This window comes from Saccostrea echinata, unplaced genomic scaffold, assembly GCF_033153115.1.
Source record: "Saccostrea echinata isolate AGI-Se365-2 ecotype Australia unplaced genomic scaffold, CSIRO_AGI_Sech_v1 ptg000048l, whole genome shotgun sequence".
Lineage (NCBI taxonomy): Eukaryota > Metazoa > Mollusca > Bivalvia > Ostreida > Ostreidae > Saccostrea > Saccostrea echinata.
This window is the reverse complement of record NW_026889797.1, coordinates 2,391,068-2,463,156: the sequence shown is the minus strand read 5'-3', so window position 1 is coordinate 2,463,156 and position 72,089 is coordinate 2,391,068. Positions and strand designations below refer to the sequence as shown.

Here is a 72,089-nt window from a genome sequence, read left to right as displayed (position 1 = left end):
TAAAAAATATTTTATTTAATATAGAATGCATTTCTTCGTTGTGAAAATATTTCTTGATCCGTCTCTCACTGCATACAAACTGCGTCAAGTTTTACGAAATGACGTCACATCGACAAGTGCATCGCGATCAGTGACTTGTTTATACCTTGCTATGTGGAATTTAACTAAAGACGTAACAGCATGTTATAGTAAGTTTAGATATAGTTTGATGATTTCCTATAGTTGAAAATAGCAAATCATTTCATTTTGTAGTATTTTTAAGAATTGTTGGTTTTGTATGATGTCATAGTTAAAATTTCCCGTACAAATTAGGCTCCGCCCCCTTTTTGTAGCCTTAACTGTGCTGCGAATCTGCAATTGGGTATTGAATGTTCGCTTCCAAGTTCATTTTCCAACTATACTTTACATGCAATGGTTAATATTTTAATGAGCTACACAATATTTTATATCATTCAACGACGGCTAGTATGGGAGAGAATCTTACATTTTTGCAATGGTTTGCGACGATATAATTATTGATACGCATCATATATACGAGGACTGATCCAAAAGGAAGTCACTAGTACAATAGATTTTTTCAATAATAAGAAGTCATCAACAAAATGTTATATACTGAAACCTTTGTCTATTTTGACTGTTCTCTAAATATTCCATCCATATATATAGGTTTTATTATTTTAAAAGATGTAAATAAACACTAAGTTAAGTTAGCTCAGGTATTTCTGCACGGCGACAACGTTACCGACGTCTGATTTTGCCATTTTTTTCAGTTCATCCATTTTTTAAATCTATAAGCGCATATTCAATACCAATATCACCAAAGCGCCTTGCCTTTACTTTTATTGAAATTATCTGAACTGTTCATTTCATTATTCATGCCACTGTGCGTAGGTCTTCCTGTGTATCGTTGGATTTAAACAAAAGTAACTTTAAAGTTAAATAATCTTTCATACATTCTTCTTACTCTCTTCTGTCCATCTTATTTTGACTTTCTTTTACCCAGGTATATGCGTATTTTATGCCACTATTTTGAAGGATGACTGCACTTAAGGACATGCGAAATTTGTGACAAAATAAACTTTCAAAACAAGCATTTTTTTTTTTTCATTGTAAGAATGGTCAACACCCAATCTACAACTTTATGTAATTACGTTTAATAAAAGTGTGTACGAGGGGCATTTCAAAAGTTCTGGCAACTGGTATATAAAATTTTAGCTACGTTAAGGATTAAAATGACTCTGAAAAAGCTTAGGCAAATATGCATTAGTAGTGACGTCATTTTACATTCAAAATGACGTATAGGTCTGCTAAAATGACGTCATAATTAGGTATACTCTGTATACTGGGCGTAAAAATGACTGATAAGGAGAACAAGTTCTTTGTTGAGCAAAGAGCGTATTGCAAAATTCGCTCATTGCTTGGCTTTACGGCAACAGAAATAAAAGTTGATTTTGATGTAGTATATAGAGAGCATGCTCTTTCGAATCAGGCAATAGCAAGATGGGTAAGTCAATATAAAGAGGGTAGAAAATCAATTGAAGATGACCCCCGTTCGGGGCGTCCAGTTTGTGCATATGGCGAAAAAGAAATCGTCGCTGTTCAAAATACGATAGGTGATGATGCTAGATATACAGTTGAGGAAATAGCAGACTTAACTAACATTAATTCGTCAGCAGTTTTTCGTATTTTAAAGGAAAACTAAAAGCTTAGGAAAGTCTCTGCTAGATGGGTGCCGCATCTTCTCTCGAAAGAGCAAAAGCGCATCCGGGTAGAAATGGCTTTACAGTTACTAACAATTCATGAAGATTGTGACCAAAGGCGATTAAATGAGATTGTAACTTTTGATGAAACATGGATATATTTTTTTGAACCGGAAACTAAGCTCAATAATAAAGTTTGGATCGGTGAAAATGATACAAGGCCTCAAATTGCACGCAGAAACCGGACTGTCCGGAGAGTAATGCACGCCTTATTTTTTGATTCTAAAGGCCCTGTTGCTCAAGTTCCGGTTCCAGAACACAGCAGTGTTACTGGTCAATTTTATGCAGAGAATGTCTTGTCTCAGGTTGTAGAGCACTATAAAACGACCCGACTAACAACCAGTACTAGAGGAATAAAGCTCCTCCATGACAACGCACCTGCCCATAGATCAGAGGTAGTAACCAAATATTTAAAGGAAAATGGTATTGCCGTTTTACCACATCCACCCTACAGTCCCGACCTAGCTCCATGCGATTTTTGGTTGAATGCCGTTATCAAAGAAGCCCTCCGAGGACGGCGATTTGAAAGCCGTCATGCAGTCGGAAGTGCCGTATTCTAGTGTATGAAGCGTGTACCGAAAGAGGACTATAGGGCAGACTTTCTACGTGGATTTCAAGACTGAAAAAGTGTTTCCAGGTCAACGGAGACTATTTCGAGGGATTGATATAATTTGATTTATGATAATGACGCTCATTAATTTACCGCACACCAGTTGCCAGAACTTTTGAAATGCCCCTCGTATTTACGAAGTTCGAATCTGTTTTCAAAGGCAGGGGTCATCAAAATTTCTTGAATCTCCGTTCGATAATGAGGAGGCCCACTTTTTATTGACTTTATACATAGTCAGCGCATGTTTGTCTATTGTTCTACGTTTAACAGTAATTGTATATTTGCATAAATAATATTGTGTCAAAAGGAAATTAATAGACAAACATGCACTCATGGTTAAAAAGAGAAGAAAAATAACTGCTTCTTCTTACATTCACTCTTTGTGTTGTAACCAAGGATTGTGACATGTTGAACACTATATTCACCACTTGATTTCTTACCTCCAGGTAACTTTGTGAATACTAAATTCCGTCATGTGACTTGTAAGTAGCATGTCTTTGCTAACCAGGACATTGTGTTCGAACACGTTCAGTCATCTGGCATTGATATAAAATTTGCTTTAATTACATTGACGTGTTCATACTGTTAATTATAATTTCGTTTTGAAACCTTTGTCAGAAGTGTATTTGTGTAATACAAAATGGAGAGGAAGGATGGATAGGGTGATCACGTTCTTTTTCCAAACATGTTATTGTTATTTATTAAGTCTAAATTTATACCCATGCTAACAATGTTAGCTCCACCCCTCATGCATATCTAATGTTCAATCAGGGGCAGATAAGTGTAAATTCACTTTCACTCAAATTTGGAAAGCAGTAAGGACCAAAAGGATTTAATAATTTTATTGTATCACAGTCTAAAATCATTTTAAGATTTAAATTTGATTTCAAATTGACAGGATTCTTTCATAATCATACAAATGTGAAATAAGGTTTAAATATAAAAGCAACAGAAGCAACCGAAAAAGATCCAAAAACAGGCGCTAAGTGCAGTCATCCTTTATGGAATTTAAAATTTTTCTGGGTAGTAAACCATGTCCTCTTTGTGTTTAATAAGGTATTAAAAAATGTCTTTTTTTAGAGAAGTTATAGAAATCAAAGACATGTGAAAATGTTTAATTGATTTATGCATATAGAAAACCGGACTCCGAAAAGTAACGTCATATGAACATCGGTAACGTTATATGTTGCTATAACTTCGTGTTTATTTCCATGTTTTAAATATCTTGTTACAAATCTGAAAGCTTCAGTCAACATTCAAAATGGACAAGCTTCAGTTATATTCTCATCCAATTTTTAGATTACTTGATGGACACCTGCTACTAACAAAATTGAATGCATTAATCAGAGTATACTTTGGACATATTTTGGCTTAAAATGATGCTATAACAAATTTCGTACAGTTTAAAGAAATTGTAGAATTTATATATAATGTTCAAAATTTTCACTTTCTCTATTCCCCTCATATTTTTTTATCCCTTCGATGGACATTATTAAGACATTTTGGAAAGAAACCTTTTATGGCTTATTATTTTTATTATTATTATCATTATTTTTTATTAGTTTTATTTTCAGTTTCTTTTTTCTTTTTTTTTTTTTTATTTGCTGACTAAAATATAGATTTAATATCTAATTTAATGATTTAAAATATGTGCAGTAAGTGGCCCTAAAGAAATATATAAACTGTAAAATTTCTTTCTTTCCTATGTTTTATGTAAAATAACTTGCAACCATCACAGAAATACTTAAATAACCAGAAAAAGCATTATATGTTTCATTTATTTATTTATTTTGTTTTTGTTTTGTTTTGTTTTTGTTTGTTTGTTTGTTTGTTTGTTTGTTTGTTTGTTTTTTTGTTTGTTTGTTTGTTTTTTTTTGGCAAAGTTGCAACCATTCTATCCCAAATACATGTAGCACAACAAAGAATCGGTAAATTGTTTTAAGAGCTATATCCGGTAAATTCATATTTCTGCTCCAATGATAGTAAAACTTTGAAAAATCTTAAAATGTGCTGAATTTTATATTTTGTATAAAAATCTGAATTAACAAAAAATATTACAGTTCTGAAGTAGGTTATTGTCAAATTTCGTTTGTCTGACGTCACAAACTATTTGGATTTTGCGTTATTTTTCAGAAAAAGGATAAAATGGACACAATTTGTTAAATTTTTATTATATATTTTATAGAGCGAAAACCTTTTCCATAATAATATTGACATTGTTAATTAACATAATCATTCTACTCATCATAATATTAAGTTGGAGCACATCTGAGCACGGCGAATTTTGCTCAAAATATCCACGTTATAGACACTCTAAATCGTCAAAATTATGAATTTATGTCATTTTCCTGACGTCATATATAATACATGGCGTCATGGCTGATGGTTTATAAAATAATTTGAAGTCAGATATCCGTCTGGTTTAAAACATAATTATAAAATTTGATTTTGAGGGTAAATACTGATAGTTACCGAATATAGTCCTTTATGCACAACATTTCTTTTAATTTTCTAATTTCAATGACGTTAATTAGTTCATGGGTTTTTGCATCCATTATTGTAAGCAACATTTTTTAATCAAAACTAACATAGTTACCTTTAGAACATGTGAGTTCTTCATACTTGTTCTCATCTTTTCGAGGTTGCAGGTCTTCATATGTTACACTGTGTTGTCCAAAACGATATATATCATTAATCCTGAAATTCTTATATTGCAGTTTTTGATTGATTTACTATTTCTGATCTTTATTGATCTTATTTTGTATACTACTTACCCGGAAATTCTGTTGTCTAAAAGAGAATTAAAAGAAATAAGACAATTGCTATAATAATTTGCATATTTCTCAACAATAAATCAGAATATAAAACAATTACAACAAGAGTATATTAGTGTTAAAATTGTCCAAGACTTACTGTTTGGTGATCTAATAGCTTCATAACTGTTTTCCTGTTCCCCTCTATTCTGATGTAGCTCTTCATACTGAGCGCTGAATGAATGAATTCGATGTAAATAACTATCATTATTATATGATTGAATAATTTCCCTCTTTCTGATTGGCTGAGATCCAACAATGTTAGAAAAATACTACGTTATATTGACCTACACGTGACCTTCCAGGTCAATATAAGGAATTATTGCAGGTCAATATAATGAATCACGTGACCTTCCAGGTCAATATAAGGAATTATTGCAGGTCAATATAATGAATTATTCCTGTTCCATTTTTTCATGTTACAATGTGTTTTTGTTGAAATTTCTCGTTAAAACTTTCAATTAAAGCAAAAAAAAAAGTCTTGTAGGAGTTTGCTATCATTTAATCATATAATAAAACAGTTATTGCTGTTTTTTGAGGCCAATACGATGATTTAGACACCTTCGAAGTACAATATTCACCGAGCCCTTCGGGCTCGGTGAATATTGTACTCCTCAGGTGTCTAAATCATCGTATTGATCTCAAAAACCAGCAATAATTGTATAATATGATTTACGTATAATTGAAAAAAATAACTCTTCATGATAATTGTACGGTAGCAAAATACTGAAAAAACATTTAAAAAAAAAATTAATAATAACACTCGGAAATTCTTATTATCATATGGGTGATTTCATTTTCCTGGAATTTATGGAAATTAAACACGGTATAGCATTAATGATTTATAACCTAAGCTATTGATTCTTTTCAAGAGACAGAAGTAAGATTATCCTGCTTTAAGAAAGAATATTGATAAAAAATTAAGACCATTAATAGTTCATTTCCTGTAAGGAACAATATTATGCTTTTAAGTCTTTGAATTTTCCTTCGAGTTAAAATTTCCTTCTGACTTTCATACATTACCTCATCTTCGCTGGGTGACCTTAAATAAAATAATAATAATAATAATGAAAAAATAAAAGCAAGTTGCCTTATTTAAAAATCAAAATTGAGAATTGAATAAATCCATACCCACCTGATATTCCTGAGAGGTTGTCTGATGCTTCCATTTTCTTGCCACTGTAATATGAATTATATATGTACATTCAAAATAACCTGATTTGGAAAAAGAAAATCGGTTACCTCAAAATAAATGAACTTAACAATGATTGTCAAATGATTGGAAAATGTGGATTTCCAAAATTCCTCACTAAAGCTTTCTAACTATTTGCAGCATTTAAAAAAAAAAAATTAAAAAAAAAAAAAAAAGAAATAACAACATAATTTCAAAATATTTCTTTAAAAAAAAAATCCAGTTACTAATCAGGTTATACATATTGTGGCCCCACCTTACCCCAGGAGTCATGATTTAAAAAAAAAAAAAACAAACTTAAATTTACATTACCTGAGGATGCTTCCATATCAATATGACTAATCATAGTTTAGTTGTTCTAGACGAGAAGATTTTTAAATCATTGTGCAAGCCCTGTAGACCGACTGTTCAATATTTCGACGGTTCTATAGTCTGACATGTTGACCATCACCGAAAAAATTTAACAAGAGTTAAGATTTATTCACGTCAGACATTATTTGAAGAAAATTATGAGAAACTGCCTAAATTAGCACGACCTGATTATAAATCACAATCAATTTTTGACAAAAAGTCACAGAAGCGTGAACTGTAAATCAGAGAAAATTAACACTGTTAACTGATGACGTATGGGCAAAATATAATTAAATGACCCTAAGCATTGCAGAGAAGTTGTTACCATTGAAACTTAAACCATTACATGGACGGACGAATATCATCGAGCTTTAAAGCGGATTGCGTTGATATCCGGCGAAAACACATTTTTTTTAAAGTAAGAATTACGTTTCAGTGTTGTGTTTAGGTCTCTCAGTGTCTTACTTCCTGACAAGATAAAATTTTTACCTCATTTTGAGACCTTTCTGACTATATCGGTGTGTATAAATTTGAATTATGTAGTATATGCAACTATTATTAAAGTAAAGAGAAAAATAGATATTTTGATCGATGATAAAAGACTACGCTACAATTGTGGTAGGTTTTTGTCAGTATTAATAATCAATTAATACATGTACAGACAAAAACAAACAGAAAAAATGTTAATAATGAGCTGTCGCTCATAGTTCTGAAAGTGAAATAACAAAAAAAAAACTTTTTCACATTAATGGTATAATTTGGCAAAAATTACATTCATTATACATTCATTTATACATTCATGATACTTGCGATAAATTTATTTGTTGTGAAGAAAAAAAAAAGATAAAAAAAAGTCTTTAAAACAAAGAAACAAACAATGCAAACAGAGTTATGTCCAAGACAAGATGTAGTTCCGATATCGAGAGAATACTTCTTTATATATATATTTTTTACTACAGTATTTCTGTATACTTGTGCGTATATTGGAATATTTTCAGCTTACAAAATTGTCCTTACTGTCAATATCCACGATATCGTATCGATATCGAATCATGATTGTTCAATGCTTTGTGGTTTCCACTCTTAATATTCTGTTTTTCAATGTGTGAGTTAATTGAATAATACCACTTTATAAAGTTTTTTTTTTCTTGTAGATTCGATTTCATGGATGTCGACGGTATCGCTTCGATATCATATCATGTTTGCTCAACCATTGGTTGGTACCATTATTGCCATTCTGTATGTGTGTCTATTTTTATATACTTTACATTTACAAAGATTGAACCTGCCATCGATACCGTCGATATTGACGATATCGCTTCGATATCGAATCATTTTCGTTATCACTCTTGTGGCTGTATTGCTTTGTGTAATACTAGTGCATATGTTCGTTCTGATTTTTAAGTTTACACTACTGTCGATATTCACGATATCGTATCCATATCGAATCATGTTCAAATTTTAATGTTTTACCAACGTTCACTCTAACATAAAAGCTTACAATAACCCTAAACCCTGACAATAACAACCCTTAACCCTGTGTTTGTTAGCCTTATATAATTACCTATTCAATAATAAATTAATATCGACATTTCTTGGGCCTTAATTAATTATGTTATACCTCAAATTGAAAAGAAATTTTACAGAGCAGGATCGATATCGATACGATGTCGTCATGGTATTAGGGATATCGACATAGCACTAGGTCTTACATGATATCCAGTATTTCCAATTTCATAGTTCGGATCAGGATGGATATCGTTACGTTATCGACATAATATTTTTGATATCATCGATATCGGCAACGAATTTGTTCTTGGACATGTATAAGCAAACAAAGCAAAAACAGAGCCCCAGTCCTTGTCCAGGATAGTAAAGAACCTACCATCCCCATGCATAAGAAGTAACCTAATTGTACAAGAAGCTTTTACGATAAGGCGTGAAATATGCCCAAATTTTAAATGATTCTCTTGATTACAAATAAGGTATATTATGCTGGTACATTGTAGCTATACCCCTAAAATAGTATAAACCTAAATATCACTAGGTAGCCTAAAGAGATTGCAACTTATAGTTCCATGCCATTAGATGGTATTCCTGACGAAGATAAGGTTTACACGTGTTTATATCAAAGTTATTTTTAGGATGTACAGCCGAGAAACAACATGTTTATGCCATTTTTAGTAAATTTATATTGTTTATAGAATGAGTTTTAACATAATGTCAGCTAATCCTTTATTATTTTGAAAAAAAATTATTATTAATGGTACATTTTTGTTACATACATATCAGTAAAAAGTAAGTTTAAGTAAATAAAAAAAAAAATCTTACGATGTTTTAGACGATATATATGCAAGTACACGAAAAAATGTCATAACGCCTTACTTCTGCGTCTGTAACATAACATGTTGACATTTATTTTTATTAGGATGTTATCACCATTCTATTGAAATTATTTTGGAACATACTAATAATTAAAACTTTTTTAGAGATGCACATTTGATAAAAATCCGTAAACTTTCAATTTCTACCGTAATAATAAGAATTAGATTTGGGCAATGTGTGACATTCATTATTGACTTCGTAGACAGCCTCGAAAACAAACACTTATTTCAAGAATGGATTCAATTTCATTTCTTAATGAAGTTTTGATTTTGTACATTTTGTATTTAATGTTGTATCAGGCCAAATTAGAAAAAAAAAATTCTAAAACTTGAAATCAATTTATTGAGTGTTGTATTTAAATGTTTTTTTTTTTGTTTTTTTTTTCGTCAAATTTAATTGTGAGACATAGTACATATTTTTGATACCGGAAATATTCTGTTCATTTACGACATCTGATTTAAACATTCTGTGTAGATGTGTTTTTCTTAGTAATATGCTGAAGTTCTTGCGGAATTTAAAAAAAAACAAAAAACTGATTTTTTTACTCAATATTGTAAATATAGGCATTCTACCGATCATTAAAGATTTTTATTAATTTGAACCTCCAAACTCCAAATATTTTCTTCAATATACTCCCAATGAATTTACCAAATATCAGGAACCCAACATACATACCAACACACATTATCACTCTATTCTTAAATATAGTTTTTTTCACATCAAAATTATCAAGATGTTATTTTAAAACCTGGTTTAGCTTCTTTTTCTTTCAAAGTACCCAATGACATTTCATAATCATGCTCTATTTCTTAGGTTATCGCTTATCTACACCTCTGTCTTGTTTTTGAGCGACGCGTTCACAGCAAACTGAATGTATTACATCACAATTTTAAACAAAATACATCATTTACATCATAATATGTATTTTTCTGACAAATTTTATATTCTTTTTTTTTTTTTTTTTTTTTGGTTGTTTGTTTTTATGGAAGTTATCTATATTATATATTGCGCCTGTGACGCTCCCTTTACCTGTTTACATGCGTTTTGGACGTAATTGACGAAATAGTCGAATTAATATATTAGCTAAATGCATTTTTAAACATTATTTTCAGTTCAAAAATGTATTAAGTATACTATTACCGACTGAATGATACGTAGCTTTCATACAGTATTTGTTTCAAAATTATAAGAATAGCGCAAATGCAGCAGCAATGGCATTTATGACTTTTTGACACCAACACCGTGCGCGACGTCTATACGACACAACTCACTGGAACCTGTAGATGAAATCAACGGGCGATCTTATTCTGATAAGACCGTCACGGTAGCTCAGTCGGTTGAGCGCTCGCTTCGTGATCGGAAGGTCGTGAGTTTGCATCTCGGCCGCTACTGACCTAAGCCGAAAAAAATAGGTAGCAAACGTTCCTTCGCCAAGCCCTCGGCATTTTGAAGTGAAAGTTGCGGGTCACTCGGATGAGACCTTAAAAACCGAGGCACCATGTCACGGCAGGCGTTGTCACGATAAAGATCCCTCACTGCTCAATGGCCGGGAGTGCCGAGTAAAGGTCTAAATTTGAAGCCTTTCACCGGTATATGATGACGTCTCTATATGAGTGAAAAATTCTCGAATGGGACCTAAAATTACATCAAATCAATCAATCGTCTGATGGTTTATTTTTTTTAAATGCTGCTTGTTTAAGGTCGAGGTTTCTTCCCCTTAATAATCAGTAATACTGAAAACATTTTGTCATATACAAACTTCGAGTGATACATAGTGTAACAAATATAACTCAATTTTCATTGCGTCACATTTCTAGACACAGTGTAAGTCTTCTGATTTTCTTCTTTTTTCTACAAACTGAAAACTATACCTCAAACAGTTCATTTAAATTGTATGGAATTCTTCCCTTTCTATTCTTTTCTCCTTCATTTTCAACCAACCTCAGATTTATAAATACGTTCAATAGGTTGAATAGTAATGATAAAATTTGCAATTGAATTTTGATATTGTCACTTAATATCGATAAAAAAAGAAATAAAATTTACACATGCCTTTAGGTGTAGGTCGAACCCGAACAAAGTTTTCCAATGTGCGAAATCTCGCTCTTGTAACATAAAAAATCGCTCTAGCACGGCACTCATTCCTGTTTTCTGCTGACTATATTATAGCAATGTCTGATATGTGGCCACATATTATCGCACCTTCGGATTCTCGGGCCGTCGGACTACCGGACCGTGGGACAATCGGGCCGTCAGACTATTGGACTGTCAGACTATAGGGCCATTGGACTCGGACCATGGGGATACTGGGCGGTCACCATTTTGCCTTTTTATTTCTATGTAAGATTTTGATTGCCCACTGTGGCCCTACCCTATTCCAGGGGTTATGTTTAGAAAAAAATACTTGAATATACACAAACCAGAAGATCGATCCATATAATATCACTATCCCTGGCATTGCTGTACCTTAAAAGAAGATTTTTATAGATTTTTTTTTTCCTATATACATGTATGTATCGCCATGGTGGACCAATCATCCCATGAGGCTATTATTTTAAGAAACATGAATGTACATTACCTGAGGATGCTTTCAAATACATATGACTAACCTTGGAGTTGCCTCTCTTGAGATTTTTTTTCTTCAGATACTTGAACAACTTTGGTTTGCTATGGTGGCATATTTCTGCCCCCTACATGCAAGATAAATTATGGTAACTTGCAACATAATTATGTGGACATGCGACTTATTCATGTCAACATAAAAATAATTTTGTTGACATGCAAGTTTAAAATCTTTTTAGAGAATCTAATTTCAATGTTGGTAAACACATTTACTTACGCCAGTATATGACATCATACAAGCAAGATACAACAGAAATATGTTGACATGCCACTTATTTATGTTAACATGCAAGATAATTGTGTTAACATACAAGATAGTTATGTCAACTTGCTACTTATTAATTTTAACATGCAACATAATTATGGAGACATGCTACTTTTTTTACGTCAACATGCAAGATAATTATGTCAACATGCAATTATTTATGTCAACATGCGACTTATTTTGGTCAACATGCGAGTTATATTTTAACATGCAAGATATTTATGTCAACATGCTACTTATTTATATTATTATGCAACATAATTATGTAGACATGTAATTTATTTATGTCAATATGCAAAAAAATTATGTTAACATGCAATTCTTTATATCAATATTCGACTTATTTTGTCATCATGCGAATTATATTTTAACATGCAAAATATTTATGTCAAAATGCAAGATACATAAAACATATATACATACCTCGTATGTTAACATAATTAACTCGCATGTCAACATAATTATCTTGCATGTTGACATAAAAATCTAGCATGTTAAAATATAACTGGCATGTTGACATAAATTAGTCGCATGTTGACAAATAATCGCATGTCTAAATAATAATCTCGCATGTTAACATAAATAAGTCACATGTCAACAGAATTGGGTTACATCTTGCTTGTATGATGTCATATTACGTCGTTAGTAAGTAAGTTTACCAACTTTATAATTAGATTCTCGAAAGAGTTTGGTTACTTGTATGTCAACATAATTATTTTGCATGTTGACATAAATAAGTCGGATGTCTACATATTTATATTACATGTTAACATAATTTATCTTGTATGTATGGGGAAGAAATATGCCACCATAGTTTTCCACTCTGAAATACCACAAATTTATGACGTCTTCATAACGCATTTACTTTTTTTTTTTTTGGGGGGGGGGGCTATCTCGTGTTCTCCTCCGGGACTACAGTGTGTATGTTGGACTAAACAAGGCATACCAGCCTTAATGTTCTATAGTATTATTTCCCAGATGATACTTTTGTGACGGACTGAAGAACGGGGGATTTAAATGTTCTTGCTAAAATGTCCATTAATTGGGCAAGGTATTGTAACAACTCTGTACTTTCTGGTTTTTTAACAATCCTAAATTTTCGACTTGAGGCTTATTCCTAGTCTACAAAGCTTTAATAATAGAAGTAAGAAAAAAATATACTGCTGTTCTTACCTTGGGTTTGCCATTCTTTCTGAAACTAAGATTAACAGCCAACAGATATATATATATATATATATATATATATATATATATATATATATATATATATATGCATGCATGTTCTTGTGTATCACCAGTGACAATCATTTGTAAAGACTTGAAATAATAGTATAACAACAAATATACTCACCAAGACATCTAATTTGATATTTTCTGTTGAGATATATCAAAAGGACCAGTACTACTAATACAACTCCACCAAATGTGCCACCAATTATTCCCCCTATCTTTGATTCTTCGGAAGATATAAAGACTATAAAGAAAAGAAATCAACGATATAATATCAATGTTTACCATTTGATACAGTAAATATCGGTCAAACATTTCTTTTTTTTTTTTTTTATAAATTGCACACTTTGTATTCATACGCCTCATTATCTTACTACATATCATAAAAATCGCATGTTTACCGGTAAGAGTGTAAAAAAATGAAGGTTGTAGTAGTTTAATAAGTATTTTATTCAGGAAAATAAATGTTAATATATTTCGAGACACATGAATTGGTAGAGTTTGCAAGCATGTTGTGAAAATATCCTTATTCAAAATTTGTTATTTTCATGAGCCCTAAACCTGAATTGTATACATTTCCAAGTTTGTTCAGAACCTTTCATTTTCTTTGTTCAGCAAATTATAATATCGAAGAATTACTCACGAACTCTGGTGAGACTACAAGGAGATTGCACTGAAACTTTCAATTGATCAAGTACATTATTCACGGAATTATAGATAGCAAGTGACCGGCACTTGGACAAATCATAAAAAGGAAATTTAATTTCTTTTAGTTTTCACTGCTTCACTCTCAGTGGAAGTGAACCCAACTCTAATTCAAACGTTTTCGATCAGTAGCTGCTAATATGTATTACATTTTTTTTTCCCAATTAAGTGTATTCTAAACTTTCTTGTTTATGCAAGCATGCTTGCATAATCTGAAAGTCATTTTTGTAGATAATACGCATTTCTTTCAAGGTATTCTAGCTTGAACCGACTTGAACAGGTTTTCGAGATAAGTAAGTGCAGTGTTAAACGCTGATGTTTTTCTCAAAACTTGCAACATACAACCTTCGAACACAGGTGCTTGAGGGCAGGGATGCTTTATATTGCTTTAGCGATTTTTTAAAATGCTATTTAGCATCAGTGATAGGGTCCTTTAGAAAGAATATTGACCACTACATTTACTTATCTCGGAAATCTGCATTAAAATTAAATTCTTTTTGATCAATTTGGGCTTTTTTTTTAAAGAAAATTTTCCCCATTTATATTTTTCGTAGACCTGGGTTTTAGATTTATTTCTATCATATTTAATTGCTTAAACGAGACAAAATATTGACGAATAAGTTGATGAAACAAGAATATCAACAGTCTCGTTTAAAGTCGATATATTATATGGTCAATACAACGTCACCTTGTCAGCAAATACAATATATCATTCAGTCGGATATCAGGTAACTTTTTTTCATTCAGATTTTTAGGTCATTATATTACTGAAGAATCTCGGGGCACGGCATTTTTTTCTTCAGTTTTGGAAATAGCATTGTCAGTGAAGTTTTCTTTATTACCAGGCTATACGGAAATATAATGTGAAAAAAAAATACCTCCATAAAAAATCTATGATCTGAAGTACCGATGTGTAAAAATTCATTAACTTGGCATCACAAGTGACAAAAATATGACGTTAGATGCCAAAACACTTTTACTAAGATATTATCAAAAATGGTGATGTCGGGCTATAATGCGGAGCACCAAATTATCAAGCAGTACTTTTGTGCGGGATATGATTCCTGTCAATACGGGATAAGAAATGTAAACGATGGAACGACTGAAAAATATATCTCGGATACAAATTTATACCTAGTTCAAGAGGTTTAACTGGTTCTTCGATGGAAGAAGCGTTTGGTAGACCAACAAACTGAAAAGTCAAAAGCTGACGTCATACGTGGCGACCGCCGTTTAACTATGCGAGCAGTTAGGTAAACTTGTGATCGGGGTTGAGAATTTTATATTAAAAGAATTAATTCTGCAATATTTTGAAAATGCTAATATCTGAGATGGATAACTTGGTAACTAAAAGGAAATTAAATGCAGTGTCGAATTTATGCTTCAAACAAATTTTATCAGACGCACGATTCCAGGATAAATTCACAGACGCCACGAGCTACGCTTTGACGCCACAGCTATTTTGTGAGATTCGTTTACCCAAGAAAAAATATAGTTGTTGAGATATTGTATTGAAATCTTTATGCATTATTCAAAAAATGCTGATTATGGTGTAAGGTGGCATGAGAAATCATTCAATAAATTTAAATTGCTATGAAGTTACATTTGTTGTACTCTGAAACATTAAAGTATTAGAGAGAAACTAATATGAAGGTATGTAGTGATTTCATGTAAACCAACACCTTAAAATGTTGGCGTCATATAGTAATTGCATGAATGGTATGTGCATTGAGGTTCATTCATAAATATTTGTCGCATACTTTATGTTTGTTTTTGAAAGAATATAATGCGTGATGCTTATAAAGGACATACTTTCAATACTTATAAACAGACTCAGTGTTGGCACAGCAGCGCCTGCTATCGAATTGCAGTGTGCAGGATTATCTCCTGTACGGCCTTTTTCAATAGATTTTTTAAACATCTGTCAAAATTGCATTTCAACATGTACATAGAAGCTAATTTTTCAATCTGATTTTTACGGTGGAGACTTAAATGTTCATGCAAAGAGGGAGAACTGTTGAATTTTTCCCAGCAATTAGCTGAACTTTATTGTGAAGTGTTGGTTTTTTTTTCTCCCCAAAACAACACTCTTTTCTTGAGAAGTTCCTCATAAGTTTTGCTTCACAGGATTTTGTACAGGGCATCTGTCTGAGTAAAAGAGTCCGTGGTTTTGTCTTTAAAACAGTGTTTTACATTAAGAAAGAGTTTCGTACAATTACACTTTAGTAACATTGAAATTATAATTTGCAATCTCTTTAATACTATAAATATCAATAATAAACATGCATTTAAGATTAACAGTTGTGGGAAAATACACAACCCTCAATTTAAAAAAAAAAAAATAAAATCAAAAAGTTAACACCATAAAAGCTAGTGGGGGCACCAGGTGAATTTGAACCATGACTCTAAAAAGCAACAGTAAAAACTAAGTTTGCAGTGCAAACATTTTAGCCGTACAACTATGAGAAAAAGGTAAAATAATGAATATGAATTAGGTTATCAAAAACAGTTTTCCATTTTTTATTTAAATATTTTTTTCATGAATTTTGAACCCAGAATAGAGGTGTCCTTAAAATACATGAAGATTGTTTCTTAGATCAAAACGCATCAAAAAATAATTTAAATTAGGTGCAGGTCCGCCCAAAGAGACTTTCAGGCAAAAGAAAGGGGTAAAATTGGAATTTGAACGGGAAAAATGTTGTTTAAGAGGACTATGTGCTCAGCAATTACGGAATAAATCTATCTAAAAGTATGAATTATAAATTACCTGCCTATATACTATTATTAAGTTTAAAAGAAAATAATATTTAAAAAAATAAATTAAAAAAAGTTACAGCTATAATGTTTAATGCAATTTTTATGTCTCGGTTTAGGCAGGGCTCTCTTTTTCCAAAGGTTTAAATAATAAAAAAAATGACAATGATCTCTAAGAATCAATTCTTGGGTCCAAATTCAATTTGAAAAAGAAATCGTACATAGGCAGAAGTTTATAACTACTTAAGTAATTAATATTTATTTTGAATATGACTTTTTCCGAAAAATTGTTCTCTCCTATTGGTCAATTCTTTTCTTATTCTGAGGTTAGTCTTTGTTGTCCACTATATGAGCTCACTTGAACATTTGAACCAGGTAAAATAACTAGGATGAGATCAATTAAGTACCTTGTGTTTTACAAGACTCCTCTTCTTCAGACAATGTTTCACCATTTTTGTTGTTCGCTATAACCTTGAAGTAGTACAGGGTATCATCCTTCAGGTCAGTAATTGTTGCATAAGGTTGTTTATAACTTTCAGTTAATTTCTCGTCTTCACCATTGGTTCTGTATGACACAACGAATGATTGTTCTGGACCTCCATCAAAACCTGGCAACCAAATTACAACTGCAGTTCCAAGGGGAACCATACAATTTGCTGATAAGTTGTATGGAGGGTTTGGTTTTCCTGACGAATAAGAAATGGTTTATATTTAATGAATCATTTTTGTATAAAATATTTTAATTAAGATAGCCAAATTATTTTATTTAAGGTTGTACCGTGCATTATCGCCTATAAGTCGGCTTTTTGGGAGCTGAATTATGGACAAAAACTGTGTCCGACTTATATGCGAGTTATAAAAAGACTGGTATTTCAATCCCTCTAATATAAACTAAAAAAAAAAAAATACAACCGACTTATATGCGAATAGATTTGTAGGCGAGTATATACGATATTCCACTGAGATAACTTTTATTAAAAATTTAAATTTTGGCACTTTAATTCGATACCTACTTTATCTGAAACAAGATACGAAAGAGAAAAATTAAGTAAGTGAGCATATTTTTGAGATATAACGCATAGAAAATATGGAGAGAGACCAGACTTCTTTGGATTTTTCATTGACAATGAAAGAAAAATTCCTTTCTTATGACAACTTTGGGTTTGGAATTAAACTTTGTTTTAAATATCAAAACTACAAACACATCAAAATGTGATTAGAAAATAGGGGTTTAGTGGGTAAAAATATTAGGACTATGCAGAATGAGAAAACCAGAAGAATTCCGTAAATATATCTGACCCTTCAGCATAAACGGCAGAATACATCCTTAATTTATTTTTAATAAATTATTTTTATTTTAAATTTGAAATAAAGCTTGTCAATTTTAATGTGTAAAGAGCTAGGTTCACTTTATGCATAAAATGGCCCTGTAGATATACCAATTTATTGACTAACACCTTATGTTCCATTTCAAACATCAAGATAAAGTAGAGACTTAGTGCTATCATTTTCTATTAATTTTTTTCTCCTTAAAGTCCAGGTCTTGGAAAACAAGCTTTATGGAATTTCAATGTTCTTGAATTTTAAGGAAAACAGGTATATTTAAGTACTTCCAGAGAAGAAAAATAATATGAGCGCACCCTCTGATCTAAAAAATAAAACATGTTTTGTAATCCTCAGAAACGGTTCTATCAGTAAATAATTGCATATTTTAGATCAGAGAGGATACTTGAGGATACTTCTGTATGAATATGACTAATTATGACTCTGTTGTTCTTTGAGAAGATGTTTAAAAAAGAATATTTCCTTTATGAAAAACTTCGATTTGCAGTTGTGACCCAGTCTCGCCAACCCCCCCCCCCCCCCCCCCGGTTCAAGTTTGAACACATTTTATTGTACACTACCTGGGGATATTTTTGCATTAAAATGACTTGAAATAGCTTTGCTGTTTTTGAAACGAATATTTCTATACTCCTACATTCCTATGTAAACTTTAGTAAAATGTTACTACCTGTTGTGGCAACACCCTAACCCCGGGGTTGTTCATTTGAACAAATTTAAAGCAATTTACAGTATGTAATGAAACTTGCACATAAGTTTCATTGTTTTCTGGCCCAGTGGTTATTGAGAAGAAAATGTTTAAAAGATGCCACATTTTTTTAACGCATTCTTAATTATCTCCCCTTGAAAAGGATGTGGCATGTCATGTGAACAAATTTAAATTCCATTTACACAAGGATGCTTTGTAGCAAGTTTAGGGGAAATGGGCCTAGTAGTTCTGTAGAAGAAAATGGAAATGTGACGACAATGTCATCACCAACTATGACGACGACAAACAACGGAAAAAATGATATGAAAATCTCACGAGCCGTCGGCTCAGGTGACCTTAAAGCACATCTTCAAAGTATGCGTAAAGGTTTCTTCAAAAAAAAAAGTACAAGGAAATAGGATCCAATCCAATTTTCACTGGTTACATCGTAGATGTCGAGTAATACTGTATACAGTTTTATGAGCTCACCTTAGTCGTACATGTCCTTGTTTTGGTACTAGGTGCTCTCTCTAGACCCATATGGTATAACGTACATGTAATTGGGGTGGACTCTGCGCTTTGGCGGCTAGAAACCTGACCATAGTGACCAACTTAATCAGTTAGTTTGAAGTCACAGTCTAGAATCAATGACCTTGTGCCGTTATACTATTCTTCTATTGTAAATATTAATGTTATGATAAAAGACCTTTGACCTAGAAGTTCAGCAATTCTTGGTTGTCTTTTCTTTCATTAACCAGTACTGAAGTGCAGCTGAATATTCCTGCGAAGATTATATTTTGTGATAGGTAAGCATATTTTATTTGTCATTGTATTGTATTTTTCTTGTAAATATATGAATTATTTTTACTCGGTGACTCGTATTGATATACAGAGTTCATCAGGGCGATCAAAGAAGAGCCTCTTCTAGCACAACCTTTAACTCCCTTTGCTTCCAACCAGTGGACAAGATAGTCCTTGAATATTTTTTTTAAAAACATTTCAGGCTATGGGACTATATCTTATGTTAGAAAACACAGCTGAACTTGCAAAATTGAACAAAGATTACATTGCCTACTCAAAGGATGTAACATCAGGTGTCAAACCAAATGTTTCACAGCTGATTTTACAAACAGAAGGAACAGGGACATTAACAGAGACAACAACTGACTTCATCACCCTATCCTGCAAGGGTCAGAACTTTTTCTTATGGTGACAAAACAGGAATAATATTATCAACAAAACAGCGTCCCCATTGCAGTTTATAAAGAACAAGGTTCACTTAGGGTTTTTTTTGGCCCTGTGAATTTCTGAAAAACTGAAACTGCCTAGTTTTAGTTGACAATGCATTAAATTTCATTTTGACGTTTGGCAATTGCGAATCTACCAAAAATGACGTAATTTTCTGGCTAGTCAATGCATTATGACGTCATGAAATGCGTCATTTTCCTCATACCCTGAACAATTTTACGAAAACATCCAATTTTTAAAGCTATTTTTCGATATTTAATATAGAGCGCAATCTCTGATCTAAAATATGCAATTATTTACTGATAGAACCGTTTCTGAGGATTACAAAACATGTTTTATTTTTTAGATCAAAGGGTGCGCTCATATTATTTTTCTTCTCTGAGAGTACTTAAATATACCTGTTTTCCTTAAAATTCAATAACATTACAATTCCATAAAGCTTGTTTTCCAAGACCTGGACTTTAAGAAGAAAAAATTTAATACGAAATGAAAGCACTAAATTTCTACTTTATTTTGATGTTTAAAATGGAACATAAGGTGTTAGTCAATAAATTGGTATATCTACAGGGCCATTTTATGCATAAAGTGAATCTATCTCTTTCAACACTTTTATTTATCTGTAACTCCTCTTAGTACGCATGTCTAAATAAAAAGGGACACCCGAATGTCTAAAATAATGACTTATAATAAGATATGACGTATCATGCATTGTGATGCAATCAAGTATGTCGTTTTCTATGTAGACAGAGAATGGGGAAGGCGAGAGATTTATTACCAGGCTTAAAACAAGGGATCATAAATAGTTTTCAGAATGGAATAAAACAATTAGAAATTGCAAAGAGCCTGGGACCAGACCGATGTACAGTGTATGGTGTGATAAAGCAATATCAGCGACGGGGCTCGGAGGAGAATAAGCCTAGAACGGGGAGAAAGAAAACACTAAGTGTGCAAGATGAACGGTCAATTTTGATGTTAGTAAAACCTCTTCGTGTCGAACTTCTGAAAGAAATTACTGCTAGATTCAACAACCTTCGGAGAAATACTGTTGGAGATAAAAAAAAAAAAAAAAAATCGCGTATATGTGTGGCGCAGACCCGGAGAGGTGTGGATGCCGCCATGAATTAATCCCGGTCGTGTCGCAAGGGTTAGTCTAATGATTTGGAGGGGTATCTGCTGGAATGAACAAGATACTCTGACAATTGTCAACGGTAACATTAATGCTGAAAAGTACACAGAAATTATTGATAATGTACTGTGGCCAGTTGTTGCCAAGCATTTCCAACAGAATAACTTTATCTTTCAAGACGACAGTGTTCCAGTGCATCGTGCAAGGATTGTGCTAAAAAAGAAAACTGAAAATCATATTCTAGGAATATTTTGGCCTGCCCAATCACCGGATGCTAACATTATTGAGAACTGTTGACTATTGATGAAAAATAAGCTGAGGAAATGCGCAAGCAGAATTAATCACGCAGCTGACCTCATTCAATATATATAGAACCTTTACAGATCACTTCAACAGCGAATGGTCAAAATTATTAGATCTAAGGAGTATGCCACAAATATTAGGTAAGGTCCATTTATACCAATCTATTTATAATCCAGAAATCGTTGTTTTTATATCGGGTCCGTATGTTGCTTATAATACGCCAGTGAAAATGGTAATTAAAGATCCAGGTTACAAAAAAGAACAGAAAGAGTTTGCTATTCTTCATTGTTTGACCCAACAGGCAGCTCGAATGCTAATATATCAAAGACTTGACAAACGCTTAAGTGAAGTTTAAAAACTTTACACAATATTGTCTATAGGAATGTAGCAAACAAGGAACAGTTACTAGCAGAATTTTATAGTGCAAAGCACAGAGAAGATGATGATATATTATTACGGAATTGTAGATTGGAAGTGATCATCGGGAGAGGATTAGGGAAAGGAGTAGTAAGAAATTCAGAAGTTACCGATTTGTTACATGTACAAGGGATGTTTTGGATGGGATTAAGATACCACATAAATAGGAAACTTAAAGGATTTTAATATGCTACGTATTTTTTTGCGAGAGTTGGAGAGAGATAACAAGAAGCCAAGAAAGCCTCAAATAACCAAAAGCAGCCGATACTACTTTGTATGAAGGTGAAATTGCAAAACTTAATGGGATGGGGATAGAACTAACGCATAAAGTTACAGACTTGGAAGCACAGCATTAACAATATCGAAGCAATAATTTCAGAGGTATATGATACCAAAGAGGATCCGGGAACAACATTGGATGGAAAATCAACAGACCACCTTGACAGCAGCAAGCGTAAACATTTAACCAGAATCAACCAGAATCATCCAAAGAAGCTGGAGGAAATAACAAAGATACAGTCCATTGTTACCGATGTAAACAGCCGGGTCATCTTCAGATATGATGTTGTGTGAGAGAGAGCCTTGTAAAGAAGCCTTTTAAACTTGAAGCCTGGACGGAGGGGTCAGTACAAGGCTTAAGTAGAAGGATATTAATGGTCCCAGTCTTAGAAACAGCAGAGTATGCACATCTATACCTCCAGGAATGATTAGAAATCCAATTGAGACAGAAATCATCTTTTATATACATGACCAACTGTGTCAACTATCAGCAAAGCATTTTACATGAAGTGAAAATCCAAGTTCATCAAAATGAAACCTTTGAATCAGATCTTAGAGATATATGTGCAGGAGAAACACAATTACCATATCAAGGTTATTTAGAAGCTGATATCAAAACACCTTGAAAAGTAGCATTATTACAAGAACATTAATGATAGTCGCGCCAGATAGTCAATACAGTCAAGAGGTTCCAGTACTCCTAGATACTAATGTGCTGCAGTCAATGATTGAATAACTGATGGAACAACATTGTACATAGATATCTACAAATAGCTTCCCTTTCCAAACCTTGGTTCATATCCATGAGATGTTTGACACTCAGGGAGAAAATATGTAGGTTGATTAACTGACTGATTGTATGTTGTTTAACGTCCCATTCGAGAATGAAAGAACTTAGGAGGAATGATAACAGACTGGCTGTAGTAAAAAAATAATTGTAGAATAACTCTGCCACAGATTTCAGTGACTAAAGTTCAGGGTTAATATGACAAGGAATTACCATTCCAAAGACTTGCTTCTATACTTCAATCAACTGAATTATCGCCAGACTACAAAGATTTTGATGTTGAGACAGCATTAAGACCCTATCAGTTTAGGAATAACGGACACATCATACTTAAGCTATCCAATACTACAAAAATGACTCCAACGATTCCATCAAGAGATGTATCCAACCTGTTTTGATTGAACAGCAACCTAGGAATCCTAAATAGTCTGAAAAGTTTAACCTTTTAGATGAGATTGACATAAAAGTGAGTGATTTATCAGATGAGGTGTTAGAGAAGAGTAAGTATACTGAAAGGAAAAAAAAACGCCAATTTCGTTTGATCTACTAATTGCGTCTACATGTAATCATGGTTTTTTATAGTTCTGAATTCATTTGAGCTTTATAAAATGCCAAGAAATGACTATGCATTTGTAAACTACGTGCTGTCATAGTACAGTAATACCTAAGGTGTTTGCCTCTAAATGTGCTCTTATTCAAATTTTGGTAACCAGGGAAGAAGCACACATTTAAATCAAGAATAAAATGTTCAACATGGAGCCTATGTGGGCCTCTTATGTAAATATTTCATTATGATATTACATAATTTAATAATAAAAATGTTGTTAAAGAGAAAAATATTGAAAGAGTTGTGTTAAAAAAAAAAGTGGTGGTTAATATTTGGCCCATATTTGGAACTTCTTGAATTTATTGTCAAAACAACAAATATAATTATTTTAGTGCATAGCTTTTTTGATGAACTTAAAAAGAAAAATAAATACCAAAATGACAATTTGTGCAATTTGTTTTATCGGTATCTGGATAGGAAAACCTCTTTCCCAACTTTGACCCGATCAACCTTGTCACCCCACCCCCCACCCCCCATGATTCACCTGTGTTCCTGTCATATTTGGAATAGATAACACAAACTTATGTGAGAATAAAACATTGTATGTAATTATAATATATATTTTAAAAATGTACACCTTTTAGGGAAATTTCTAGACCCGCGCATGGCGTTTGAATTACGTCACACTAAGAGCACTACTTTTATGGTTATCGTTATTGGATTGCGCATGATCTTTGTACATCATAATGATTATTACCAGTGGGAATATTAAAAGTGTGTGTTTTAATTGGGTTTTGTTTTATTCTATGAAGTTAACAATACCAATAACAGGCGGTGAGAAAATTATAAATACATCATTTAAAAAGTTTAGTATAGTACTTGGTAAAATAACCAGAAATGAAAATGGTTAGGGGCCTATAGTTTGAAAAGGGTCAAAGATTATTGGAATGCCACATGCAAATTATAAATAGAGGCAAATCCCTGGGGTCCTTTCCACTCCTTGGAATCGGAAACAATACAATAGCTTTCATTAAAGCAAAAGCCTCTAAGTTCACTTTGTATTTTGACACACTAAATAGGATATATTGGGTCAAGGCACCCCGAGGTCAACCCCTAAAACTTCTAACGATTATATATAGTTAAATGATTGAAATAATCTCCCCTTAACTATATACAAGTTGCTGACCTTTAAAAGAGGACTGCAATATGTGAACCATATGCATGTGTTTCTAAGCGAAATTCAAAGAAAATTTCTATATTTAGTGATTATCGAAAGGTGTAATTACATTTATTTTTTGTACATGTATCTTGTAATTTTCACCGTTATTTAAGTCTGCTTAATTAGGCTGTACTGATAAAAAAATCATGACCTTGAAATGATATATATGAATATGAAATGTTGATATTGGTATCTAACACAATTGTAATGTAGCCTTTAAAATTAACAACAGAAGTAAAAGGTTTAAGCAGCAGTTAGTTGAATTTTAATTCCATTGGCGGATCCAAGAGGGGAGGGGGGTGTCGGGCGTTGGAACCCCCTTTATTTCTTTCAGAAAGAAGAAGAGAGATAGAATTTTTTTTTCTGTAATATAGACATTTTTACGTCTAGTATTTTCAATAAGAAATAAGTACTTCAATCTCTGTCCTTTCTGCTGTCTAGATAGAGTTTTGCTTATTGCTTTCCTTCGCGTACCTTCACAACCCCGTCCCTGGGCCTCGACCACGCACATGTAACATGAAAGATTTCACATTGATATCATCGTAAGATTCCGGCGAACGTACGGATATGCCATTTTTGGACCATCTTCTGAAGTAAAGTCCTGAGGGGGAGCATGCGTAAGAGAATATTTATCTCCTTATATTATGGGAATATTTTAATCAATGAAGAGAAAGGTTCAAAATAACCTCGTAGTATGTGGGGGAGGGAGGGGTCGCTTTTTCTTAAAAAAATATTTTTTTGTTATAATTTTAATGAGTTTTGATTTGCATTGGAAGCTCCCCCGCACTTTTTGTTGCGAGGAGGTTCAAAATACGGAAAATCAAACATTTAAAAGGAATCAAAATGTACCGAAAAGTAAAACGAACCCCCCCCCCCCGAAAAAAAAGTTTTTGCTTTTCAACTCTTTTTGGAAGTTACACCCTTTAAAAACTGTTGTTACGGGCTTGAATTTAAGTGCCTGTGGTGTGACCTAGAACCCCCCCCCCCCTTTTCGAAAACTGCTGCATTTGAACCTGTACTGGAGCACTAGAGGGTCTGGAGTTACCTAAAGCGATCGCTGAACTCGATTAATTTAAAAGCACAAAAAGAAGTTCGAATGGTTAATATACAACACCTGCAATCGTAACTTCTCGGCTAAAAAACGTTTTTTCACGAGCTCGCCAGAAAGATCGGAGAAGATGCGATTGACAATCTCATCGCAAGTGTGTAGACCTTGGCTATCTGGTTGTTCAAGCACAGGTGTGTGCACTGTTTGCTAGTGAAGCTTAGACTGGTGACAGTATTTGCTACGGTATTACGTGTATAACGTATTTGCTATACACCAATTTCATTACATGTGCAGTTTTTTTTTTCCTTGTGAAAATTCGAGTAAATTAAAAGTCGAATATCTTGGATATGGGGTAACCCCTATTTATTCTTGTTACAACGACCGTCAATGCATCCATGGACGAGTTCATGGGTAGCACAGGTTAACCTTTCGTTAACATTTTCTACAATGATCTGTCTACTTTAAGTAATAGTACTTTAATAGTAAAATTGTTAAATTTTTTCCCCGATTGGTTTATAGTTTTTCACTTAAAAAAAAAAAAATCGGCCTATTTCGATACATGTAACCCATAACGGCTGGGACTTGACAACTGTTCTAGATTTATACCTAAGATGCTATCATTGGAAAGATAGATGGTACACGTGTAGCACAGATCTGTAGTACGCAGATTTGATGTTTCTCCCTCTCCCACACATGGAAAAACGTTGCTTGCTACAGGCCTTTATCAAGCTTTATTTGGATTGCTGTCTATCAAATTATATTGCGAACTTTGATGCACAAAACTCATGCCAGTAAACATGGTAAAGACTATCTTTTAAAACCTAGTAGTAGATTTTTTTTTTAATTCAACATGTGAACTCAAGCTGTTAAGCTATCTTTATATTAAGTTCTTCCTAATTATTTAGAATGCCTGTACCATAGAATTTAGTTTGTATATAGGGATATATGTATAAAAGAGAAATTCGGATCTTGGTTACGCCAAAGAATACATTAATACAATGTGCAGATTTTAGAGCGAGGTTTGCCAATGATTGGCATAATTTAATTCGGAAAAAGGGCAAATTGTTCTAAGGGCAAGTTGTCTCTCTCTAGCATTCTCGTGCATGCGTAGCCTGACGTAAGCCCAGGGCATCCGGTTTAACTTATATATTTTCTGCATGGACCTCGGGTCCACGCAATAATATTATCCCTTAAGTCATTATGCATTAAATGGCATAAAGGTTATGACTCCTTGAAGTCATTATCACTTTGAAAATGGAAAGTAGAGAGGTTTAGTTACAGGTCATGAGACGAACTTGTACGGGTGACGTCATCAATTGCTGTGTTCTTTGACGTCATGACATGGATTCATGACGCGTAGTTACAAGTCTACAACGTGTAAAACCCCATCTACACGTTTGGCACAAACGGGTAAGTTCATAAATAAACAACTTTATTTCTTGTTACAATTTACAGATTACAATCAGTGATAAGACACGAGAACCATCTCAGCTTGCTATTGAATGTTTACGTCCAAAAAATATGCACATTTAAGCAATATTTCAACTGATTCCAAGCAGCATGTTTATTTTGTCTTTCGAATCATGTGACTTACAATGTAAACCCCTACCCTGTCCCTATAAGCATCAATTGCTCAATATTCACGCTGTGACACGAGTTTTATTAAACTTTAAGCGTATGCTTTTATAGCGAAAAAAGACTAAAGCTTTACAAAATGACCTGGATTTCTTGCTGGTAGTAAATCAATATAACTCAACTATACTTCACTGGCGTACACATACTTACTCTCTGGAATGACTTGGTAAGTGATGATGGACATTTGAGAGGGTTTTCCGGGAGTGATGGCTGTAACTGAGTATAATCGTCTTGATTCAGAGATTCCTTAGTTAAAATTGTCTGTATTGTTGAGGCATTGATTGGCACTGTAGATATTTGGTATTTACCAGACAGTGTTTCATAATCAGCCGTTAAATTCTTTTTAAATGTCCATGATAGCAATGGGAGAGGATATCCAGTGAACTTTGCAGATATGTCGAGTCCTTCAGCTGTACTTATCCCAATAATAAGATCCGACTGTCCATCCAGTGGTCTTGGTCTACCTTGAATATGTAAAAAAATGTAAAACAAATTATATCACTATTATTTATATCTTTTGTCACACATGTTGTTGGTCTTTATCACAAGTCGTACTTTAACGGTGTATAGTTTTTGCATCCTCCAAACACACTATATCTCTCTAATGGACACATTCATTGAGAGAGAGAGAGAGAGAGAGAGATCAAAATACTCTTATCTTCAGTATTTGTATGACATGTAAAAAGAGTAATATCGAAATCTGAATATAGAAATATAACATTGATATTTTTAGAATTAGGACTTTTTTTTTTTTTTTTTTTTTTTTTTTTTTTTTTTTTTACATTTCTCTACTGTTTCAGACTGCGACAGTAACATTCAAACAAACTACAACTTTTAAATACTTTAACTTGGCTTTGTTTTGAAGTGTTGGAGCTACGGCTTTCATATTATACAAGTATATTTTTTGTGACAAGAACTTCCCATGGGTACCAACAATTTTGACCCCTTTCCTATTTTGGCGATATGTTTTATGAAATTTGAAATAAAGAAAAAATACAAATGATACTTTCAAATTTTAAAATGTGAAGACTACGAATAATAGTCATGCTTTTAAGTAAAATTTAACAATGCAAATGCGAACCTAGGAAAACATCAGAGCTGAGCTCAGGTACCATTGAAAAATGAGAATCCTCTGTCGACCGAACCCATCCGCTGTGTGTGCCTTTGTAAATTTGGACAAATAGGGAAATCAAAAAACACTGCATTGTGTAGAATAATTACCTAACAATTTTAGTCAATACTCAACTTTACGACGGATTCTATTTACAAACAAGGTCATTGGATCGACCATAGATTTTGCGAAATATTGACTTAAAATAAAACTATTGATATCTATCATTCATCAATTTATTTGTCAGTGATCTGCCTCGGTTTACAAAGAACAAGGTTTACTTAAGGCCCTTTTGGCCCTGTAAATTTCTGAAAAATTGAAACTGCTTAATTTCAAAACTTTACTATAATAGTTATACTGTTAACATATCACTTGGTAAATTGAAAACGCATTAAATATTATTTAGATTCTTAGTGACTCATAGGTAGAACATGCTCTTTCGAATCGAATCAACAAGGAAACTTCTAACCCATGTGCAGGTGATAAAGGTGTACTAATAAATAAACAAAGGAAATTGATGATAGAAAAGTTTGTCATCACTTTTATCATAAAGATACTTAATTCTTTGCCATGGATGTCTTCCTCTGGTAAAACATCAAAATTTGAAAGTAATGATGTTTCATACTTTGCCTTATCTTTTTTTTTTTTTTTTCGAATTCCATTGGACATATTGACTCAGTTTGTGAATGAAAATAAATATTGTTAATTGACAAAACAATATCAATTATTCAAAATGTCGAATTAAAAGCCAAAGGAAGAATTCCTTTTTTATGCCGTAGGAGGTTTTGAATACAAATCTGCTTCATGAAATTACCCAAAAAATGATCCTGCATATTGGTCCAAATTAAAAACCATGAAAATTTAAGTAAGTTATTGATAGGTCTATATATTTTATATATTCTGTGTTTTTAATATTCTGCTTGTGGATGTCAAAATTGATTTTCTCAAATTTAGACCCAAGTAATGTAGATTTTCACTGATAGGTTGCAGTTATAGAATTCTGGAAAACAATTTACAATTACACTTGATACAGCTATTACGCTTCAATTCCTTAGGTTCCCTAAACCATAAAAACCTCGGGAAACCTAAAGCTGCCCAGTACTTTCCCAATGTGAAAGTTGTTGAGACCTGGCGAGAATTATAAAATGAGTTGAATTCTGAAAATTGGTACATTGTCAAATAAAAAAAAAGTATAATTACATTAAGGAAATTCATGACCAAATGTGACATTCCAAAAGCTTATTGAAAAACTTTTTTTTTAATTTATAGATGCAATACTGTATACAGAGTTATATTCGCCCAGTCTTATTTTCGCCCTTTCACACTTGCAAGTAATTTTGCCCCGTTTTAAATCGCCCAGTCACAGTTCCATTTAAGATGTTATACCGTCTTTTTTGAATTCGCCCCGTCTTAATTTCGCCCACTTGTGTGTAGGGCCAAAGGGGCGAAAATAAAACGAAGGCGAAAATTTTCCTGTATACAGTTTATATTTCTTACCATACCTTTGACACTTTGACCTCAAAATCAATATGTTTTTTAAGGCTATGGGGAGTTGTGAAGTAAAACATCATTGCAAAATCTCAGAGGCTACTTTTAAGATATTGTTTGGAAAAAAAGTGTTACACAGACAGAATGTATGCTGCATGAACTTGATCTTTGATCCTTCTTCATGCGATAGGGAGTTGTGATACGAAATTTTATTGAAGAGATTCAAACTTATGGTTACATTGTATCATCTTGAAAATGTTACTTCAATTGATGAATATATGGCCTTTGACCTTTAGACCTCAAAATCAAATGGGTCTCCTTTCGGCCATAAGAATTTGTGATGTATATAATCATATTACAAAAGGTCATTTTTCCTAATATAGCATGAAAACAAAAGTGTTGTACACAAACAAATTGTTTTAAGTTATTATCTTAACCTCTAACTTTTGACCTCCAAATCGATAGGGGTTTTCTTTAAGTCATTGGGAATTGTTATATTAAATTTTATTGAAGAAAGCTCAAGGAAAACAAATGCTATACTTTGAAAAAAAAAGTTGTTTGTAATGTATGAAATTTAACCTTGACTTTTGATTTTTTGACTTTAATAAGGTTTTGGTTTTAAGGCATGAAGGAGTTGAAATGTAATTTTCTTTGAAAAGCTCAAAGACTTTTGTAGATATTGCCCGAAAACGAAATTGTTACACACAACAGAATATGGCGCAAAATCTATAAATGCAAAATATTATTAATCTAAAATGACTGTTTTTACTTTTTGCGCGATTACATTCTGCCTTGATCTTGACGCAAAATGTAATAACACAAAACGTAATGATCTAAGTTTAATACATTTTGTGTCATTATTTTACGTTGAAAAGGTGGTTGATTGTATGTATTGCGTATTGTTCGATGACCGTCTATATACACTCATTAAAACAAAAATCAAAAATTGCTGAAATAAGCTTTTTTTTAAGACATCATGTTTCTGTATATAAAAAGACACAACCCTTACAAAAAATACTACAGTTAATATAATTTACTATAGGGCAATATTGACAATTGACAATCTCGATATGGTTTTTGGGGACCAGGTCTTCCACCAATCTATTGGAATTCCCAAGGATACCAATTGCGCCCGTTATTAGCAGACCTTTTTAATATTTATATGAAGCAGAATTTGTCCAAAAACTTATACGTGAAAAGATGATTATTTGCTTGATTGTATGTTGTTTAACGTCCCTCTCGAAAATTTTTCACTCATATGGTGACGCCACCATTTGCCGGTGGAGAGCTGCAAATTTTGTCCTATACTCGGCACTTACGGCCATTGAGCAGTGAGGGATCTTTTTCGTACCAGCACCTACTGCAACACGGGACCTCGGTTTATACGGTCTCATACAAAGGACCGGTCTCCACGTCCCACAGAGGGATTCGAACCCGCGACATAAGGATCAACTCCTTACTTCGTGACTCTAGAGCAGACGCTCTAAGCACTGCGCCACGCGGGCGACTATACGTGAAAAGAAGAAAACACTTGCTGTGGCCTTCAACTCGACGTTTAGATATGTCGACGACGTATTGTCAATTAACAATGGCTATTTCCATCCTTATGTCGATACGATATATCCCGGCAAGCTTGAGATAAAAGATACTACAGAGTCTGACACATCTGTTTCATATTTGGATATTTTACTTGAAAAAGACGTTAATGGTAATCTAACAACCAAGATTTAAGATAAACGTGATGACTTTAACTTTTCAAACGTCAACTTCCCTTACTTATGCAGCAATATACCTTCATCGCCTGCATACGGGGTTTATATCTCTCAGTTGATTCGATACGCAAGAGCTTGCTCTACGTATGTACAATTTCTAAAACGAGGTAAATTATTGACAAACAAGTTGATGAAACAAGAATATCAGCAGTTTCGTTTAAAGTCATCATTCCGTAAGTTCTATGGTCGATACAATGACCTTGTCAGCAAATACAATTCATCATTGAGTCAAAGCTGACTGACGTTTTTCATACTAATTTTTAGGCCATTATTTACACACTGAATTGTCGACGGATTTTTCCGTTATTCCTGATCATGACAAGGAGCACACAGCGGGTGTGACCCGTCAGCAGAGGATGCTCACTCCACCATGGCACCTGATCCCACCTCTGATGTTTTGGAGGTTCGTGTTTGCTTTGCACCTATTTTGTAATGTTTAATGGACTTTTGAGCTTGAATACTGTTCGTCATCTCCATATATTTCATAGTTATATCGATAACTATATTGATAACTTTGACACTATGGAAACTATAGTTAATTCACTATAGTGATAACTCTACCACTTTGATTTACTATAGTGATTACTATGGCTCTATAGTGATAACTATGAGGACTCTGGAATATTTTAGTGATAACTATGAAAACTTTGATATTTATGGTGTAAACTTTATTAAATTGTTAAGAAATTGTTACTTACCGTATATATTCGCCAATAGGTCGGTCCGCCTATAAGTCGGTTGTTCTTTTTTAACTTATATTGGGGGATTTGATATAGACCTGCTTATAAGTCGTTACAATTTTTTGCCAGAATCAATTGACCATTCCAAGTCAACATGCTCAAACATCTTGAGAAATGACGCCGATTTTTTTTTTTTTTTTTCAATTACGAGGTGCTTAATGTCCAAGCAATATCTGCAATACACTTGAACTATTTTTGGCAATTATCATGATTAAGGTTTCCTTCGTTTACTTAACAATTATTGTCTCGCAATTACCTGCATCGCTTACCTGACACTGTATTAACTTAGTGGCATGCACCCCGAAAATCAAGCTGTGTTCATGGTTATCAAAATAAATTATACACACTTAAGGTTGAATAAAAATATTTGTGCATAATCTTAGAATGCATAACTATATAGTGTGTTCAGACTTTTGTAAACGATAATCATCGGATTTTTTTTTTTAATTCTACATTTGCCGTCTAGAAAAATACATTTTTTTCAAGATTTGACTATAAGTCCGACACAGAGTTTTGGACCAAGATTTAACTCCAAAAAACGAACTTATAGTCGAGTATATCAATTTGAATGAAAAGCGGAAAAAAATGTTCTTAATGACGATTGAAAAATAACAGACAGGTCAGTGAAAGGCAACTTAAAGAGGACGGTTAGGGTACAGAAGGATATCTGAAAGATAACTGAAATGTGTCCCCTGAATGTAGACTGAAATGTGCCTGATTTATGGCTAAAAGGTAATTTAAAGGTCACTGAAATGTGTCTGCCGTTCAGTTACTGAATGACCACTAAAAAAGTCACTGAAAATCCCTTTACAGTTTTAATTGAAAGGTCTCTTTACTTCCCATGAAGAGACATTTTATTGACAGGAAACATAAAAATGTACATTGTATGTCCTTCCACTTGCTTCGATCATTCGAATATTTACAAGCCACAATATCAGAAAATGTAAAAAAAAAAAAAAAAAAAAAAAACTTACAAAGTATAAATATTTGTTGTAAAGATGATGAAGTAGATCCATATGAATTTGTACTGTAGCAGGAATAATTTGCAGTGTGATAACACTTGGCAGATGACTCTCTGTATGTAAGGGATACTAATGGTCCATCCGATGCCTTTTCTTCTCCAGTATCTACATTCATAATGTTTAAGTCAGAAAAAGGATAGCTGTCAACTTTACAAGTGATGCTGAATGGCGAGGATTCTTCATACGTCGTGTTGCCACTGTCTTGGAATACTTCTACCGTTGGAGGATCTACAAAATTATTTTGGTAAAAACAAACATTCAGAATCAATGATTTATATCCGTAGGCCTCACAGTAATTTTTATACATACAGTTGACATAAACACTGATGGTTCTTGAGGAGGAACTGATGCTGTTGCTAGCAGTGCATGTGTAATTCCCTCTCTCTGTACGCTTAAGTACTCCAAGGTCTAACATTCCTGAATTCACAGTAGCCACACCTGTCCATCGGTATGTACACTTAGGGTTACAGACAGCTGCACAATGAACCGGGAATAGTGTTTGATTTTCTGTTTTATTAATGGTCATGACATCTGGGAAAAACATTACCATAGCTGGACCATCTGAATAAATGTATCATAAAATTCCATAGATTATGTATATAGTCTTTATGAACATAAACATGTTTAAAATTTACATTATCATTGCTCGTAAAATAATGGTTTAATTATAACACTTTTTTTAACAATAAACTTTCTTTAAATATAAAGCATGTTCAATTTAACCGGAATAGAGTGATTTTTTTAATACAAAAATGAAAAGATTGTACACTATTTCAATGCTATTTCTAGTCATTTATGTAAAGTTCTTTCATGAAAAGGCAATCGGATTAGGATTTGCCTACCCGTTCAGCGCAAATTTTTTTGAACAAAGAAACCCTGTTGCTTATTCTGTAGAGCGCTCGCTCTGTAGGCAGAGGATGTGATCCATTCAAGACAAATTTAAGTTTTGTCAATTATGTAACATTTTTTTCGTTTAAAACAATGCAAATTATGAGTAGATCTAACATATATTTCTGAAAAATATATGTGGGTTCAGTTTTCATGGAGGAGTTAACATCCCCTGCCGACATGTCACATCCGCCGTGTGCTCTTTGTCATGATCGAGTAAACGGAACATTCATAAAAAATCAGTGTGAAGTAATGGCCTAACAATTTGCATGATAAAAAGTCAGTCAAGATTCGATCTAAGGACAGATTGTGCTTGCAAACAAGGTCATTGTGTGGAACATAGATTCTGCGAAATGTTGCATTTAACGAGATTGTTTATATATCTGTATCATTATCCTATGTGTCAATAGCCTGCCTCATTTAGAAACTGTCCCTACGTAAAACATGCTCTTGTATATCTTATCAACTGGGATAAATATACTCCATATGTAGGTGATAAGAGTATATTACTATTTAAATAAGGGGAATTAACGGCGGAAATGTTGAAGTCATCATGCTTATCAACATGGTATAGTTGTCAGTTTTCCATCAAGTGAAACATCTATATATGAAACAGATGTGTCAGACTCTATGGGGTCCTTTATTTCGAGTTCAATGGATACATAAATCGACGTGGGAATAAAAAGAAATCTTTTTAATCTATAAAACGACTTCGATTCATCTTAATGTCGAATTGAAGACAACAGCTAGAAACTCTTTTTTATGTAGAAGTTTTTTTTAAAATAAATTCTGCGTCGAATGAATACAAAAGTAGGTCTGCTAATAACGAGACACAAAAAGCTTAGTATAAGTGACTTATCATTTAAACAAGAATAAAGATACTGAATTATTTATATCTAGCAAGGAAAGCTTGAGTATTTGGAATATGTCGTCTTGATAAGCCCTCATTAGCCCCAACATCATTTAATAGTCAACAAAGAGCAACAAAATTTCTAGATAGTTTAGATGTACTATGGTTGATCAAAGATTTATGACATAATTGCGATAGAATTTTTAATAAAGGGAAGTACTCAACAAAATTTAATGCTCATTCCTATATCGATATTGGCCATTACATTAAACTTTGAATAAGATGCATACAATATGCTTTATGAAAAAAAAAAAAAAAACAATGCACAAAGCTACGGAGTAAATATTTCAATACGAAGCCCCAATCTCATTCCAAAATTTTTGTATCAGGGGCCATTTATTTCAGAACTTTGAAGAAGTATAGAGTTTCCAAAAAAAAAAAAAATGGAAAATTTGCTATTGCAAGCAATAGCGTAAGTCACTCTGAACTGAACCGTAAGCAGTAAGATTATTCCAATACTTCAAAAGGTGAGTATTCGTAGAAAAAGACCCCCCCCCCCTTTCACACACAAGCTTTATAAATTATTATCTAGAAGAAAATTGTTTTTGAGAGATCAGATTGGTATAAAATAAAATTAATAAATCTTTCTCCGATATCAGGAATAGCCTTCTGTAGAGGGCGGAACGGAGCACCTTAATTAACAGAATGTCAGATTCATGTCAAAACATGGCTGAAGCAAAATTATTCCTGAATATTCCTCTTCAAAACGGGTATTTTTACATAAGACAGGAGCTATTTTTTATGAGATGATAATGTATGTTTAAACTTTCTTAATTTATCAGAATCATGAACTTGCATTTGCTAAAAAGTAGTGGTTAGGCCTTCACGCAAGTGCGGGAGCGGATTCCAGTTCAAATTAATAAAAACGATGGAAATTAAATTTTAATGATTCTAACTATTATTGTATGAAGTATTCATTCATATGCAAGCAATATATTAACAAGAAAATGTGAAATGCTAATGAATACAGCCGACAATAGCTACTTTAAAGATAATTTAATAGTTAATAAAATTAGTAAAAAAAAATCTTCAGACAAAACAGAAGAAGACTGAATGCTGCCAAAATATCAGATCACATCAGCGGAAGTGAATTTTGTTAATGAAACTCTTAAAATCTTCTTTAATTGTAAATTTTATATCTGCGTATTGCCCTAGCTGTTTCGAAGGGGGGGGGGGGGAATCTTGAAAAAAATGACATGTTAATTAACCATCATTTTGTAGTGAGTATTAAGCGGTAGCATTTTGAAAACTTCAAGATGAAGGGTTGCCTTTGATAGGAAAGTCAAGGTCATTTCACTTGAAATCCAAAACACAAAGCAGAACTTGCTTTCTTAACAACAAGAGAAAGATATAAATATATATAGAGAAGAAGGGGGTAAACTATGATATGGTCTTATATATTTGAAAAGGAGGAAAATAAAAATGCGCCCACCTGTTATATAACATATAAAAACTTTTTTTTTATGGAAACTCGTTTCTATGGCAATAGGAACGTTTTCCGTCTCTTGTCTGTCACCAGAGAAGGTTAATCTCTACGTTCCGTACTATGTGTATTATACCGGTGCTGTCCCCTCAAACTACTTAAATGAAAGCAAAATGAATAGTTTTTAGTGTTTAAGAAACGTTGGTCCTACGTTTTATGGAAATGCTATGATATTTTCTTTCTTCTTAATCATATCAAGAAACTGGTGAAATTGAAAGCTTTTCAGATTAGCCTTTACGTGCCCTAAGATTATTAGACGAGAAAGAAATAAAAAAGACAAAGGAATTGAATGATTTACAGCTTTAAAAAGATAAATCATGAACGTATATACAACTTTTATTGGCCACTCGTATCAAGAAAGTGCAAATAGGAATTTTTCCGTTTTTAGATAGACATCCTTTGCAAATTTGATAAATATCCGCACAACTATGGGTGTTGACCTTTATTTCCATGAAGTTTGATAGAGGTTTTCTGAGCTTTCTACGAGAACGCTCCAAAGCAAAAGAAAGGTGAATAAAAAACAATAAGTTGTCCCGACTTCCATCCACTGACCATCAAATTCATTTTATGCAGAAACTGCTGTGATACATGGAAAGGATTAAACCAATAAAGTTTTGAAAAGTTTGCTTTAGTAGTTATTGAGAAAAATGAAACTAAAAAAAAATCCTTTTTCTATGGCAACGGTAGGAATTTTTTGAATGTTGACTGAATAATCATAATTCTTGCAAATATTCATCACAATTGTTCAAGCTACCTCGGAAATCATCTGTGCGTTTATTAACCTTTTTCTGTTTCTTTCATTCCTAAGGTAACTGTTTGCAAAGGATTCTATTTTTTTTAATAGACATTACGTTGACAAATTGTAGGGAACAATCCTTACACGTTTCAAAATAATTGCCTGAGCAATTTGTGTAAAAATCGAAGTTTAGCAATGTTTACTTATCTTCTGTTTTCCATGTGGTTTGAAAATTTAGAATTTAGAACTACAACTACTGGTTATCATTTCTATGAAGATTCATTACGATTCTCTAAGCACTTCTGGACAAAATTCTTCACTTTTAGTACGTTTCCATGGCAACGTTAACCATGTTGAAACTGAACTTTTTTCCTACACATATGCAGCTGGTCATCATCTTTTATGGAAAGTTCCGACAACAAGCCGGGGAAGTCCCCGGACAATGTTTCCATGCGTACCGATAGCAATATGTCCCCTGACTTGGTTTGGGGTTACATAAAAATCCATCTTAATATGTGATCAATAAAGTCACGTCTTTACTCCAGAACCCCTGACCCAAGAATCATGGATTTCATAGCTGGAAGAGGCATTTTTGATCCTCATAACAATGCACTGATTTTGTCTGCTATATATTCAGTAGAATAGAAGATTTTCAAAGAATTAATTCATTTTCCTATATAATCAATACATGCAGCCCAACCCTAACTCCGGAACACCTGACTCAAGGGGTATGAATTTTACAATCTTGGAAAAAGAGGCACACTTGCTAAGCAGAATTATTCACTTAGCTTGTCGGCTTAGTACTCAGTCGAAGAGAAATAGATTTTGGAAGAATTTATGCATTTTCACTACATGAGCTATTAGCCCCACCTTGTCATGGATTTCAAAACCTTGAAGGATTTTTTTTTCTCATTATAATCATTCACTTATTATTTTCTATTAAATACCAAGGGACAAAAAAAAAAAATATTTTCAAAGAAATAATACGTTTTCGCAATATGAGAAATAGAAAGTGGGGGACATGAAATTCAGAATTGTTGTTCTTCATAGGATGCTTTATGCTAAGATTGATTGAAATCAGTTCATTTGTTCCGGAGAAGTTGAAAATGTTCAAATGTAAACACGAGACACACAACCACTTCGCACGGCGACGGCCGAAAACTGATTGCAATAGGTAACCTGAGTGATAAGGCGGCCTAAAAAAATCTTCTTTTTGTGGGGTTTTTAAAATAGGACGACGCATTTTTGATTTTACACAACATAAAGGGGTCTGCGAATGTACTCAACGCACCCCGTTCTGAAAGCCTTAATGTTCTTAATTATTCTTCACTAAATTAAAGAATAAATAAATAATGGAAGTAAGGGTATAAAAGGACCGTAACGCAAAATATATAAAGAATTAATTTGCAAAAACATACCGAAATACAAAACAAACAGATTAAACTAAAATCAACAGATTCAATTGCAAAATCAACATTTTCCCTTGCAAAATGAAGGATCATCGATGAAAAAAGCAAGCCATTTACTGATTTCACAGAAAAAAGATGGATCCAGCCCACAAGGAAAAATTGATGCTCAACAAGCAGAATTGTAGGGAATTCACATGCCTCAATTAAATTCACAATAATTAAGACAACTGATATATTGATGACATATTTCGGGTATAGAATGAAAGTTAAATGTCTAAAATTTTAACGAAATGCATTAGGATGCATTTGAAGCATGAATTATGAAATGAAACGTGTATTGAAATACGAAGCATTTTCGTTTGCGTACATTTTTTTAAGCCAGCTTAGTGCTATTCTGAGAAAAGGACGTCAAGCACGTAATAATAATCAGGGAATCACCTTGAACACCTAAAATTAAGCTGACATATTGCTCCAATATACGTCTATTTTTAAAAAGATACAAGCATCGTAAAACACTTTTGTTCATTATTCAAGCGTATGTTTTCTTCGCTCCCGCTTTCACTGAAAGTGGGGGAAATTGATTCCGCCCCTTTATCTTTCCCTCTGTCTGTAACACATTCGTTTCCGTGCAATATCTCGAGAAGCTTTGAACGTTTCAATGAAATTTTACATAGCAACTTCCTATCACCTAAAGAAAAAACCTATAGATATTGAGGTCAAAAGGTCAAAGGTCATGGTCATAAATTTAGTAGTTCTCTCTGTTTTAACAATTTCTTTTCCGTGCGATATCTCGAGAAGCCTTTGAGCTTTTGCAATTAAATTTTATACCACAACTCCCTATGGCCTACGAAAGATCCCTATTCATTTTAAGGTCAAAAGATCAAAGGCCAAGGTTGTTAATTCATACATTTTGCCTGTGTGTAACACTTTCTTTTCTGGCGATATCTGAAGAAGCTTTTGAGCTTTTACAACGAAATTTTATACCGTAATTCCCTGCGTCCTCGCTCGCCCCTGTCAAAGTGTCCCGCCCATTTTTTTTTTTTTTTTTTTTTTTTTTTTTTTTTTTGATTTTGCTCATTTATTTATTTATTTTTTCTTTTTCAAAACTGAAAAAGGAAATTTGTTGGCATTGATCGAGTTAAAAGTTTTGAGTTACTCCCCGTTTGTATTAAAAGTCGCTTGGCACTTTTTTTGCATAGGATCATATTGCGAGTTATTATACAGGTTATCGGCGGACTTTATATTACATTTATTAAAACTGTTTAGTAAAGGCTAAATTAATGGTTTCTTAAATGTGACTTATAGGTGCTTAAATGATACCTTCTAGACAATCTTTAAGTCACCATACAGCCACCATCAAGCCAAAATTTATCAGTGCGTAATGTCCATACTCCATTCAGCTATCATTAAACCACATTTAAACAAATATTAAGTCAAAATTTTGCAGGCGATGAAACAGCTTTTATGGGAAAAATACTGTCTATAATACATGTGATGTCTTCTTGCAAATAATATAGGTGGAATTTATACAAGGGTATAAATGTTAAGACTGTACATCAACTTGTATTTCAGATGGTCTAGACGTTCCAGTGGAGTTGTAAGTTTTACTTTAAAAAAATATAGCAATACTAACATTGTATATCCACTTGTATTGAAGCTGGTGAAGACACCCCTATGGAGTTGACAGCTATACAGCTGTAGGTCCCTGGCCGTTCTCTCTGTGTGTTGGGTATTGTGTAGGTAGACCCTGTATGGAGGACATTACTGGGACTGTCTGTCTTGATCCAGATCCATCTGATATCTGTGTTAGGATTGGCAGCAGTCAAAGTACATGTCATTGTAGCAGTCTGACCTTCTACAATCCTGTATGGTCTTAAAATAGTGGTATTCACCTCTGGTCTGTCTAAAAGACAAATGATTATGACGAATCTCTGGAATAAAAAGGTTATCGTGAAGATGTTTAGATTTTAAAATGATCCTTGAAATTATAATTCCTTTGGACCAGAGAATAATTCAAAAGCATACATTAATTTTTTTTCATGTTTATAAAAAAAGTTTTTACAGGGATGGTAAATAGTAAAGCCATTTAACCGTCAATCTAGAATAAGCCTACACTACTACAATTTGCATGGATATCGGCATGATGAAATGTAATTTTTCTAAGCTTTTTCATTATACAGTGTATATTGTATATTGGGAAAAAACTATCCAAATCCTACAAAGTTAATATGTGTAAAGCTCTCATGATGTAAATTTTATCACCTCTTCTAGTTTTCTGTTAATATCGCATGTATGGATGTATATGCATATGATTACTTTTGCCTTATATCGTCAGAAGTATTCAATGAAAATAATATTAAAATACACATCATGGGGCACTGAGGCTAATGTAAATGCCTGCGATTGACTATTATTGAAAAGTATATTTTACTTACCTGTACAAATATATGTTAATAGTAAACATACCGCATTTGTAATGTACTGCATGTAGGTGTCCTTTTAGAATTTGAATCTATATCAAGGTATTTTTGTTAAAATTGTACATCAACTTGTATTGCAGACGGTTTAGACGTCCCAGTTGAGTTGTTAGTTATACTTAAAAATATATTATTACTTACATTGCACATCCACTTGTATTGAAGCTGGTGAAGACACCCCTATGGAGTTGACAGCTCTACAGCTGTAGGTCCCTGACCGTTCTCTCTGTATGTTTGGTATTATGTAAGTAGACACTGTATGGAGAACATCACTGGGACTGTCTGTCTTGATCCAGCTCCATCTGATGTCTGTGTTAGGATTGGCAGCAGTCACACTACATGTAATTGTAGCAGTCTGACCTTCTACAATCCTGTATGGACTTAAAATAGTGGTATTCACCTCTGGTCTGTCTAAAAGACAAATAATTATGACGAATCGCTGGAATAAAAAGGTCATCGTGAAAATGTTTAAAATTTAAAATGATCTTTGAAATTATAATTCCTTTTGACCAGAGAATAATTCAATGACATACATTAAATTGATTCATGTTAATGCCAAAAAAAAGAAGTTTATACAGTGATGGTTAATAATAAAACCGTTTAACCCTCAATCTAGAATAAGCCTACACCGCCATAAATTGCATGGATATCGACATGATGAATTGTAATTTTTCTAAGGTTTTTCATTAAACAGTGTATATTGTATATTGGGAAAAAACTATCCAAATCCTACAAAGTTATTATGTGTAAAGCTCTCATGATGAAAATTTCATCGCCTCTTCTTGTTTTCTGTTAATATCGCATGTATGGATGTATGTGCATATACATGTACATGTAATTGCTTTTGCCCTATATCGTCAGAAGTATTCAATGAAATTAATATTGAAATACACATCATGGGGCACTGATGCTAATGTAGATGTCTGCGATAGACTAATATTGAAACTACATTTTACATACGTGTACAAATATATGTTAATAGTAAACATACCGCATTTGTAATGTACTGCATGTAGGTATCCTTATAGAGTTTGAATTCATACCAAGGTATTATTGTTAAAATTGTACATCAACTTGTATTGCAGACGATTTAGACGTCCCAGTTGAGTTGTTAGTTATACTAAAAATATATTATTACTTACATTGTACATCCACTTTTATTGTAGCTGGTGAAGACACCCCTATGGAGTTGTCGGCTCTACAGCTGTAGGTCCCTGACCGTTCTCTCTGTATGTTGGGTATTGTGTAGGTAGACAGTGTATGGAGGACATTAACGGGACTGTCTGTCTTGATCCAGCTCCATCTGATGTCTGAATTAGGATAAGCAGCAGTCAAAGTACATGTCATTGTAGCAGTCTGACCTTCTACAATCCTGTATGGACTTAAAATCGTAGTAAGATTCACCTCTGGTCTATCTAAAAGACAAATGATTATGACGAATCTCTGGAATAAAAAGGTTATCGTTAAAGTGTTTAAAATTTAAAATGATCTTTGAAATTATAATTCCTTTGGACCAGAGAATAATTCAATAAGTATCCCTAAATCGTCAGAAGTATTCAATGAAATTAATATTGAAATACACATCATGGGCACTGAGGCTAATGTAGATGTCTGCGATAGATATTATTGAAAACTAACTTTTACATACATGTACAAATATATGTTAATAGTAAACATACCGCATTTGTAATGTATTGCATGTAGGTATCCTTATAGAGTTTGAATTTATATCAAGGTATTATTTTCAAAATTGTACATCAACTTGTATTGCAGACGGTTTAAACGTCCCAGTTGAGTTGTTAGTTATATTTAAAAAAATATATTATTACTTACATTGTACATCCACTTGTATTGTAGCTGGTGAAGACACCCCTATGGAGTTGTCGGCTCTACAGCTGTAGGTCCCTGACCGTTCTCTCTGTATGTTGGGTATTGTGTAGGTAGACCGTGTATGGAGGACATTACTGGGACTGTCTGTCTTGATCCAGATCCATCTGATGTCTGTGTCAGGATTAGCAGCAGTTACAGTACATGTCATTGTAGCAATCTGACCTTCTACAATCTTGTATGGACTTAAAATAGTGGTATTCACCTCTGGTCTACCTACAGTGAACAAAATAAGTACATGTATGCATACAAGAAGTATCAACTTTTACTTCTAAAAAGAAGCACATAAAAAACCCTTAAATAGGAAGAAGATAAAAATAAAGGAAAATAAAATATAGAATCAAGGAATCAGTTAATTAATATCTTCAGTGCATTAGTTAGTAAGGTGTAAATCAGATATTGATACTTAAAACTTTTTAAAAGGTTTTCTTTAAATCACCCCTGTTTACGAAAGAAAATATTGCCCAAACAACGCGTTTGTTCCTTCAACTCGACCTTTAGACATATTGAATGACGTATTATCAATTTACAATAGTTACTTCCATTCATATGCCGACTTCCACCTTTTTTATGCTCGATACTTTCCTGAATTCAATTTTATACTACGAATTCGTTCCGATCGACTGAATTTCGTTTTCCTCTACTGATATAGCGTTTTTATTTGTTTTTTGTAGTTTATTTTCAAATTTTATTATTTACTCTTCATAACTAATTCAATTTAAAGAAAAAAAAATACAGTTTTGTTGCCATAATTGCTTTACGCGATAAGTGTCATTTATCAAAGAAGAATAGACTAAACTTGATAACTCTCTCGTCTTAGGGATCAAAAATCCCTATGCTACGATAGATGCGCGTCAATTATTTCTGCATCATCGCTTCGACAGAGGAAATAGGCATACAGTCTATGCTTCACCATCAAGATACCGTTATAGCTATTAAGTTGGTACTTCTTTAATAGAATATATTGGTACAGTCCCTGAAACGTTCTACTTTCCCATTTTTCCGTTCGCTCACCGTTCGTACACCGTTCCTTCAGCGTGCGTTCACCGTTCGTTCACCGTGCGTTCACCGTTCGCTCTCCGTTCACTGTTTTGCGTTCACCGTTCACCGTGCGCTCGCGTTCACCGTTCACAAAGCGTTCAGCGTTCGCTCTTCGTTCCGTTCACTTTGCGTTCACCTTGCGTTCACCATTCACCTATCGTTCAGTTTTCATTGTCATTCGGAAGTGAAAGGACTTATCTTTTTGTAGTTAAGGAGTTACAGGTTTTTTTAATTTATTAACTAACATATCGTATTTGAAGAATAATTATTTCATGAGGAAAAATATCTACGATGTATATTTTTATTATTCTAACTTAGCTGTTAGGTTATTTATTAAATTACTCTGGAAAATAAATGTTGTTACAAACACATTCTGTACCTATGTAGAACGATGCTGAAATATTAAATTTAACTAAGGGCAATGTGCAAATACTTCAAGCACTGCAACATTTTGTTGTTTTGTTAAAGACGACAAATCGTTAATGGAGATATAATTATTCAAGTCAAATAATTACGCTGCAAAATTACGAAAATATTTATTTCTAATACGTTTTTTTTCAATTACTACAGAAAATATAATAGAACTAGTTCTGAGAGTTATACATAGTACTGCGGATATCCTGTCAATTTATTATCTTTAGAACGAATTAAATTGATAGTGTGGTTAAAGGAAATATTTATTTAAAATGTAATGCACTACAGAATTTCTCTACTGTAATATGTAAAGTCTATAGTTATAGAGAAAAAAAATCTTTCTTCACCGTAACTTTATATGTTTGCCATTCGATATGATTAATACCCCCCCCTTTCCCCCTAAATCGGTGACTTAGTCAGTACCGTATTTTCAGAATATTTTAATTAACATTACAAAAAAGCTACGGTCTTTTTTAGAACAAAAATTTCAGTCTCAAAACAAACATGCATCTTAAAAAAGTCACAAAACAATAGTAGATCAAAATGTACACGTGTCGGCGGTGGTATTTGAAGTTGGCAGAGAGTATGTTTCACATTCAAGTGTTAATGCCCAATGTATTTACTAATTTATTATTCAAATGTTGGAATCAAATCTAGAAATGATAATAATAAATGTTATAACTTGTTGGAAATACTCGCACTTCGTCTTCGATGTGACGAAACTTTCACACCTGCACACCTGCACAGTGTCGAATGATTTTGATTGACAGGACAAGCACGTGGAGTTCGTGTGAACTTGAAGCAGGAAAATAAAAACGAGTATGACTGTCAAACAAATGGATATGATTTGTTGATAAAAAAAAAAAGTTACTTTCACTGTCTGATATATTTAGAAAAAAAAATTCAGAGTTTTTGTTTGATATAGGTACAAACATTTGGTGAAGCCTGAAAGGAGGGGGGGGGGGGGGCTAAAACTGAATATTACTCTCTCTCTCTCTTTCATTTGTCTGTTTAATAAAAACTATAACACCATATTACTTAACTATCAAGTTCTGAAAATTGAATGTATAACAATAATATGAATATGTATCTTTGTATCATCTTGTCCGAGTATAATCACGGCCATCTAGAGATACATGTAGACGTCTGCTCAATAAATCATAATGAAAAATAGAAATGACACATAATATATTATTGTATTAAAAGTTTAAAATATGAGCGTATAAATGTAATTATTTTTTTTTCATAACTTTACACGAAATCGCCTTGACACGGAGATATTTATATATGAATATAAGTTACAACGGCTTTAATTCATTCTATAAATCATAAGTTTTCTCTGATTTGTTATCAAATAAGAATAAACATTTTTATTTTCCAAATAAAAACAATATCTTTTATACTTCAGCGTTCGGCAACATTGCAATGTTTTAATGCGATAAAAATCGTGTGATTAAAAACTTACCGGTAATGTGCATGCACCGTCTTTCTTAGGACAATTTTGGAGAATTCATTTTATTGACTTATTTATTCATTCATTTGTTTGTTTACTTATTTATTATTTGGTTTTTTTTGGTGTGTTTTTTTATTGGCACCTGACATTATAATACAATAAAATAGTTTCAATGCAAGGAAAATATCAGAGGCATTCCGAATATATCGTTCATCTTGCGTTCACCGTTCGTTCACCGTTCACTTTGCGTTCGCGTTTGCGCTCCGTTCGCGTTCTGCGTTCGCTCACCGTTCACCGTTCACACATCGTTCACCAAGTTGCGTTCAGCGTTCACACATCGTTCACTCACCGTTCGCTCTGCGTTCGTTCAGCGTTCGTTCACCGTTCGTTCAGCGTTCGCTCACCGTTCAAGTGGGAAAGTAGAACGTTTCAGGGACTGTATGTATTACACATCTGACGAGGCGTTAAAACCTCAGTAGTCGGTGAATGTTTTTATCATCATCAATGAAAATAATATAAACAAATGTTTACTCAGTAAACGATATGCCTGTGAAATATTTAGAGCTACTTCTCAAGTTAAAAACATATAAATATCCAAAGTTAGTTACTGATATAGATATCATCATTGCAAACATGGAATTACACAGTCGACCAATTTGCAGAAAGATACATCGGTTATAATGAGTATCAAAATCGCTCTGGGCTAGTCCAGGTCTTCAACAGTCTACTGCAAGGAAAGCAAATCCTGGTGACTAGATGATGCCGTGTGCAAACACCTAACATCACAACCACTCTGATTCTCCAGGCGTCGTTTGCTGATCTAGGTTTTCTTTAAATCACCCCTGTTTACGAAAGAATACATTGCCCAAACAACGCGTTTGTTCCTTCAACTCGACCTTTAGACATATTGAATGACGTATTATCAATTTACAATAGTTACTTCCATTCATATGCCGACTTCCACCTTTTTTATGCTCGATACTTTCCTGAATTCAATTTTATACTACGAATTCGTTCCGATCGACTGAATTTCGTTTTCCTCTACTGATATAGCGTTTTTATTTGTTTTTTGCAGTTTATTTTCAAATTTTAATATTTACTCTTCATAACTAATTCAATTTAAAGAAAAAAAAATACAGTTTTATTGCCATAATTGCTTTACGCGATAAGTGTCATTTATCAAAGAAGAATAGACTAAACTTGATAACTCTCTCGTCTTAGACATCAAAAATCCCTATGCTACGATAGATGAATCCAAATATTTCATTTTTTTTTTAAATGTTTTTCCTTAAAAAAATCAATAATGCTTGTTATGAATTTATTTGTTAAAATAATGAATATATTTATAGCGTTTTGAGAATTTATTGCACTTGGATGTAAAACTTCGCTTGTCTACGGACTCAAAATTCAAATTTATCGATTCGAAGGAATTTCGACATTGGTATAATTACACAAAAAATCGCCTAATTTCCATCATAGAGTGGAATTAATCTTAAAATAATTACAGTTTGAATTCGATGACGATCAATTTTGTTGACAAAAACACCGTATCTTTTACAAAGCATAATTACTTCAAATGTTTTATCATGATAAATTTCAAGTGTTTTATCATTTCGATTTGCGGCTTTGTAAATAATTAAAATTATCATATTACAGTATATCAAAAAGGAAACTTTTCGTCTTGTCAAAAAAAAACGTTTTGCATTTTGAAACAATCCTATCAGGTTTTGCGTTTATCCTATCGTGAAGATCGTTTATCAGGTCTATCGTGTTTTGCGTTTATCGTATTTTGCGTTTATCGTGTTTTGCGTTTATCCTATCGTGCGTGTATCCTGTCCTATCGTGCGTGTATCCTATCGTTTCGTGTATCCTGTAAAGAATAACGATGCGGGTACTGTACATCGTGTTTGCTGAGCGGCGTGCGTGATATTTATATATTTGAAAATTGACTGGATAAATGAGGAGAACTATGCGTTTATGAAAATGCATTTGTCGATGTTTTAATTGATGGCCTTTTGCTTTACTTGTTAGAATACTAATTCAACAAGAACGTCAAAATACTGGTAGGATTCATCATCTGGCTTAAGCGGAAGAAATCTGTGCAGGTGTGGACAAATGCCTTGCTAGAGATGGTTTTTCTGTGTGTTTACAGTAAAATATTCATGTACCCAATTCTTCTTAAAGAATTTGGTGTACTATTGGCAACAAGGTCAGCATTTGTAAGTGATGAATAAGCTGATTGTGATGATACAGCTATTGGCTTTACATAGTTGCTGCTATTGAAAATTAAGCATATGTCATTGTCGGAAGATGGTTGTTACATTGTACCTGTACCTCCATCATAGGCAGATATAATCTTCGAAAGTAGATCAGCAAACGACGCCTGGAGAATCAGAGTGGTTGTGATGTTAGGTGTTTGCACACGGCATCATCTAGTCACCAGGATTTGCTTTCCTTGCAGTAGACTGTTGAAGACCTGGACTAGCCCAGAGCGATTTTGATACTCATTATAACCGATGTATCTTTCTGCAAATTGGTCGACTGTGTAATTCCATGTTTGCAATGATGATATCTATATCAGTAACTAACTTTGGATATTTATATGTTTTTAACTTGAGAAGTAGCTCTAAATATTTCCAAGGCATATCGTTTACTGAGTAAACATTTGTTTATATTATTTTCATTGATGATGATAAAAACATTCACCGACTACTGAGGTTTTAACGCCTCGTCAGATGTGTAATACATACCAATATATTCTATTAAAGAAGTACCAACTTAATAGCTATAACGGTATCTTGATGGTGAAGCATAGACTGTATGCCTATTTCCTCTGTCGAAGCGATGATGCAGAAATAATTGACGCGCATCTATCGTAGCATAGGGATTTTTGATCCCTAAGACGAGAGAGTTATCAAGTTTAGTCTATTCTTCTTTGATAAATGACACTTATCGCGTAAAGCAATTATGGCAACAAAACTGTATTTTTTTTTCTTTAAATTGAATTAGTTATGAAGAGTAAATATTAAAATTTGAAAATAAACTGCAAAAAACAAATAAAAACGCTATATCAGTAGAGGAAAACGAAATTCAGTCGATCGGAACGAATTCGTAGTATAAAATTGAATTCAGGAAAGTATCGAGCATAAAAAAGGTGAAAGTCGGCATATGAATAGAAGTAACTATTGTAAATTGATAATACGTCATTCAATATGTCTAAAAGTCGAGTTGAAGGAACAAACGCGTTGTTTGGGCAATATTTTCTTTCGTAAACAGGGGTGATTTAAAGAAAACCTTTTAAAAAGTTTTAAGTATCAATATCTGATTTACACCTTACTAACTAATGCACTGAAGATATTAATTAACTGATTCCTTGATTCTATATTTTATTTTCCTTTATTTTTATCTTCTTCCTATTTAAGGGTTTTTTATGTGCTTCTTTTTAGAAGTAAAAGTTGATACTTCTTGTATGCATACATGTACTTATTTTGTTCACTGTAGGTAGACCAGAGGTGAATACCACTATTTTAAGTCCATACAAGATTGTAGAAGGTTAGATTGCTACAATGACATGTACTGTAACTGCTGCTAATCCTGACACAGACATCAGATGGATCTGGACCAAGACAGACAGTCCCAGTAATGTCCTCCATACACGGTCTACCTACACAATACCCAACATACAGAGAGAACGGTCAGGGACCTACAGCTGTAGAGCCGACAACTCCATAGGGGTGTCTTCACCAGCTACAATACAAGTGGATGTACAATGTAAGTAATAATATATTTTTTAAATATAACTAACAACTCAACTGGGACGTTTAAACCGTCTGCAATACAAGTTGATGTACAATTTTGACAATAATACCTTGATATAAATTCAAACTCTATAAGGATACCTACATGCAGTACATTACAAATGCGGTATGTTTACTATTAACATATATTTGTACATGTATGTAAAAGTTAGTTTTCAATAATATCTATCGCAGACATCTACATTAGCCTCAGTGCCCATGATGTGTATTTCAATATTAATTTCATTGAATACTTCTGACGATTTAGGGATACTTATTGAATTATTCTCTGGTCCAAAGGAATTATAATTTCAAAGATCATTTTAAATTTTAAACACTTTAACGATAACCTTTTTATTCCAGAGATTCGTCATAATCATTTGTCTTTTAGATAGACCAGAGGTGAATCTTACTACGATTTTAAGTCCATACAGGATTGTAGAAGGTCAGACTGCTACAATGACATGTACTTTGACTGCTGCTAATCCTAACTCAGACATCAGATGGAGCTGGATCAAGACAGACAGTCCCAGTAATGTCCTACATACACGGTCTACCTACACAATACCCAACATACAGAGAGAACGGTCAGGGACCTACAGCTGTAGAGCCGACAACTCCATAGGGGTGTCTTCACCAGCTACAATACAAGTGGATGTACAATGTAAGTAATAATATATTTTTAGTATAACTAACAACTCAACTGGGACGTCTAAATCGTCTGCAATACAAGTTGATGTACAATTTTAACAATAATACCTTGGTATGAATTCAAACTCTAAAAGGATACCTACATGCAGTACATTACAAATGCGGTATGTTTACTATTAACATATATTTGTACACGTATGTAAAATGTAGTTTTCAATATTAGTCTATCGCAGACATCTACATTAGCCTCAGTGCCCCATGATGTGTATTTCAATATTAATTTCATTGAATACTTCTGACGATATAGGGCAAAAGTAATTACATGTACATGTATATGCACATACATCCATACATGCGATATTAACAGAAAACAAGAAGAGGCGATGAAATTTTCATCATGAGAGCTTTACACATAATAACTTTGTAGGATTTGGATAGTTTTTTCCCAATATACAATATACACTGTTTAATGAAAAACCTTAGAAAAATTACAATTCATCATGTCGATATCCATGCAATTTATGGCAGTGTAGGCTTATTCTAGATTGAGGGTTAAACGGTTTTATTATTAACCATCACTGTATAAACTTTTTTTTTTGGCATTAACATGAATCAATTTAATGTATGTCATTGAATTATTCTCTGGTCAAAAGGAATTATAATTTCAAAGATCATTTTAAATTTTAAACATTTTCACGATGACCTTTTTATTCCAGAGATTCGTCATAATCATTTGTCTTTTAGACAGACCAGAGGTAAATACCACTATTTTAAGTCCATACAGGATTGAAGAAAGTCAGACTGCTACAATTACATGTAGTGTGACTGCTGCCAATCCTAACACAGACATCAGATGGAGCTGGATCAAGACAGACAGTCCCAGTGATGTTCTCCATACAGTGTCTACTTACATAATACCCAACATACAGAGAGAACGGTCAGGGACCTACAGCTGTAGAGCTGTCAACTCCATAGGGGTGTCTTCACCAGCTTCAATACAAGTGGATGTACAATGTAAGTAATAATATATTTTTAAGTATAACTAACAACTCAACTGGGACGTCTAAACCGTCTGCAATACAAGTTGATGTACAATTTTAACAATAATACCTTGGTATGAATTCAAACTCTAAAAGGACACCTACATGCAGTACATTACAAATGCGGTATGTTTACTATTAACATATATTTGTACAGGTAAGTAAAATATACTTTTCAATAATAGTCAATCGCAGGCATTTACATTAGCCTCAGTGCCCCATGATGTGTATTTTAATATTATTTTCATTGAATACTTCTGAGGATATAAGGCAAAAGTAATCATATGCATATACATCCATACATGTGATATTAACAGAAAACTAGAAGAGGTGATAAAATTTACATCATGAGAGCTTTACACATATTAACTTTGTAGGATTTGGATAGTTTTTTCCCAATATACAATATACACTGTATAATGAAAAAGCTTAGAAAAATTACAATTCATCATGTCGATATCCATGCAAATTGTAGTAGTGTAGGCTTATTCTAGATTGACGGTTAAATGGCTTTACTATTTACCATCTCTGTAAAAACTTTTTTATAAACATGAAAACAAATTAATATATGCTTTTGAATCATTCCCTGGTCCAAAGGAATTATAATTTCAAGGATCATTTTAAAATCTAAACATCTTTACGATAACCTTTTTATTCCAGAGATTCGTCATAATCATTTGTCTTTTAGACAGACCAGAGGTAAATACCACTATTTTAAGACCATACAGGATTGTAGAAGGTCAAACTGCTACAATGACATGTACTTTGACTGCTGCCAATCCTAACACAGATATCAGATGGAGCTGGATCAAGACAGACAGTCCCAGTAATGTCCTCCATACAGGGTCTACCTACACAATACCCAACATACAGAGAGAACGGTCAGGGACCTACAGCTGTATAGCTGTCAACTCTATAGGGGTGTCTTCACCAGCTTCAATACAAGTGGATATACAATGTTAGTATTGCTATATTTTTTTAAAGTAAAACTTACAACTCCACTGGAACGTCTAGACCATCTGAAATACAAGTTGATGTACAGTCTTAACATTTATACCCTTGTATAAATTCCACCTATATTATTTGCAAGAAGACATCACATGTATTATAGACAGTATTTTTCCCATAAAAGCTGTTTCATCGCCTGCGAAATTTTGACTTAATATTTGTTTAAATGTGGTTTAATGATAGCTAAATGGAGTATGGACATTACGCACTGATAAATTTTGGCTTGATGGTGGCTGTATGGTGACTTAAAGATTGTCTAGAAGGTATCATTTAAGCACCTATAAGTCACATTTAAGAAACCATTAATTTAGCCTTTACTAAACAGTTTTAATAAATGTAATATAAAGTCCGCCGATAACCTGTATAATAACTCGCAATATGATCCTATGCAAAAAAAGTGCCAAGCGACTTTTAATACAAACGGGGAGTAACTCAAAACTTTTAACCCGATCAATGCCAACAGATTTCCTTTTTCAGTTTTGAAAAAAATAAATAAATAAATAAATGAGCAAAATCAAAAAAAAAAAAAAAAAAAAAAAAAAAAAAAAAAGAAAAAAAGAAAAAAAAGAAAAAAAAGAAATTGGCGGGGCACTTTGACAGGGGCGAGCGAGGCCGCAGGGAATTACGGTATAAAATTTCGTTGTAAAAGCTCAGAAGCTTCTTCAGATATCGCCAGAAAAGAAAGTGTTACACACAGGCAAAATGTATGAATTAACAACCTTGGCCTTTGATCTTTTGACCTTAAAATGAATAGAGATCTTTCGTAGGCCATAGGGAGTGGTGGTATAAAATTTAATTGCAAAAGCTCAAAGGCTTCTCGAGATATCGCACGAAAAAGAAATTGTTAAAACAGAGAGAACTATTAAATTTATGACCATGACCTTTGACCTTTTGACCTCAATATCTATAGGTTTTTTCTTTAGATGATAGGAAGTTGCTATGTAAAATTTCATTGAAACGTTCAAAGCTTCTCGAGATATTGCACGGAAACGAATGTGTTACAGACAGAGGGAAAGATAAAGGGGCGGAATCAATTTCCCCCACTTTCAGTGAAAGCGGGAGCGAAGAAAACATACGCTTGAATAATGAACAAAAGTGTTTTACGATGCTTGTATCTTTTTAAAAATAGACGTATATTGGAGCAATATGTCAGCTTAATTTTAGGTGTTCAAGGTGATTCCCTGATTATTATTACGTGCTTGACGTCCTTTTCTCAGAATAGCACTAAGCTGGCTAAAAAATGTACGCAAACGAAAATGCTTCGTATTTCAATACACGTTTCATTTCAAAATTCATGCTTCAAATGCATCCTAATGCATTTCGTTAAAATTTTAGACATTTAACTTTCATTCTATACCCGAAATATGTCATCAATATATCAGTTGTCTTAATTATTGTGAATTTAATTGAGGCATGTGATTTCCCTACAATTCTGCTTGTTGAGCATCAATTTTTCCTTGTGGGCTGGATCCATCTTTTTTCTGTGAAATCAGTAAATGACTTGCTTTTTTCATCGATGATCCTTCATTTTGCAAGGGAAAATGTTGATTTTGCAATTGAATCTGTTGATTTTAGTTTAATATGTTTTTCTTTTTTTTTCTTTTTTTTTTTTTTTTTTGGTATTTCGCAAATTAATTCTTTATATATTTTGCGTTACGGTCCTTTTATACCCTTACTTCCATTATTTATTTATTCTTTAATTTAGTGAAGAATAATTAAGAACATTAAGGCTTTCAGAACGGGGTGCGTTGAGTACATTTGCAGCCCCCTTTATGTTGTGTAAAATCAAAAATGCGTCGTCCTATTTTAAACCCCCCCCCCCCCAAAAAGAAGATTTTTTTTAGGCCTCCTTATCACTCAGGTTACCTATTGCAATCAGTTTTCGGCCGTCGCCGTGCGAAGTGGTTGTGTGTCTCGTGTTTACATTTGAACATTTTCAACTTCTTCTCCGGAACAAATGAACTGATTTCAATCAATCTTAGCATAAAGCATCCTATGAAGAACAACAATTCTGAATTTCATGTCCCCCACTTTCTATTTTTCATATTGCGAAAACGTATTATTTCTTTGAAAATCTTTTTTTTTTTTTTTTTGTCCCTTGGTATTTAATAGAAAATAATAAGTGAATGATTATAATGAGAAAAAAAATCCTTCAAGGTTTTGAAATCCATGACAAGGTGGGGCTAATAGCTCATGTAGTGAAAATGCATAAATTCTTCCAAAATCTATTTCTCTGCGACTGAGTACTAAGCTGACAAACTAAGTGAATAATTCTGCTGAGTAAGTGTGCCTCTTTTTCCAAGATTGTAAAATTCATACCCCTTGGGTCAGGTGTTCCGGAGTTAGGGTTGGGCTGCATGTATTGATTATATAGGAAAATGAATTAATTCTTTGAAAATCTTCTATTCTACTGAATATATAGCAGACAAAATCAGTGCATTGTTATGAGGATCAAAAATGCCTCTTCCAATTATGAAATCCATGATTCTTGGGTCAGGGGTTCTGGAGTAAAGGCGTGACTTTATTGTTCGTTTACCGTACGTTCACTGTTCGTCTTTCGTTCACAGTTTTGCGTTCAGCGGTCAAAGTGCGCTCGCGTTCATCGTTCACAAAGCGTTCACTCTTCGCTCTCCCTTCGCTCTCCCGTCGTCCACTTTGTGTTCACCTTGCGTTCAGCGTTCACTTATTGTTCACTCTTCACCGTCGTTCGGAACTCCGAAGTGAAGGGACTTTTTTGTAAGTAAGGATTTACCGGTTTCGAAATTTAATAATTAACATATCGTGTTTAAAGGATCATTAATTCATGGGAAAAATGATTTACAATGTGTTTTATTATTCTTCTAAATTAGCTGTTGGATTATTTATTAAATTGCTCTGGAAACTAGATGTAGTTATAAGTATGTACCTATGTAGAACGATGCTGAAGAATTAAATTTAATATGGGCAATATACGGATATTTCAAGCACTGCAACATTTTGTTGTTATTTTAAAGACGACAAATCGTTAATGGAGAGATAATAATCCATGTCAATTAATTTACCAACTGCAAAATATTTATTTCTAACACGTGTTTTTCAATTACTATAGAAATACATATTAAAACTACTTCTGAGAATTATAAATAGTACTGCGGAAATCCAGTTAATCAAATCTCTTTGGATCAAATTAAATTGAGAGTGTGTTTAAAAAAAATACTTATTTAAATGTAATACACAACATTTTTTTTCTACTTTACACATATAAAGTCTATTGTTAGAGAGAAAAATATCCTTCCTTCACCATTACTTTATCTGTTTGTAATTCGATATGATAACCCCCCTTTTTTCCCCACCTAAATCGGTTACTTAGTCAGTATTTACAGTATATTGTAATTAATATTTAGAAAAAAATTAATGCGTTTTGTTTCACAAAAAAAAAAAAAAAAAAAAAAAAAAAAAAAAAAAAAATCAGTTTCAAAACAAACATGCATCTAAAAAGTCAGTAAACAATAGTAGTTCAAAATATACGCGTGCCGGCGGCGGTATTTTAAATTGGCAGGGAGTATGTTTCAAATTCATTCCAAGTGTTTTTATTTATTTATTGAAAAGTTGGGTTCAGGTCTAGAAATGGTAAAAATGTTAAAACTTCTTGGAAATACTACAAAGTAACACTTCACCTTTGGTGTGACGAGATTTTCACACCTGCACAGTGCCGAATGATTTTGATTGACAGCACAAGCACATGTACTTCGTGTGAACTTGAAGCAAGAAAATGAAAACCGATTATGACTGTCAAACAAATGTGTATGTTGATGTAATAATATTACTTTCACTGCGTGATATACATGCATTTGCGGAAGGGGGTCTAAAATGGAATATCTCTCTCTCTCTCTCTCTCTCTCTCTCTCTCTCTCTCTCTCTCTCTCTCTCTCATTTGTCCGTTTAATCTAAACTATGACAGCATATTATTTATATATCAAGTTCTCAAATTTTAATCTATAACAAATTATATGAATACTTCTTTGTATCATCTTGTCCGAGTATAATCATGGGAAATTGTCTACAGATGCATGTAGAAGTCTGTTTAATAAATCATCATAAAAATGAGAAGACACATAAATTTGTTATTGCATTGAATTTTAAAAATACGAATGTATTTACGCAATACGTCCACAGACCTTTGTAATTTTTTTTCCCTCATTATTTTACATGGAATCGCTTAGGCATGGAAATACATATGTGGTTGTAACAACCGTTGTAATTCATTCTCTAAGTCAGTTATTTCCTGTTCAAAAATCATTATTTGCAATGGTTGTATATATCAAATAAGAATAAACTTATTTTACAACTAGAATAATTTAATCTTTTAAACTACAGAGTTCGGTAACAATGACAATGTTTTACAGCGATAAAAATCGTGCGATTATAAACAGCTGAATTTAAACATCATACATATGTGCAGAAAATATTGTAAGAAACTTAATCAAATTCAATTTTGAAATATTTATTTATTTATTTATTTTACACCTGACATTAGAATACAATAGAATAGATACAATGCAAGGGAAAGATCAGAGGCATTCCGAATAAATCATTCATCTTGCTTTCACCGTTCGTTCACCGTTCACTTTGTGCTCGCGTTCACGCTCTGTTCGCGTTCTGCGTTCACTCATCGTTCACTTACCGTTCACCAAGTTGCGTTCAGCGTTATATATATATATGTAAGACTCCAAAGTCCGATGGTTTCGCCAAACCCCGATGGTCTGCGCCAAACCCCGATGGTTTGATGTCGGTTCGGACGCCAAAGTCCGATGGTCACGCCAAAGTCAGATGGCTCGTTTCCTATGAGACGCGCTGAGCTAAAGTGTGATGGTCTGACACGCCAAAGTCCGATGGTGCCGAGAAAAAAATCGACGTTTATGACGTCACAATATTCCGACGTCAATCCTTGACGCCGTTGTCCAATACTTCAGCATTCGTCCTCGCATACAATTTTACTGATTTTGCTTATTGCTTGCACCCTCCAGAGATATTAGGGTTAGTCCTCGCACACCACTCGACTGATTAGGGTTAGTCCTTGCTTTGCACCAACCCGAGAGATTTAGAGTTTGTCCACGCACACTAGTTGAGTGATTAGGGTTAGTCTCGCACGCACCCAAGATATCTAGGTTATAGTTGTTACACACTTTTCGAGCGATTAAGGTTAGTTTCGCAACTATCCGAGATATTAGGGTGAGTTTTCGCATAATGATATTTATTTATACTGATTTAATACCTTGGCATGGCGGGGTATTGCAGTTGGCCGCAGTGGTATTATGACGTCACAAACGTCAATCGTTTTTCCGCACCATCGGACTTTGGCGTGTCAAACCATCGGGGTTTGGCGCAGACCATCGGACTTTGGCGTGACGATCGGACTTTGGAGTCCCATCGCACTTTGGAGTCCTATACATATATATATATATATATATATATATATATATATATATATATATATATATATATATATATATATATATATATATATATATATACAGGGTGTTTCACAATATATGTCACACATCTAAAGGCAGAAAGAAAAAACACAACAAAAGCTACATATACATTTTAAATATCATTTTAATCAGCAGATATTCAAAATTATTTTTTTAAGTCAGATGTATCCAACATTCTCCATTTCAGTTTCTATGGCAACGATTTCCTAACATGTTATACTGAACGTGTTTTCCTTACCATTGTCCAAAATATCTTAAGAGACTCTTGTTCAGAAATTTCTGACCACTGCTTTGTACGTTTCACATGATACTTGACAGATTTCCTGTTTATATCTAGCTTTCTAGAACCCCAAAAGTGCATATTTTTTTTTTTATTTAAAAACGCATTTAAATAAACGTGTCATTTCAGAACCACCGGTGTGTGCTGACGTCCACTCCTTTCGCTCTTCCTTTCAATCAATTTTGCAAACTTAACCAACTCTGAATGTCAGTTGTTGGCTTTAAATGCTGCAATGCTGAAATCTTGTATGCAGACACACTCAATTCAAATCGAAAATTTCTAAATACACTTAATACACTTAAGTAGTCCCAATCCATTTCCCTAAACTCAGATCTAACTGATGTTCTTAAGGTTTTCTCAATGATTGACTTCAATTTGACAATGTTCTCATGGGGGGGGGGGGGGGAGGCAGGGGAGGCAGGATTTAACTGTCTCTCATCTTTGCATTATGTTTTATTCAAACTTCTTAATTAACCTTAATAAATGAAAACTTGAAGAGGGCTTTCTCGTCTGGATATTTTTCTTCATCACACCCTGTACAACATTTAGGATATCGTGCTTATAATAAAAGTTTACAAATTCAAAATTTTGTTGCTAGTTGTACTCCATTTTGAGAACAGCTGAAATTATGACATCACTGATTACATCATCAGTGTACTTCATGGTATTATAATTTTCCCAATATTTTTGCAATATCATAATTTCAGATCAATATGCTTGTCTATGGTATTTTAGTATTTTTGGCATCATGCTTGATATTCAGATTATGCCCATTTAGATGTGTGACATCTATTATGAAACACCCTGTATGTATGTATTTGCCCTAAATATATATATATATATATATATATATATATATATATATATATATATATATATATATATATATATATATATATATATATATATATATATATATATATATATATATATATATATAGTTTTAAATGAAACAAGATATGGATCAAAAATAAAAAAAAAAATTACAAGATGAAGGAACATCTCCTGATTTTTGGTTGGTCAATATTATGATGACTGTTATTTCTCAAGTACTCAATGAAGTGCTTTGAAATTTTAAATGTCGATACATTGCGTATATTTATAACAAGAGATATTTAAGTTTATATAAGAGAAGATTTGAACAAACAGCATATATGATGACATGTTGCTAAAATTGGATAATGGTCATAATTGCTTCTTAATGTTCAGTGTCATAAAGAAGAGATTTAAGAATGTAACAAAATAGTATGTGACTATTTGTATAGTATACAAAACGCGCATGCACTTTTTTTTTAAATTTTGATTCGCTAAAGCTTAAATAACCGTAATGTTCTAAGTTGTCAATGAAATGAAACTTTAAATTATATGTACATAAACTGTTTTTTCATGCAGTATAAAATCCTTCATTAAGAGCACTTTTTTCATACACTGTCATCTGAACTTGAAGATGTACGACAAGAAGTTTCAAATTCCAAGTGTAGCTGTTTTTTATCAGAAAAACGGGAAAGGGCTTTATTTAGACGTAAGCAAACTGTGGAATCAACAAAATCGGTCAAATTTTCTTCTCGAACTTCATTTATTCCTCCAGTAACGACGCCTAGGGCAAACACTGTCCTCTGGTCAGGAGATCTGTCATGTTGGAAAACTACTGAACCACTATCTCCTTGTGCAGAAAAGGGATGATCGGGGGAAGTAACATTTGAAACAAGGAACATTTCACTTCTATCTTCGAACAATGTGGAATAAAACTCCGGGCTCAGAATTTTACCATCAGTAAGGTTAGTCGTTGCCCCCTTTTTATGCACGGTAGCATATGGTAATATGGGTCCTTCATAAACATTAACATTGCATGGTTTTTCCATTCTGTTCAAGAAGGTTGTATCACAGTTTCTTTTCTCGTCTTTGTCTATTTGGAAAACGGCAAAGTCGAAATGAGGGTTTGCATCCGAATAAATACATTCACCGACTTTGTAGAGTTCGGTAGTTTCTGGGGATTCGACGTACACTAATTTGTTCTCCGAAGGTAAAACATGACGACAAGTCAATCCATATATCTCGCCTGAGCTCTCGTCGTCTTTCAGCAGAGCGCCAACTGTTGCACAGGAATATTGTGAATTGTCACAATTCTTATCTATGCATACTTTATCCCCTTGTTTTAAATAATTATTCATTTTTATTTCACCGGACACTATATGAAGTGTGAAACAATCGAAGAATTTAGGACTGAGTTCATATAAATCAGATTGCAGCCGATCATTATTCGGGCTGTTCCCTATAAATACCTTGAACTCAGATGTACCCCAAATCCCAAATCCATACACCCCAGGTCTCCTAAAATATAACAAAGTAATAAACTGCATTCGTTTAAAATAATTATTATCATTAATGATTATGAAATGATGGTAAAATAATCATGGCATAATAAAAGTTACTCAGTAGTTTTCAGTATACTAAAAGGCAATACAAATGATTATTTTACTAGTAGTAGTGTGAGAATGGCTTAGTAATTTTAAACTTACTCAAACAGGTAACTTTTAATGTTCTCTGGGATCCGTGTTTCATTTCTTTCCGGTGACATTTGTGATAACAATGATTTGCATTCATTCCATAGGTCTGGTATTTCTTCTATTTTGATGCCGATAACACCAGAATTAAATTCTTCAAGAAACTTTTCAATGTACTCCTTCAAAGGGGTTTCCAAGAAAGAGGAGAGGGCTTCTCGAACACATTTCTTTTTTCTGCAAAGCACTTGGTATTTTGATTCATCTGTGGCTGCAGATGGTCTTACTCCTTTATTGAGGACTATAAAAGTCTTTGTCCACATAGCTGGCCTTATTGAATCGATAAGCTACTCAGAAAAGATAGACATCGTAACTTGATTTACTTTGTAAAGAATTATGATAAATTCAATCAATACAACACTTAGACAATATAGACCATTATAAAGAAATGTGAAAAATAACTATAATTATGCATAATTACCTCTTCTATTTTATCAACATATTCATTCTCACTTTGAAAATAAATAAGAGCTGACACCGGCCATTTTTGTTTAGCGTCTAAAGAGTAATTTACTGGCTCCTCTAAAGAAAAGTAATTTAGAAATGTAGTAATATGATTGAACTATTCCAAAATCAGAGAGAGAGAGAGAGAGAGAGAGAGAGAGAGAGATAGAAGTACCCTTGCAGGAAGTAATGAGTTTCTTTGTTTCTTCGGTATTTTCTCCGGCTAAGTAAATCTCAACTATTTCCGCACTTATGGGTGCAAAATCTTTGAAAGATGGTCTGAAAGCCCTTATTTTTGTTGTAAGCCTATAGATCAGTTGTTTGTAGTAAAACAAACGAGGAAAACTGCTAATCAAATAACATGTCTCCTTGTATAGAGGTCGGTAACCTTCTGAAAGTTAATTTACATAAAATATATCAATTCTATGTTAAAAATGACACAAACCACGTGTATGTTTGTGATGAAAAATTTCAAAATTTAATTTTAAAGAAATATTTAATGTATGTATATTTTTATGTTAAGCGAAAACTTAATAGATATTTTTTTCACACCAGACTTGGATTTCTGATCTCTATGGCTTTCTATAATTCTGCTTCGTTTTTCTACGATGTCGGACAGCCTTTTTTGCTTCTGAATATTAAGTATTAAAAAGACTATAATATTAAAAGTAAAAGAAATAACATTTTTAGTGATATTTTATACTTCATTTATTGCACATATAATAGTCCATGAAAATAGACATTAATCTATCAAAGTGGGATTATTAACTAGATTTGATACATTTCATTCTAAAGTTTTCATTTATGATACCTACTTTTTGTTGATTGCTTGGAAAGCCATCAAGCCTAGAACCTGTTGCATAGTCATTCGTACCAGGACAAGGCATTCTATAAGAACAACAATGTTTAACCTTTTGTTTGATACACAAATGTATATGTCTATATTCATTAAAAGCCTATGTCTCAACTTTATATATATCTGCATTATGTCAGATACAGTTACATAATACATGTAGATTGTAGCAGATTGGTTCTAATATACCTATCAAAATAACAATCTTTTGCATATCTCGCAATTATATCACAGAATTGCCTAAATATCACTTTTCTTTATCAATATACACTGATAAAAGGTGTAACTGTAAATGGAATAAATGTCTATCCCGTTATGACTGATTTAGGTTTAAACTTTTTAAGTCAGCTTTAACCCCGAAAGCTATGGTAAAAATAGTTGCAGTTTACGTATAAATACATTTCTTTCGGAAAAATCAAAAGCATTGCTAGGTTAGTCCGGTAAAATCGTGGACATTGCTTTGTTATCGAAAAAATAATGCATATGCTGGGCTGAGATTTTCAGCAACAGTTTGTTTTCCATATTTAAGAACATCGTACTATTTTTTTTTTAATAAATTATAGGCAAAATTAAATTAAGGATTTTATGATATTGAGAATGCACAGGGTAGGCTCCGACGGCGTACCACCCAAAAAATCAGTGTGTTTTAAGGAACTATGCATGTATTAAGTAGATAAGGTGGGCGCGCAGGTATGTTAAGGCAGTACCCAGATCATATTTCGGCGAATTAGGACTTTTTTCGTAAAATGTAACATTGATAAATCGGAAAAACCATAGATAAAACATTTACTATTATTATCCATTGTATAGACGTCATTGAGTCTTAGGCTAAAAGAAGCACTCCACTACGACGTCATCACGTGACGTCTATAAATAGAAAAATTGCCTTAATGAAAAAGTTAAAAGTTCAACACTACCCCGGAGATAATTCATTTCTTTTAGTGAAAATAATTATGTAAAAACATCACTGGGCCATGAAAAGTGCTGCTAGAATCCTACTCTCCTGACACAGAAAAAAATATTCCAAAATTTCGCATGAAACCTTACCAAAATTTTAACATTTTATACATACGATCAAGGATTTTTTATCAATTCATGTTAACCACACGATTCTAGCAGCACTTTCCAAGTACTATAGAATACAAGCTTTCGATACAAACAAAAATTATATTTCAAAGTATGCGGCGTAGTGTTGAACTTTTGCATCTTTGTTGTTGTAGAACGACAGAGGAACGGCTAATCGGGATTTTAAAGCACTGACTATGTTCATTATAAAAAAAACATGATAAGAATATATCAGTGTACCTGATTCTTAATCTTTAATTCCTTATGAATCACACATTATATTCATGGTATATGCCTTGAAACTCCCATTTCATGTATTTGTTTACATGAATTCTCATTTCACTCGGCAAATATTTGATCAATAGTTATGACGTCATGGGTTTGGTATTTAACCCCCGTGCTAAATAATTAGCTGTTTATACTACCCAAAAACGACAAGATTTAGTTTATGTTATGTTTTGAATGATTCCATTCTTTTCTTGGACCTGAAATTAAACTTTAAAGATAGATATTAAGAAACCATTAATTCTATAATGCACGTCATACAGCTTACTATGACGTCATATTGTGAAGGCAAGTAGGATATCTCTGGGTGTAGCCTTAACATACCCGCGTGAAAAATTATCGTATTTTTAATTCGCTCTCTATTATGTCGTCATTTGGAAAATTCAAAGGAATTTGCTTAGTTGTTGGCAGTTTTTCCGAGACTTTGAAATGAAAAGTGTTTTACACAGCGCATGAAAAATGTCGACTCTTGATGATGTTACGGCGCGTCGAAAAGCAGTTCAGTTGTATGTTGATTGAGTAATAAGGACTGAAGAGATTTTAAAAGAAAAAAGAGTACAAAAAATATCACTAATACATTACAATATTAATACAAGTGGAATGTGATTTTTTTTTTAAGCTGAAGCTTTTTGATAGAGTCCCACTGTACATCAAAACAATCAGCTATTGGCAATACTGAAAGACGTTATTATTGCAGATCGTCGAAAAAAATACGGCCTATTTAGTTCAGTAAAAGTTATACCTTTCATAACTTACTTATACAAGTTTTTAGGTCCAATAAACCTATCACGGTACCTTAGTGCTAGGGCTCTCGTTTCGTTATCGAGAGATCCGGGTTCGAATTTCGTTCTCCGCGCCACGTCAAACCTAAGACGTAAAGATAGGTAGTAAGTGTTCCTTTCCCAAGCGGCCGGCACTAGAAGTGAAAGTCACGTTTTTTTGTTTTTTTTTTTCGGATGAGACCTTAAAAAAAGAGGTCCCGTGTCACGATAGGCGTTGGTACGATAAAGAACCCTCGCTGCTTAATGGCCATGAGTGCCGAGTATAGGTCTAAATATGAAGCCCTTCACCGGCATACGGTGACGTCTCTCTACGAGTGAAAAATTCTCGAATATGACGTAAAACAACATTCATTCAATCAATCAATCAACCATAAGGTCCCATATATGTGTGCGAGATTGGTCTTTCGACTGCTTATGGAGGAATAAAGGGGGACGCGAGTGTATGCGTCAATAAAATTCATGGACATTAAATGGGGCTAATCTAATTTTTAAGCAAAAATGAAACGTGACATTGCTTTAAACATTTAGTCGTTATCATCCGTGCGCCTTAAGGAGATACCACACATAAAATAAATCCCAAATTTTGATTATTTAAGTATATAACTCTTTGAAATTTCTTTTTATATATTTAGGAAAGTATACTAAAGAGTAGGGAAGATTTTTAAAGCAGTATTGGTTATTTTTCGCCTTGACTCCTTGTCCACGATTTTACCCTCGTAAATAGGTATTTTATATAAGTGAACAGTTGGATTATGTACCTTAAACTTTGAAACAAACGTTTCAAATTAAAGTCATTTCGATTTGATAAAATTGATTAAGAAAATGGCATGCATGATATTTCCATCTCCAAGTTCAATGGACATTACTAAGTGGGAATTATGTGTTTATTTGATACATTTGTCCCAAACATTGGTAAATTCAAACAAAATGTGTAGATAAGAATGAAATAATACAATACTCAATGACAACAATACATATAGATTCAGGAGTTTCCGTAATACTCACTTGAAAGGTGCTTCATTTCAATTTCATATTTTTATCATATCTTATATACATCTTTTTTAATTTATGATTTCTTTCTAAACCACATATTTATACCAAAAATGTATTTCATGTTATAAATATCTTAATTCTTAAAGTATCTTTTTGTTTAAAGTAAAAAGAAACATGTTATTCTCTTGATATCCTTATAATTAGTCATGTTCTGTAATTAAAAAGAATGGAAAGCAAAATATGCATAAAAATATCAAATATACATTTTCTAGCTAAAAAAAAAAAAGAAAAAGAAAAAGAAGAAAACAAATCAAGAGATGAATCTCAGGATAAATGAAAATACGCATCAATTAAGTAGAAAACGCATGTTTCTAAAATAATAATTTCTAATAATTCAATTTACCATACAGTGATACGCTTTTTACGCAGCGTTTGCTATTATTGCAAGATATCAGATATTGCTAATGATTTTAATCTCACGCTTATGAGCATGTCAAATTTAATGATTGTTTTTTGAAAAATCATATTTGTATCTTTTATATTCAGTACTACATGTATAAACTATTTACAAGACTGTATTAAATACCTCAAACTCTTGATCTCATTCAATAATATGAATTGGAAATTAAGAACAAATAAAGAAAGAAATAATATAAGATAATTTTTTTATGCTAAGGGGTGATGGAACTTGAAACAGCGTAGATGAATTTAATAGTCAATTCACTTTTTCAAATGAAAGTTGATTAAATATTCCTGTTATTGTCGCTACTGTATACCTGTACAGCGATAATACTAATCAAAAACTAATAAATATTAATTCGATTATTCTTTCAGATAAAACGCTTTTATTATGCGAAGAATCCGAGTATGCTACTAAAAATCAGAAAATAGGTGGATTGGAAAAGGGTGGGGGTGGGGGGTAAACATTATACAACGTTTAGTAGTTGGATATGGACTGAATGAATATATATATAGATAACAGGTATCTGTAAAACTCAATAAGCGAGATAGTTGTTCAAATCTATAATATTATTAAAGTTTTGAAAATACTTCCCAAGTTTGACTAGCAGGCATGTTATCGTATATAAATCCCTTAAACTCTCAAATTTCATTCGCATTTCACATTTTTTTGTAATTAAAATACAGTCTTTTCCAATATTGAAATTTTACATTCTGACTTATTACTTACCTGATCATCAATGAATGGCAAAGAATCGAAAGTGTGTCCTCAAATAGTGCATTAATTTAATGAATATTTTCTATCCCCCGGTACACGGTAAATGACATTTTAAATATTTCGTAAGGAAATTCAATCCCAAAGGCACCTGAGCTGTTCTGTTGAATAAATTATTAAATGCAAATACCAGAACACCGTGTACCTATATTAAATAACGTTTTGAAATGTGCGTCATATTTTTTTTTAAACCGCTTCCATGTCATTTGATATAGGGATGCTATAGGGTAGAAAGTATATCCTTGAAACTTTATGTTTCATTTTGAGTGCAGGAATTCTTTTATCATGTATAATCTTAGCATATCGTTAAAGATAGATACAGCAATGTGGTGTATCACATTTCTAAAGTTTTTTTTTTTTTTTTTTTTTTTTTTTTTTTTTTTTTTTTTTTTTTAAATCCGACATCTGTGTCTCTTAAGGTATCCTTTTTTTAAAACTTGAAAACACGAAGCAGAATACAAAAGTACAAAAGACAAAATATACTATATTCGTGATTTTGAATAGAGTACGAGGCCTGTTATTCTATGGTTTAACTAAAGGTAAAAATTATCTAATCCTCCATACATGGATGACTTAGAAACCACAACAAATCCTTATAAGAATCTTCATTCCAATAAGTCCTTCTTCATAGTGTAAAACAAAATCCCTGGCTTAGGCTCTGATATGTTCTTCAATAAGTTAAAGTGCATTTTAACTTAAGATTGTTTCCTTTTAGACTGTTAAAATCATGAAATTCATGATTCTTGGTTGCAATTCTTGAGTCATAGGTGAGGCTAAGCAAGTCATTAACTGTAATTCTGATTTTCACCTGGACATACTGCAGGCAAACTGTCAAGCGCTGAAAATCCCTTAAAATTTTTTGTAATTCAAGATGCTTTTGTGTGGGAAACAGGCACACATGATGTGCAAAGTTGCTAGTGTAATAAAAATACAACAAAAGTTTTAAGATCGCCTGATTAACTCTTGAAAATCCAGAGACAAGTATTGATAAAAAGGATTGATAATCTGAAATGATATATTAGAAGTAATGTATGATTCTCTGTGGAACTAACGGCCAATGGGCAATGATTTATCGTGCCATTGTCTGCATCAGTTCTTAAAGGCTCACCCGAAAGACCCACAACTTTCATCGAGTCTCGGAGATACAACATTTGTTACTTATTTTTGTCGACTCAACAAAATTTCCGGGTTTGGCCTGAACCCAACACATTCGGTCACGGGCTGAGCACTTTACCTACTAAGCTTTGTTAAGGGGTTGATTATATTGCAAATTGATTAAATGTGTTGACAGTCACACTGACAGTGAAATTGAAATGCTGCCTAATCTTACATTATAAATCACTGTCTTTAATTGTAAGACCATCAGGATAACTCAGTTGGTAGAAAGCTTCCTCAGTGTAGATAATGGACCATAGCCCTGGCGATGGAATTCTGGAATTCATGCAATATTTAACATCATTACTTAATTTATTGTGACAAAATGGCATCATCAATATTGCCACAGACGTTTTAAGTTAAAGACTTCGATGTTTTAAAATACACACAATGGTTGTCAATTTGAAAACTTATTTTCCCTTCAAAGATGTTAAAGTTTCTATGTAAAAGAAGGCAACGAATATTGATAAATCTTTTAAATCCAGTAATCAGAACGAGCTGTTAAAAGGCACAACACCTATTCCTAGAAATACCAGATGCAAGATCAGGGGCCCGTTTTACAAATGAACTTACGACTTATTCCAAAATTCAATTCTGCTTATAACTTTTTAATTTACATTTAATTGAAAGGGTTTCAATATTTTTAAAAGGTATGCAGTAAGATATTTTGAGGCTATCAATTTTAAACAGAATCTTTAATTTTGCAAAATTTTACAATCAACTAAGTTTTTTGGTGTTAGTCCTAAGTTCTTTTGTACAACGGGTCCAGGTTCCTAAGAATAGTAGCCACACCCAGTTAGACATATCATACTTACCGTGAGCTCTATGTAATGGTCATATATGTAAAGTAATCCGAAGTCGAAAAGCAACGATTGGTTTGGAACATATCAGTCTAAATACGACCAAAACGATCTTTTATTTGCTAAACAGATCATTATAGTGATCACTGAATTTACGAAATGATGTTTTTGAGATCTCTTTAACTTCAATTTATTTGTCTGTATCCTTCTTGGGTTTAAAAATTGATAGTACCCAGAACACACTCTTGAGTTGGGAGACATAAACATCATGCAGGTGATTATGGACTATTTTCAATAAATGGAACAATTTTCAATAAATAACGAAAGTTGACATAGCAAAAACTGAAGTCATCCTGATTTTCATAAAATTTAATTGTTAGTTGGCCCTTATCATTTATGGTCAGTAGAACACACAAATATGAACAAGATGTGACAGTGTTTGTTGTGGCTTTTGTTTCGAGTTCACTGGGATATATCGAGTCGACATATGAAAGGACGTGACTATATGAATGGAGGTGACGTCGTCGATACATTTTGATGTCTAGTTGAATGCCACATCAAGTGTTTTTCTTCTTCTCAAGTAGGTTTTTTTTTTTCTTTTTTTCTCCTGCTTCATAGATATAAAGAAATCGTCTAGTAAAGAAACACAATTAGTGTCCATCAACATTCCTACAGATTGTTGGAAATCTAAGTCTTTAAAGACTACAAGCATATTCTCAATGAGGAACTCCAATATCGTTTTAATAATAACTTCGAAGTACTTGTATGTAGAATCAGGATGATTTTTTTTTTTTTTTTTTTTTTTTTTTTTTTTTTTTACATTTTTTTAAATGACCAATCAACAGATATGAAAATTTTTGAGTTCACTTTTTATTTAGGAAAAGATGGTTGTCTATTATGTCAAGGAGAGTCTGCTCTTTATTAAATGGTTCTTAAAATAGTTTTAATAAGCGTAGAAAAGTCATATGTTTTTATGCTATTCATATTTGTTAAGTTTTAAGATTATAGATTGCTTAAAAATGGAATTTTTTAGAATCCAAATTTGGTAAACATATGTTCTGGCACAATACATCAATGAATCATTTTCAGGAGAAAATAATATTGCGTAACAATTCGGTTTTACAATATGACCTGAAACCTTACTATTTTAGTAAGGAGTAATGATATGGCTTAATTGGCTATTTACTGGACCCTTCACTATTTCTCCGTTTGTATGGATTTTTATAAATTTTCGAATCCAAAATAAGTACGCTATATGAAACTAATTTCCATTAAATGGATTGTAAAAAAATATTTAAAACTGAGTGATTTTGAGGAATTTCATCTTCTGAAAAAGAACTGTGAGTATTGGTTGGATAACCAGATGTGGAGAGTAAAACCGAGTTTTTCTAAAACGCAGCTTAATAATGAACCTTACGAATATGTCTCATTTGGTTACAAACTTTGTCGGCTGGAACGACACCGTATTTTTCAGCTAGTATACACTTATCCACTGGCTGTGAGTGGGATAGCTCTTTTATCAAACCCGCGACAGGAACTATTCCCCGAGGGCTGGCCCGATGGGAATTGTTCCTGTCAAGGGTTTGATGAAAGAGCTATCCCACTCACAGCCAGTGGATAATCTTTTTTATTATACTGATGTATATCATAATTTATGAGGGTTTGTAATAAGCTGGTCTCAATCAACTAAGGGCTGCCTTCTCGGAAGGGTTGAATAATATCCCTATTAGAAGGATAAACACACTGATGAACTCCATGCATAGGAAAATCAGATGCGCGAGGGAGACATGTGAGATAACGAGAATTTCATTTTTCACTTTGGGGGGGGTACCGTCATATGAGTTTCAATAACTCATGAATTATTGGGGAAAATCAAATGAGATTTTGTTACATTTTTATTAAAGATGATATTAGATGTTAGATAGGATAACTGGAAAATACGTCTGAACTATATAACCTTATTTCACCTAAAAAGTTTACCCTGCGTTTCTTTTTCTTTCAGTATATAATTGTCACAATTTTGAATTTTATCAAAATTATTTTATATCATACCCATAGATCAATAGTCCAAATCTATAGGAGGAATAGCATTATGAAGTATTTTACATTATTTTTTTTTATCTAAATTGATATCCATGGCAACGCAGTCAGTTGAAATCAAAAATTATTTAATGAAATAACGTAAGTTATTGCAATCTAGTAGTTTTTGAAGTTAAAGAACTGTGAACGTTAAGTCATGTAATCGGCCCTGTGATAAAAACAAGATTTAACACAGGTTTACATTTTATCAATTGTATATAATTGTTAAAGTTACCCGGTATGTGAAAAAGAAAACAATTTGACTCAATTCATGTGCACTTTCGTTAAACTTTATATAACGTTAAAATCAGATTTAATAGTCTGATTTCCTTATTTAGAGAGTTTTTCTCCTCCGCAAAGCTTGATTTCAATGAGGTTGCTTCCAAGTATATGTGTATGCCATGTGAAACTTTGCAGAAAAAGAAAATAATAACTAAATGTTTTATATCAAAAAGACAAAAGAAACCACTTCATCAAAAAAGCAGATGAAGGTGGAAATGCCGCATTCTTAGATGGGTGTCGCATTTTCAATATATATATATATATATATATATATATATATATATATATATATATATATATATATATATATATATATATATATATATATATATATATATATATATATATATATATATATATATAAAGTTTGCAAAAGATTGTCAAACACACCTGTTTTCTGCAAATCCAAGATCACCGCAATATCATAATGGTTTTTAAATACATTTATTCTCAGCAGAAACTTTGTTATAGGAACTGAAAGCACTGAGAATCTTCTTTATATTGACGTTTGCAATTGGACATCGGCTACGAAGGTTTTCTAAGAAAAAAAAATCATGGTGGATCTAAATCTTTTTATATATCTTCCGAGTTATTAATATCAGTTCAACTTGCCCAGACCGAAGGCTTTCATAAAACAAGAAATATACTAGAAACATAATTTCATCCTGCGTGACAATAATAAAAAGATAAACTTTAAGATAAAAGATAAGATAAGCTTAAAAAAGATAAAATGGAAAAAAGTCTGTAATGATAGTGGAAAATGTTAGTAGTAGCCAGGATTAAACATTACTCAAAGTCTCAACCCCAGCAAGCCTCGATTTTTAAAAGACCTGTCCTTGCAAACCGTCTTGATACACTGACTCCCCTCAACCCTCTTCCCCGCAGTCACGCCTATTTCTAACGCAAAATCACGCATATACCGTTTCCCCGCAATCACGTATTTCCACGTACTTTCAAAAGTAAATTTGATCTTCAATTTAATGCCAATTCCCTTCTAATTTATGCTTGCTAAAACCTCATAAAATAAGAAATGTTATAATCTTATTAAAATGTTACGTCAATTATTTACGCTAAACTTTAGAGAAATTTATACGTCGCTATAAAGTGCTTGCGGGGAAAAGGTAACGTGAACATTAAGTGAATGTTGCGT

At 33.0% G+C, this 72,089-nt stretch overlaps 2 protein-coding genes across 2 annotated transcripts; one reads left to right on the top strand and one right to left on the bottom strand.

Annotated features, from left to right (window-relative positions):
- Window positions 1-33,205: 33,205 nt before the first annotated feature.
- Window positions 33,206-43,452, bottom strand: LOC133203165 (MAM domain-containing glycosylphosphatidylinositol anchor protein 1-like). Its single transcript, XM_061339009.1, has 4 exons — window positions 43,195-43,452; window positions 33,768-34,019; window positions 33,411-33,686; window positions 33,206-33,219 (listed from the first exon to the last, which is right to left on the bottom strand). The coding sequence occupies exons 1-4, from the start codon at window positions 43,397-43,399 to the stop codon at window positions 33,206-33,208; spliced, it is 747 nt and encodes a 248-aa protein (XP_061194993.1). The 5' UTR covers window positions 43,400-43,452.
- A 6,270-nt stretch (window positions 43,453-49,722) lies between these two features.
- On the top strand, window positions 49,723-52,607 carry LOC133203164 (B-cell receptor CD22-like). The gene is made up of 4 exons (XM_061339008.1): window positions 49,723-49,927; window positions 50,345-50,617; window positions 51,349-51,618; window positions 52,333-52,607. The coding sequence occupies exons 1-4, from the start codon at window positions 49,723-49,725 to the stop codon at window positions 52,605-52,607; spliced, it is 1,023 nt and encodes a 340-aa protein (XP_061194992.1).
- The last annotated feature ends 19,482 nt before the right edge of the window (window positions 52,608-72,089 follow it).

Excerpts from the sequence above, each read along its gene's own strand:
- LOC133203164 (XM_061339008.1), top strand. The coding sequence starts at position 49,723 with ATGACATGTACTGTAACTGCTGCTAATCCTGACACAGACATCAGATGG. Across the intron at positions 50,618-51,348 it reads AATACAAGTGGATGTACAAT|ACAGACCAGAGGTAAATACC; the intron begins GTAAGTAATAAT and ends TTTGTCTTTTAG. Across the intron at positions 51,619-52,332 it reads AATACAAGTGGATGTACAAT|ACAGACCAGAGGTAAATACC; the intron begins GTAAGTAATAAT and ends TTTGTCTTTTAG.
- LOC133203165 (XM_061339009.1), bottom strand. The coding sequence starts at position 43,399 with ATGACATGTACTGTAACTGCTGCTAATCCTGACACAGACATCAGATGG. Across the intron at positions 34,020-43,194 it reads AATACAAGTGGATGTACAAT|ATGGTCCAGCTATGGTAATG; the intron begins GTAAGTAATAAT and ends ACATTTATTCAG. Across the intron at positions 33,687-33,767 it reads CATCAGTGTTTATGTCAACT|ATCCTCCAACGGTAGAAGTA; the intron begins GTATGTATAAAA and ends ATAATTTTGTAG.